Source organism: Salmo trutta, unplaced genomic scaffold (assembly GCF_901001165.1).
Source record: "Salmo trutta unplaced genomic scaffold, fSalTru1.1, whole genome shotgun sequence".
In the NCBI taxonomy this organism is placed as follows: domain Eukaryota; kingdom Metazoa; phylum Chordata; class Actinopteri; order Salmoniformes; family Salmonidae; genus Salmo; species Salmo trutta.
Genome location: NW_021822941.1, coordinates 2,850,848 through 2,922,936, shown reverse-complemented (window position 1 = coordinate 2,922,936; position 72,089 = coordinate 2,850,848). Strand labels below are relative to the sequence as shown.

Here is a 72,089-nt window from a genome sequence, read left to right as displayed (position 1 = left end):
CTCCTCTGCCCTCCCCACCCCACCCCCTCCTCTCTCTCTCCACTACTCTCTCCTCTGCCCTCCCCACCCCCTCCTTCCTCTCTCTCTCATTCTCTCTCTCTTCCTGACATGAAGCATCAGGCCTGTTGATCTTGACTCAGGTCGCAGACCTCTGGCATCGACACTCCTCCCTTCTCCTGCTCTAACATCAGACCAATATAATATATTGCACGTAATATATACTCTCTGTCATTTCTATTGTGACAGATACAATCAATCATTGACACACTGAATATACAACAGTCAGATGCATGACACCATCACAACTTAACTGACATTAGTGCCTGTCCCCAGATGGACAGTTAGGCTACAGTATAGTACATTTACAGGTGATCACATCATTGTCCTGCTTTGAGACACATTTTTACTGTCTGCTTCCAGCTGCATGTTATTTTACTAACCCTGCAAATTATAATATATATTACAATATCAAAACATATCTCAGTAACTGTCACAAGTGTATATTATCATAACAGCATCCTACCTGTGCGCCACAAGAGGGTCATCAGTATCACTGCAGGTATCATATCTGTCTCTAACTGGGGTTACTGTCAAGAAGAGTGGACTGAAGTGTGGAAAATACTGCTGGGCTATATGACTTCTCTCTTATTACTTCCTGACTTCTATGATGTGACAAACTTAAGCAGATGAGATCATTTAAACCCACCTAGCTACAGGAAACACTGACATTAGAAAAACTCCACAGGAAACTGCTGGCAGAGCAGCAAAGCTACACATAGTGTGTGCTATAATATCACCTCTAACTTTCTACTGCTTGAGTTCACCTCTTACCTGACCTCTTGTCAGGGTTGGGATCAGGTAGGCAGCAGGTAGGGGTCAGATTGGGATCAGGTAGGGAGCAGGTAGGGGTCAGATTGGGATCAGGTAGGGAGCAGGTAGGGGTCAGGTTGGGATCAGGTTGGGGTCAGGGTAGGGGTCATTGTTGGGGTCAGGTTGGGGTCAGGTAGGGGTCAGGTTGGGGTCAGGGTAGGGGTCATTGTTGGGGTCAGGTTGGGGTCAGGTAGGGAGCAGGTAGGGGTCAGATTGGGATCAGGTAGGGAGCAGGTAGGGGTCAGATTGGGATCAGGTTGGGGTCAGGGTAGGGGTCATTGTTGGGGTCAGGTTGGGGTCAGGTCAGCCTACAGCTGTGTCTGTAAACAACGACCCTATATGGAAGTAAATGACAACAAACTACATTCAAGTCTTGAGTTTATTCAAGTAGAAAAAGAAAAGAACAAAACAACATCAAGGTGAATCTGTTAGAAATCATCAATGACATCACATAACCTCACAGGTATCACAGTAGGATAGAAATTAACACTTGGTAGAATATATAACTTAAACATCCATGGTGGAGACATTAACACTTGGTAGAATATATAACTTAAACATCCATGGTGGAGACATTATCACTTGGTAGAATATATAACTTAAACATCCATGGTGGAGACATTAACACTTGGTAGACTATATAACTTAAACATCCATGGTGGAGACATTAACACTTGGTAGACTATATAACTTAAACATCCATGGTGGAGACATTAACACTTGGTAGACTATATAACTTAAACATCCATGGTGGTGACATTAACACTTGGTAGACTATATAACTTAAACATCATGGTGGAGACATTAACACTTGGTAGACTATATAACTTAAACATCCATGGTGGAGACATTAACACTTGGTAGACTATATAACTTAAACATCCATGGTGGAGACATTAACACTTGGTAGACTATATAACTTAAACATCCATGGTGGTGACATTAACACTTGGTAGACTATATAACTTAAACATCCATGGTGGTGACATTAACACTTGGTAGAATATATAACTTAAACATCCATGGTGGAGACATTAACACTTGGTAGACTATATAACTTAAACATCCATGGTGGTGACATTAACACTTGGTAGACTATATAACTTAAACATCCATGGTGGAGACATTAACACTTGGTAGACTATATAACTTAAACATCCATGGTGGAGACATTAACACTTGGTAGACTATATAACTTAAACATCCATGGTGGAGACATTAACAATTGGTAGAATATATAACTTAAACATCCATGGTGGAGACATTAACACTTGGTAGAATATATAACTTAAACATCCATGGTGGAGATGTCTGGGTAGGTTCCTAGTTCCTTGTCAATCATTTGCTTATTGGTGAAATCAGCAACCAGACATTATCTTTAAGTAAATCAATCATTCATTTATAAATGCAATTGCAGACAGAAGCTGACAATGGAAACACATAATGTATGTTTCAGAGTAAGTTCTGCATCCCACCTAAAGGCACAGCTGATTATATACATGTGATCACTACCTGGTGGTCTGATCACCTACGTCAATGTATGTGTGTATCAATAATCTGAGGTTACCTTATAAAGTAACCCAGTACAGTAGCTTCTCTGAATTCATTAGCATTGACCACTGTCACACAAGATCAACATGTCAAAACCAGACAGTGGTTACTTCTCTTTATCTAGTTTCTGTCTGACTCAGACCCAGCCTGCAGCTCACTCTCACAGCAGCCAGGGCTTAACCACAAAGACTAATATAGATGCTACTGCAACGTATAGTGGCAGAGTTTAGACACATAGCAACAGTATCTATTATAAGGCCTGCAGCAAAACATATGAATCGTAAAGTCCCCTTAATACATAATGGGGAGGGTCTCTGAGACCCTCCTCCTACATGACGAATACATTTTGATTTGATTTGAACGATGAGCTATCGTGCAGCTATGAGGCCAAGTAAAACTAATTCTAAAGGCTACTTACACAAGAGAGTGATGAGAGAAACACACAGCCTGTCCATCTGGTGGTCTGATGGTCTGATGGTGACTGTCAGAGAGTAGCTGGGTCTTTGAGTATAAAGGTCTTTGCTGCGTATTTCCGTGTTCAAGACTAGATGTACTTTACCATGAAAGGACATACGAGCAGCGATTGGTTCGATCGAGTGGAAAGTTTTCAACTCGTGGTCCTTTTCTCTGAAACCCATGTTGTGTGACATGAAGGGGATTGTCTAGCATCGAGGTAAACAGGTTTGGAAAATATTCAGCTTCTTTTCTGTGGTCGTTGTAGATAGCAACACCTAAATAGCAGCACCTGGTCAAGTCAACCTGCTGCAACATCATCAAACACAACATGAAGAACCAAACACTAATGTTGATGTAACTGTTGACCCATGAAAGAGAAGACACTTCTGACAGAGACCTATCATGTGAAAGAGACTTAAGGTTGGCATCTATAGCTGTAGCCTGCCAGTATTAATGTTTGATTTACCAAATTATGAGCATCCAGTAATCATAACATATACATCTCACTATGATCTGTGTCCTAAAATGTAGTATTTATCCACAAAACATCTTGGCCTCACCAATCTTGGACACCCTGAATTGAAGGCAGCCTGAAACTACAACCAGAAACTACAATAACCATGATCCTCTGGAGAGGATGTGATGTTACAGCCAAGCCAATTGTAGGTCTTTGTCTTTGTGGATGTATTTCTGTATCTAACAATCTCTTTTTATTCCGGGATAGTAGGACAACAAATAGGACAAAGACAGAAAGAGAAATGCACTCAGTGTGAAATGTGAGTTCATCATCAGGAGAATAGCAGCACGATGGCAACACCAACAGGAAGTAAGTGTGGGTTTCCTGTATAGTGAGTGTGTTTTCTGAGACAATCATGACTAGCTCTTATATGAGTACTGTAATGCCAACATCATGATGATGATCAACAATAGTAGTGGTCAATGTATGTATATATTTATATGTGTTTATATACATATATATGTGGGTATATGGGGGTGTGTCAATATGATTGTATATCATGCATACTCCTTTTTGTGTTGTTGCTACTCTGATACTGTTACTGACAGACCCAGCTACTCTGATACTGTTACTGACAGACCCAGCTACTCTGATACTGTTACTGACAGACCCAGTTACTCTGATACTGTTACTGACAGACCCAGCTACTCTGATACTGTTACTGACAGACCCAGCTACTCTGATACTGTTACTGACAGACCCAGCTACTCTGATACTGTTACTGACAGACCCAGCTACTCTGATACTGTTACTGACAGACCCAGCTACTCTGACACTGTTACTGACAGACCCAGTTACTCTGATACTGTTACTGACAGACCCAGCTACTCTGATACTGTTACTGACAGACCCAGTTACTCTGATACTGTTACTGACAGGCCCAGCTACTCTGACTCTGTTACTGACAGACCCAGCTACTCTGATACTGTTACTGACAGACCCAGTTACTCTGATACTGTTACTGACAGACCCAGTTACTCTGATACTGTTACTGACAGACCCAGCTACTCTGATACTGTTACTGACAGACCCAGCTACTCTGATACTGTTACTGACAGACCCAGCTACTCTGATACCGTTACTGACAGACCCAGTTACTCTGATACTGTTACTGACAGACCCAGCTACTCTGGTACCGTTACTGACAGACCCAGCTACTCTGATACTGTTACTGACAGACCCAGCTACTCTGATACTGTTATACTGATAGATCCAGCTACTCTGACACTGTTACTGACAGACCCAGCTACTCTGACTCTGTTACTGACAGACCCAGCTACTCTGATACTGTTACTGACAGACCCAGCTACTCTGATGCTGTTACTGACAGACCCAGATACTATGATACTGTAACTGACAGACCCAGCTACTCTGATACTGTAACTGACAGACCAGCTACTCTGATACTGTTACTGACAGACCCAGCTACTCTGATACTGTTACTGACAGACCCAGCTACTCTGATACTGTTACTGACAGACCCAGTTACTCTGATACTGTTACTGACAGACCCAGCTACTCTGATACTGTTACTGACAGACCCAGATACTCTGATACTGTTACTGACAGACCCAGATACTCTGATACTGTTACTGACAGACCCAGCTACTCTGATACTGTTACTGACAGACCCAGCTACTCTGATACTGTTACTGACAGACCCAGATACTCTGATAATGTTACTGACAGACCCAGCTACTCTGATACTATTACTGACAGACCCAGCTACTCTGATACTGTTACTGACAGACCCAGCTACTCTGATAATGTTGCTGACAGACCCAGCTACTCTGATACTGTTACTGACAGACCCAGCTACTCGGACACTGTTACTGACAGACCCAGATACTCTGATCCTGTTACTGACAGACCCAGATACTCTGATCCTGTTACTGACAGACCCAGCTACTCTGATCCTGTTACTGACAGACCCAGCTACTCTGATGCTGTTACTGACAGACCAAGATACTGTAACTGACAGACCCAGCTACTCTGATACTGTAACTGACAGACCCAGCTACTCTGATACTGTAACTGACAGACCCAGCTACTCTGATACTGTTACTGACAGACCCAGCTACTCTGATACTGTTACTGACATCCCAGCTACTCTGATACTGTTACTGACAGACCCAGCTTCTCTGAAACTGTTACTGTCAGACCCAGCTACTCTGACACTGTTACTGTCAGACCCAGCTACTCTGACAATGTTACTGACAGACCAGCTACTCTGATACTTTTGCTTACAGACCCAGCTACTCTGATACTGTTACTGACAGACCCAGCTACTCTGATGCTGTTACTGACAGACCCAGATACTATGATACTGTAACTGACAGACCCAGCTACTCTGATACTGTTACTGATAGACCCAGCTACTCTGATACTGTTACTGACAGACCCAGCGACTCTGATACTGTTACTGACAGACCCAAATTTTCTGAAACTGTTACTGACAGACCCAACTTTTCTGAAACTGTTACTGTCAGACCCAGCTACTCTGACAATGTTACTGACAGACCAGCTACTCTGATACTGTTACTGACAGACCCAGTTACTCTGATACTGTTACTGACAGACCCAGCTACTCTGATACTGTTACTGACAGACCCAGTAAATCTGATACTGTTACTGACAGACCCAGCTACTCTGATACTGTAACTGACAGACCCAGCTACTCTGATACTGTTACTGACAGACCCAGCTACTCTGATACTGTTACTGACAGACCCAGCTACTCTGATACTGTTACTGACAGACCCAGCTACTCTGACACTGTTACTGACAGACCCAGCAACTCTGACGCTGTTACTGACAGACCCAGCAACTCTGATGCTGTTACTGACAGACCCAGCTACTCTGATGCTGTTACTGACAGACCCAGCTACTCTGTTACTGTTACTGACAACCCAGCTACTCTGATACTGTTACTGACAGACCCAGCTACTCTGACACTGTTACTGTCAGACCCAGCTACTCTGACAATGTTACTGACAGACCAGCTACTCTGATACTGTTACTTACAGACCCAGCTTCTCTGATACTGTTACTGACAGACCCAGATACTCTGATACTGTTACTGACAGACCCAGTTACTCTGATACTGTTACTGACAGACCCAGCTACTCTGTTACTGTTATTGACAGACCCAGCTACTCTGTTACTGTTATTGACAGACCCAGCTACTCTGTTACTGTTATTGACAGACCCAGCTACTCTGACACTGTTACTGACAGACCCAGCTACTCTGATACTGTTACTGACAGACCCAGCTACTCTGATACTGTTATTGACAGACCCAGTTACTCTGATACTGTTACTGACAGACCCAGTTACTCTGATACTGTTACTGACAGACCCAGTTACTCTGATACTGTTACTGACAGACCCAGCTACTCTGATAATGTTACTGACCGACCCATCTACTCTGATACTGTTACTGACAGACCCAGCTACTCTGATACTGTTACTGACAGTCCCAGCTACTCTGATACTGTTACTGACAGACCCAGTTTCTCTGATACTGTTACTGACAGACCCAGTTACTCTGATACTGTTACTGACAGACCCAGCTACTCTGACGCTGTTACTGACAGACCCAGCAACTCTGACGCTGTTACTGACAGACCCAGCTACTCTGACGCTGTTATTGACAGACCCAGCTACTCTGACGCTGTTACTGACAGACCCAGATACTCTGACACTGTTACTGACAGACCCAGTTACTCTGACACTGTTACTGACAGACCCAGTTACTCTGACACTGTTACTGACAGACCCAGCTGCTCTGACTTTGTTACTGACAGACCCAGCTACTGTGACTCTGTTACTGACAGACCCAGCTACTCTGACACTGTTACTGACATACCAGCTACTCTGACTCTGTTGCTGACAGACCAGCTGCTCTGATACTGTTACTGACAGACCCAGCTACTCTGATACTGTTACTGACAGACCCAGCTACTCTGATACTGTTACTGACAGACCCAGCTACTCTGATACTGTTATTGACAGACCCAGTTACTCTGATACTGTTACTGACAGACCCAGTTACTCTGATACTGTTACTGACAGACCCAGCTACTCTGATACTGTTACTGACAGACCCAGTTACTCTGATACTGTTACTGCCAGACCCAGCTACTCTGATACTGTTACTGACAGACCCAGCTACTCTGATACTGTTACTGACAGACCCAGCTACTCTGATACTGTTAATGCCAGACCCAGCTACTCTGATACTGTTACTTACAGACCCAGCTACTCTGATACTGTTACTGACAGACCCAGTTACTCTGATACTGTTACTGAAAGACCCAGCTACTCTGATACTGTTACTGGCAGACCCAGCTACTCTGATACTGTTACTGACAGACCCAGCTACTCTGATACTGTTACTGACAGACCCAGTTACTCTGATACTGTTATTGACAGACCCAGCTAATCTGATACTGTTACTGACAGACCCAGTTACTCTGATACTGTTACTGACAGACCCAGCTACTCTGATACTTTTACTTACAGACCCAGCTACTTTGATACTGTTACTGACAGACCCAGCTACTCTGACACTGTTACTGACAGACCCAGATACTGTGACGCTTTAACAGACAGACCCAGCAACTCTGACGCTGTTACTGACAGACCCAGCAACTCTGACGCTGTTACTGACAGACCCAGCTACTCTGACGCTGTTACTGACAGACCCAGATACTCTGACCCTGTTACTGACAGACCCAGCTACTCTGACGCTGTTACTGACAGACCCAGCAACTCTGACACTGTTACTGACAGATCCAGCTACTCTGACGCTGTTACTGACAGACCCAGCTACTCTGACGCTGTTACTGACAGACCCAGCTACTCTGACGCTGTTTTTGACAAACCCAGCTACTCTAACGCTGTTACTGACAGACCCAGCAACTCTGACGCTGTTACTGACAGACCCAGCTACTCTGACGCTGTTACTGACAGACCCAGATACTCTGACCCTGTTACTGACAGACCCAGTTACTCTGATACTGTTACTGACAGACCCAGTTACTCTGATACTGTTACAGACAGACCCAGCTACTCTGATACTGTTACTGACAGACCCTGCTACTCTGATACTGTTACTGACAGACCCAGTTACTCTGATACTGTTACTGACAGACCCAGCTACTCTGATACTGTTACTGGCAGACCCAGCTACTCTGATACTGTTACTGACTGACCCAGTTACTCTGATACTGTTATTGACAGACCCAGCTGCTCTGATACTGTTACTGACAGACCCAGTTACTCTGATACTGTTACTGACAGACCCAGCTACTCTGATACTGTTACTGACAGACCCAGCTACTCTGATACTGTTACTGACAGACCCAGCTACTCTGATTCTGTTACTGACAGACCCAGCTACTCTGACTCTGTTACTGACAGACCCAGCTACTCTGATACTGTTACTGACAGACCCAGCTACTCTGATACTGTTACTGACAGACCCAGCTACTCTGATACTGTTACTGACAGACCCAGCTACTCTGATTCTGTTACTGACAGACCCAGCTACTCTGACTCTGTTACTGACAGACCCAGATACTCTGATACTGTTACTGACAGACCCAGATACTCTGATACTGTTACTGACAGACCCAGCTACTCTGATACTGTTACTGACAGACCCAGCTACTCTGACACTGCTCCTCAGACCTGAAACCCAGGCCCCCCTTAACCCCTCCCCTACAGAGCAGCAGCACTAGCTGAGTAAACCACAGCTACACAAAAAGGACTCGGCATGCATGTGCAATCATCTACAAACACACTCACACAGTACACAGGAAACCCACATTGACTTCCTGTTGCCATGGTGTTGCTAAACTCATGACGATGAGCTCACACGTGTTCACACTAAGTAAATTTCTCACTCTGTCTCGGTCCTATTTGTTTCCCCACTGTTCCTTTAGCTGTTAAACTACAACTGGTTTGGACGTACCATCACATCCACTCCAGAGTTTCATGGTCATTGTAGTTTCTGGCTTCCTTCAAGTCTGGCTGCCAACTGTAGATTAAAGTGTGCAGAGAAGTCAAGGGAAGTTCATCTGTCACAGTAGAAAGTCGGACACTGTAGTGGTTTTCCAACAGCATGACTCAGATCAACATGTCAGTGTCAACATAGCTGCTGGTGTTTCTAAAAGTTTTTCTTTATACATTTCTAAAGAACCTTTACTATACCCCCATATCACTCACTGACAAACTGAAAACATAACGTATGTACTGTTAATTGGTTAGAGAGAGGTCACAAATATCACTACATTTTATCATCTGTTGCTTTACAATCATGACAAGGAGGTTCCTGTTTCAGTCACATCTTCCGTCACGTTCCAGGAGGTCGAACAATGAAGCTGCTGCAGCCATTTCATCAACATCTGCATGACCTTTGGTCACATGGTTTTAGTCAAGTTCATGTAGTCGCAAGTCAGACAGTTTTTATAACCATAATGCAACACACTCTGAAAGGCGGTCACCAACTCGACAGAAGTGATCCGCTCGAACGCGTCCATGGTTTTCATGTCAGGGTGAGGCCTAGATATTTGGTGGATAAATACTACATTTTGGGAATCCTGAAATAGTTAATGCAGATCAGGTTTTAAATGTTGTGATTACTGGATGTTCATCATTTGATAAATCAAACATTAAAACTGGCAGGATACAGGTATAGAGGCCAACCTTACGTCTCTGTCTCATGATAGGTCTCTGTGTTCATGATACGTCTCTGTCACATGATAGGTCTCTGTCTCATGATAGGTCTCTGTCTCATGATAGGTCTCTGTCACATGATAGGTCTCTGTCTCATGATAGGTCTCTGTCTCATGATAGGTCTCTGTCTCATGATAGGTCTCTGTCACATGATAGGTCTCTGTCTCATGATAGGTCTCTGTCTCATGATAGGTCTCTGTCACATGATAGGTCTCTGTCTCATGATAGGTCTCTGTCTCATGATAGGTCTCTGTCTCATGATAGGTCTCTGTCTCATGATAGGTCTCTGTCACATGATAGGTCTCTGTCTCATGATAGGTCTCTGTCTCATGATAGGTCTCTGTCACATGATAGGTCTCTGTGTCATGATAGGTCTCTGTCTCATGATAGGTCTCTGTCTCATGATAGGTCTCTGTCACATGATAGGTCTCTGTCTCATGATAGGTCACTGTCACATGATAGGTCACTGTCTCATGATAGGTCTCTGTCTCATGATAGGTCTCTGTCACATGATAGGTCTCTGTCTCATGATAGGTCTCTGTCTCATGATAGGTCTCTGTCACATGATAGGTCTCTGTGTCATGATAGGTCTCTGTCTCATGATAGGTCTCTGTCTCATGATAGGTCTCTGTCTCATGATAGGTCTCTGTCTCATGATAGGTCTCTGTCACATGATAGGTCTCAGTCTCATGATAGGTCTCTGTCTCATGATAGGTCTCTGTCTCATGATAGGTCTCTGTCAGAAGTGTCTTCTCTTTCAAGGGTCAAGAGTTACATCAACATTAGTGTTTGGTTCTTCATGTTGTGTTTGATGATGTTGCAGCAGGTTGACTTGACCAGGTGCTGCTAGTTAGGTGTTGCTATCTACAACGACCACATCAAAGAAGCTGAATATTTTCCAAACCTGTTTACCTCGATGCTAGATAATCCTCTTCCTGTCACAACATGCGTTTCTGAGAAAAGGACCACAAGCTGAAAACTTTCCATTCAATCGAACCAATCGCTGCTCGTATGTCCTTTCATGGTAAAGTACATCTAGTCTTGAACACAGAAATACGCAGCAAAGACCTTGTTACTCAAAGACCCAGCTACTCTCTGACAGTCACCATCAGACCATCAGACCACCAGATGGACAGGCTGTGTGTTTCTCTCATCACTCTCTTGTGTAAGTAGCCTTTAGAATTAGTTTTACTGGGCCTCACAGCTGCACGATAGCTCATCGTTTGATGTGGTTTTATAGTTCTCTATATTTACTAACCTACACTTTTTGGTTCCAGTCAGAACACTTTTGGGTTCTAATTAGAACACTCTGTTGAAATGGTTCAATCTTGAACCCAAAAGGGCTCTACCTGGAACCAAAAGGGTTATTCTAAGGGTTCTCCTATGGGGACAGCCAAAGTACCCTTTTTACTAAGAGTGTAGTGTGTACGTGCTGTTACTTTGCATGCTATCTTTGTTTTTGGCGGATGATGGCATGCCATAGCTCTCTGTAGTTGCCATAGCTCTCTGTTGTTGCCATAGCTCTCTGTAGTTGCCATAGCTCTCTGTTGTTGCCATTGCTCTCTGTTGTTGCCATAGCTCTCTGTTGTTACCATAGCTCTCTGTTGTTGCCATAGCTCTCTGTTGTTGCCATAGCTCTCTGTTGTTGCCATTGCTCTCTGTTCTGAGACCAGTGTCTCGGCAGATGTTGTCCATGTTGGTTTCATGTGGTGTTCCTGAGGGTGAACCCACAATATGAGACTGTAGAAAGTGAATCATATCCAAACAAGATTCTGGTTCTTTCTAACACTGTTCCTCTGCTACCTGTAGGTGCTGTTTCCTCCAGTCAGTTCATCCTAACACTGTTCCTCTGCTACCTGTAGGTGCTGTTTCCTCCAGTCAGTTCATCCTAACACTGTTCCTCTGTTACCTGTAGGTGCTGTTTCCTCCAGTCAGTTCATCCTAACACTGTTCCTCTGTTACCTGTAGGTGCTGTTTCCTCCAGTCAGGATGGGATCTCTGCAGCAGAGGTGGAGCTGAGAGTCAGACCAGGAGACAATGTTGTTCTTCACTGTGACATCAGACAGACCATAGAAACAGTCTGGATCAGAAACTGTTCTCGTGGGAGTGAAACGTGTGAGGTTTCTGTCTTCAAGTCGCTAAAGATCCCTGTCCCACGCTTCACTTTCCTATGGAGGCGGTCTCTGAGATTCAATGACTTGCTGATTGAGAACATCACTGAGTCTGACCTGGGACTGTACTACTGCGCCACCATGGGGACAGAACAGCAGAATAGATCCGACGGGGCTGTATATTACCTGGAGGTCTATCGCTATGGAAACATCACCACTAGGATTTCCTTTGGTGAGAACAAACTCCTTTTCTTTTTTACATGTTTCTGTTTGATCGATTGGTTTCATTTGGAAAAAGTCTAGAAAGTGTATAAATGTCTTTACGTGACTAAAATTGATGGAGGAACATTTATTTAACCTTTGTATCATCATAAGATTTTTACTGTCAACAATATCAGTGTAAACACAATATTTCCATTTCCCTTGGTGTAATGTAGAAAGGACACACTGATTGATTGGTCTGAAAAGAACATAGAAAGTTGCCCACTGATAATGTACCTCACCATTAAACAGAGAACATCCAGGACAACCCTGACCCTGAATGTGGTCTGAGCTGGGTCCTGGTACTGGCCTCCAAATCTCTGTTCCTGCTCCTCATTCCTGCTGCCTTCTGGGTCGGAAAAATACACAGTGAGTCAGCAGGACATTGGGGGATACATGCCTACGGATATCAGTTAGTTTTGTTATGTATCAAATACACAGTGACTCAGCAGGACATTGGGGGATACATGCCTACTGATATCAGTTAGTTTTGTTATGTATCAAATACACAGTGACTCAGCAGGACATTGGGGGATACATGAATACTGATATCAGTTAGTTTTGTTATGTATCAAATACACAGTGAGTCAGCAGGACATTGGGGGATACATGCCTACTGATATCAGTTAGTTTTGTTATGTATCAAGGTGTTTGTCATGATAGCAGTTGATGTTATTCTTCAATAACACAGACCCCAAAGCAAATCAGGGGGAGAAAAAGTGGTTTATTCAAAGAGAAGGAATCATAGATGTTATGCTGGGAAGTAGATGGTCATTCTTCCCTGTCCTAGCTAGCCTGTGGTCGACCAATTAGAATTCCTTGCAGTAAAATTGGGCCAATGGCCAAATAACAAGTATCCTGTTTCAGGCTCAATGTATAGACGATTTGGACCAATGAGAACTTGACATGTAGCTATGAGTCCCGGACTGAAATCCCTACACAGATGTTGAACTGAAAAACAACTATTTCTATTGATCATTCATGCCCCATTGACCTCTAGTCCTCTGTGTTGTGTATTATCTTACAATATTGTTACAGTCCCTTACTGAATGACATGTCTGTTATTCCCTACTGATTATGACGAATATCTGTTGACGTGTGTACTAGTTTTAATGTTTGTTTTTTTATATTAGGAGCAAGGAGGAATGCCAGAAAATAACCAGAGACCAGTCATTCTCCATGACACCACTGTAGTTGTTATGTCCCCTGAGAGACCAGAGACCAGTCATTCTCCATGACACCACTGTAGTTGTTATGTCCCCTGAGAGACCAGAGACCAGTCATTCTCCATGACACCACTGTAGTTGTTATGTCCCCTGAGAGACCAGAGACCAGTCATTCTCCATGACACCACTGTAGTTGTTATGTCCCCTGAGAGACCAGAGACCAGTCATTCTCCATGACACCACTGTAGTTGTTATGTCCCCTGAGAGACCAGAGACCAGTCATTCTCCATGACACCACTGTAGATGTTATGTCCCCTGAGAGACCAGAGACCAGTCATTCTCCATGACACCACTGTAGATGTTATGTCCCCTGAGAGACCAGAGACACGTCATTCTCCATGACACCACTGTAGATGTTATGTCCCCTGAGAGACCAGAGACCAGTCATTCTCCATGACACCACTGTAGTTGTTATGTCCCCTGAGAGACCAGAGACCAGTCATTCTCCATGACACCACTGTAGATGTTATGTCCCCTGAGAGACCAGAGACCAGTCATTCTCCATGACACCACTGTAGTTGTTCTGTCCCCTGAGAGACCAGAGACCAGTCATTCTCCATGACACCACTGTAGTTGTTATGTCCCCTGAGAGACCAGAGACCAGTCATTCTCCATGACACCACTGTAGTTGTTATGTCCCCTGAGAGACCAGAGACCAGTCATTCTCCATGACACCACTGTAGTTATGTCCACAGAGAGACCAGAGACCAGTCATTCTCCATGACACCACTGTAGTTGTTATGTCCACTGAGAGACCAGAGACCAGTCATTCTCCATGACACCACTGTAGTTGTTATGTCCCCTGAGAGACCAGAGACCAGTCATTCTCCATGACACCACTGTAGATGTTATGTCCCCTGAGAGACCAGAGACCAGTCATTCTCCATGACACCACTGTAGTTGTTATGTCCCCTGAGAGACCAGAGACCAGTCATTCTCCATGACACCACTGTAGATGTTATGTCCCCTGAGAGACCAGAGACCAGTCATTCTCCATGACACCACTGTAGATGTTATGTCCCCTGAGAGACCAGAGACACGTCATTCTCCATGACACCACTGTAGATGTTATGTCCCCTGAGAGACCAGAGACCAGTCATTCTCCATGACACCACTGTAGATGTTATGTCCCCTGAGAGACCAGAGACCAGTCATTCTCCATGACACCACTGTAGTTGTTATGTCCCCTGAGAGACCAGAGACCAGTCATTCTCCATGACACCACTGTAGATGTTATGTCCCCTGAGAGACCAGAGACCAGTCATTCTCCATGACACCACTGTAGTTGTTATGTCCCCTGAGAGACCAGAGACCAGTCATTCTCCATGACACCACTGTAGTTGTTATGTCCCCTGAGAGACCAGAGACCAGTCATTCTCCATGACACCACTGTAGTTGTTATGTCCCCTGAGAGACCAGAGACCAGTCATTCTTCATGACACCACTGTAGTTGTTATGTCCCCTGAGAGACCAGAGACCAGTCATTCTCCATGACACCACTGTAGTTGTTATGTCCCCTGAGAGACCAGAGACCAGTCATTCTCCATGACACCACTGTAGTTGTTATGTCCCCTGAGAAACCAGAGACCAGTCATTCTCCATGACACCACTGTAGTTGTTATGTCCCCTGAGAGACCAGAGACCAGTCATTCTCCATGACACCACTGTAGTTGTTATGTCCCCTGAGAGACCAGAGACCAGTCATTCTCCATGACACCACTGTAGTTGTTATGTCCCCTGAGAGACCAGAGACCAGTCATTCTCCATGACACCACTGTAGTTGTTCTGTCCCCTGAGAGACCAGAGACCAGTCATTCTCCATGACACCACTGTAGTTGTTATGTCCCCTGAGAGACCAGAGACCAGTCATTCTCCATGACACCACTGTAGATGTTATGTCCCCTGAGAGACCAGAGACCAGTCATTCTCCATGACACCACTGTAGATGTTATGTCCCCTGAGAGACCAGAGACCAGTCATTCTCCATGACACCACTGTAGATGTTATGTCCCCTGAGAGACCAGAGACCAGTCATTCTCCATGACACCACTGTAGATGTTATGTCCCCTGAGAGACCAGTCATTCTCCATGACACCACTGTAGTTGTTATGTCCCCTGAGAGACCAGAGACCAGTCATTCTCCATGACACCACTGTAGATGTTATGTCCCCTGAGAGACCAGAGACCAGTCATTCTCCATGACACCACTGTAGATGTTATGTCCCCTGAGAGACCAGAGACACGTCATTCTCCATGACACCACTGTAGATGTTATGTCCCCTGAGAGACCAGAGACCAGTCATTCTCCATGACACCACTGTAGATGTTATGTCCCCTGAGAGACCAGAGACACGTCATTCTCCATGACACCACTGTAGATGTTATGTCCCCTGAGAGACCAGAGACCAGTCATTCTCCATGACACCACTGTAGATGTTATGTCCCCTGAGAGACCAGAGACCAGTCATTCTCCATGACACCACTGTAGTTGTTATGTCCCCTGAGAGACCAGAGACCAGTCATTCTCCATGACACCACTGTAGATGTTATGTCCCCTGAGAGACCAGAGACCAGTCATTCTCCATGACACCACTGTAGTTGTTATGTCCCCTGAGAGACCAGAGACCAGTCATTCTCCATGACACCACTGTAGTTGTTATGTCCCCTGAGAGACCAGAGACCAGTCATTCTCCATGACACCACTGTAGTTGTTATGTCCCCTGAGAGACCAGAGACCAGTCATTCTTCATGACACCACTGTAGTTGTTATGTCCCCTGAGAGACCAGAGACCAGTCATTCTCCATGACACCACTGTAGTTGTTATGTCCCCTGAGAGACCAGAGACCAGTCATTCTCCATGACACCACTGTAGTTGTTATGTCCCCTGAGAAACCAGAGACCAGTCATTCTCCATGACACCACTGTAGTTGTTATGTCCCCTGAGAGACCAGAGACCAGTCATTCTCCATGACACCACTGTAGTTGTTATGTCCCCTGAGAGACCAGAGACCAGTCATTCTCCATGACACCACTGTAGTTGTTATGTCCCCTGAGAGACCAGAGACCAGTCATTCTCCATGACACCACTGTAGTTGTTCTGTCCCCTGAGAGACCAGAGACCAGTCATTCTCCATGACACCACTGTAGTTGTTATGTCCCCTGAGAGACCAGAGACCAGTCATTCTCCATGACACCACTGTAGATGTTATGTCCCCTGAGAGACCAGAGACCAGTCATTCTCCATGACACCACTGTAGATGTTATGTCCCCTGAGAGACCAGAGACCAGTCATTCTCCATGACACCACTGTAGATGTTATGTCCCCTGAGAGACCAGAGACCAGTCATTCTCCATGACACCACTGTAGATGTTATGTCCCCTGAGAGACCAGAGACCAGTCATTCTCCATGACACCACTATAGTTGTTATGTCCCCTGAGAGACCAGAGACCAGTCATTCTCCATGACACCACTGTAGATGTTATGTCCCCTGAGAGACCAGAGACCAGTCATTCTCCATGACACCACTGTAGATGTTATGTCCCCTGAGAGACCAGAGACCAGTCATTCTCCATGACACCACTGTAGTTGTTATGTCCCCTGAGAGACCAGAGACCAGTCATTCTCCATGACACCACTGTAGTTGTTATGTCCCCTGAGAGACCAGAGACCAGTCATTCTCCATGACACCACTGTAGATGTTATGTCCCCTGAGAGACCAGAGACCAGTCATTCTCAATGACACCACTGTAGTTGTTATGTCCCCTGAGAGACCAGAGACCAGTCATTCTCCATGACACCACTGTAGATGTTATGTCCCCTGAGAGACCAAGAGACCAGTCATTCTCCATGACACCACTGTAGTTGTTATGTCCCCTGAGAGACCAGAGACCAGTCATTCTCCATGACACCACTGTAGTTGTTATGTCCCCTGAGAGATGTAATAGGTTTTTCTATGATAAAATCAGTGTTGTTTTTCTAGAAAATCGTGCAATACGTTTTGTCAATGGAGCCTTTATGCTTTGTCTTTTGATTAAAGTTGTGTGTGTCACCCATTACCCAAGGTGTTTAATACCAATTAAATGTATTCCCTTATTAAAAATTTGAATTCTCAATTATGTAAAAAGGTTATCTTTACTTTTATCTGTAGCTATGTGACTGTTTTAGCATTTTGTTTGAGAATGTACTGTAACCAAGCAATAAATACTTACAAAACAATGATACATTTGAAATTTTGTTAACATTTATTTTAAAATTCATCATTATCAATGCATACAAAGTTTCCTTTCAATAAAGTATTTTAGTGCAGGTCCGTTTCTGAGGACCTTGACTTGGTCAAGACTTTCTTTAGATATAGTTGACTCTATCCTAGACACCCAAGACTGTAAAACGGTCAATAAAATAAATTATATTTAATTAACAAACAAGTAAAAGATGTCATGAACATTTTTTTACATAAAAATTGAGAAACTACCCCCCCCCAAAGGAACCTTCAAATAAAATCAGTAAATTAATCACCTTGAAAAGAAAAACTGAACTTCCACAAAGAAAAAGAACAGAACAATTCTCAAAAACAAGCTAATTTAATTACATTAATTTAGTTTTTTCAAAATCACATCCTTTCTCAAAGCTCAGTTCTAAAAGAAACAAAACGCAACAGTGGTTAGAGAGTCTAACCTAGTGGTTAGAGAGTTGGGCCACTAACCAAAAGGTTGCTTGATCAAATTCCCAAGCTGACAAGGTAAAACATCTGTCGTTCTGCTCCTGAACAAGGCAGTTAACCCACTGTTCCTAGGCCATCATTGTAAATAAGAATGTGGTCTTAACTGACTTGCCTAGTTAAATTCAAAAAACATGCTTTTCAACTAATTTCCAGGTTTTCCAGAAATCCTGGTTGGAATATTCCCGATTTTCCCTCTAGATTCTGGGAATCTTCTGACCAGGATTCCAGGAAAACCTGGGAATTTGGGAAAGTTATCTAAATGTTGCAACCGTACACATACTAGAAATCTACCCCAAGCAAAGCTCTGTGACTGCACTGAGGAAACCGTCTAGGAACCATTGAACAGCACTGTGACTGCACTGAGGAAACCGTCTAGGAACCATTGAACAGCACTGTGACTGCACTGATAAAAAGGTCTAGGAACCATTGAACAGCACTCCCCAATCCAAATAAACTACAGTTGCTTCTATCGTACAGGAGAAGAGCTCCGGAGAAATGCTCCCTAGTCAAGAAATAAATAGCTCAGCTCTAAACACCCAACGCTGAACATAGGAGGCGATCAAACATAGTATGGGATCACACTGCTTCCAAATGAAGCTGAAATGGGACACCCATCATTGGTCTACTTATTAAGACTTCCTTGCAGAGACAACATTTGTGCACCATAGGTTATCTTACACCCTTCATCCTCTTTGTCCCTCTGAGGACATCTGGCCAGAGGGGTATACTATAAAAGCAGGATCAATGAGTTAGCCAGCTAACTTGCCTAAACGTTATGAAAATAGCTTTTTATACCTTTAAGCTTGACATGGGCATTGTCCAATTGACTAAACAACCAAAGACACACATATCTAAGTTTAGCTTTTCTTAATGAACCAGAAAATCAATAGTTATTTCTGGTTATTTATCAAAGTTAGATGGTTAACTATGGTGAATTAAAAGATAGCTGGTTAATTGATTCTGCTTTGTATTACCAAAATAGTACCGAAACTATACCAAACACTGTCTCCTGTTTTCAGAGTATTCAGTCCAGTATGAGTTTGATCAGTCTTAGAGACTGCCATGTCAACTCAAGAGTTTGGTGCCTGCCCATTGACTAGCCATTGCCAAAATAAGATGTTGTCCAGTAATCTGCGCTTTTTCGGCCAGGACACTATTTTTCTGCGTTTCAAAAATCAGTCTTTGTTGGCTTTGAAAAAACATTTATCAATCCTATTGCTCATGTTTTTTTCTTTCAAACATGCAATCCCAGCCAAGAGTCCGTGTCGGTTTTTAGAAAATCAAATCTATAAGACTAATGTTCATGTTTCCTCTCAGCTTTTTATGGCTGAGGTCTTTCCAGATCTCTCTCTTTAAAAAAAATGAAGAGTTTCATAACCTCAAGAGAATTCCTGGTTAAAAAAATTGACATAAAAAAGTGTTTAAATTCCAGTTAACGGTCAGAGATTGTTCAGGCCCCCTTGTGGCAGTTCTGGGGTATGATCTTTCCTTTTCTTAAAAAGGTTCTTGAGTTTGGATGACTTCGTGCTTTTGTCTTTGTCCTTTTGGTGCCTCTCGCCTCTCATCTCCGGGGGCAACGTGTTTAGGGACCGGCCGCTCCTCGGGGGCGGAACAGGAGGATTACCTTCTCGCTCTCCTCCTTCCGTGATCAGGTCAGAGGTTGTTGCTGGGGTCGTTGCTGGGGTGATACAGGACTTCTCCAGAATTCCGTCATACACCAGTTCGGTCAGGTGGTCGGAGGTATAAGGGTCAGGGGTCTGGGTTTGTTTCCATGGCGTAGACAATGTGAGGTCAGGTTGTCCGAACTGACCTCGATCCAAAACCTGGGGACCGTAACCCAACTGGGACGACCCAGCATACTCCTCCCTGGAAATCCTCCGTTTGGGGATTTCCGGGGCACTGTCGACCCTGTCCGGGTAGATCTTCCCAGTGGGAGTGTCTATGGATCTGTCAATCTTATCACTGTTTGTTCGTCTGCCAGCGTGAGAGCACATCTCATGGTGTTCGTCTATCGATATCTTCCTCGTGGCGGCAGATGGTGGTTCCACTGGGAACTCTATCTTCTTCCTGAGCATCTTGTGAGAAGAGTTGCTGTCCAGATGAAGGGTCAGTTTGTCTCTGGTCATCGCCATCCTCCTCTGAGCGCTGTCAGCTAAGAAGTCCACCTCCTCTCGGGATATCCTTCTCGTTGGGGTTCCAATGGCCGCCACAATTTCTTCTCTGGGCCTTCCTCTCATGGTGTTGTTGAATGAGACTTCCCCCCTGTTCTCTCTCATCATCTGCCTGGAGCCGGTGTCCAGAGACACACCGATCATGTCTGTAGATAGAAGAGACCTCTTCTTTGAGACGTGAGTCTCCAACGGAACCTCGTGATACTCATCTCTGGATGACTTCCTTGAGACGTTGTCCATCGAACGACCCAAGACCTTTTTGGCTGCTGCGTCGGCGGGGGGGTCCATGGAAGTCTCACTTTTGCCTCTTTGCATTTTCCTTGGAGCAGTGTTGTCCACAGCAGAAGAGTCTGGCTCGTCTTTAGATGATGTCTTCAATGTGGCTTCATCCAAGGAAGCTTCCAGTTCTTCTCTAGATATCTTACAAACGGGGGATTCTGTTCCGGAAGGTTCTGATGACCTTCTGCTGACAGGAGGGGTCCTGTCAGAATAAATTACCTGAGAATCTCTGTAGAGAGAAGGAGAGAGAGAGGGAGGGGAGAGAGACGGGGGGAGAGAGGGGGGAGTGAGGGAGAGTGAGAGGGAGAGAGAGGAAAAGATATATAGAGAGAAAGATTCCATCAAGGTTCACAAAGTTTCAATCATACATTGAAAATACTGTAAGTATACCGTGAGTCACCTTGTAATCAGTGGACACAGAGAAGCGTTGTAGAAAATTGGAATCAGAATTGGAACGTCAGTTTATTTCCTAAATTGACTGAATTGAAACTGTGCGACTCACCCCCTCCGCTGGGCGTTGATGAAGATCTGCTCCTCTTCCTCGAAGCAGGGGAGCGTGGTGTGGATAGGGATAAGGATATCAGGGTCGGAGAAGGAGGATGAGGAAGAGGAGGCGTGTCCAGAACGCCGTTGACGACACACAGTGGAGGTAGAGCCACGAGAGCGAGGGGAGCGCTTCATTGGTGGAACTAGGGTTGCAAAGGGAAGGGAACATTCCCGGTAACTTTTTTTTTTTAAATCCCAGAAAAATGTGGGACACATTTTGGGGACAAATTTTGGGGACAATTTTTTGAATTTTTTTCATTTTATGGAAACCTATTCATGGACAACCTTGCAAAAATAAAACTAAACCTGATTCAACTAAGCAGCTAATCACTTAAACCTTGAATCAGGTATGGCAGTGGTTCTCCAACCTCTCCTCAGGAACCCCAGCCGTTCCAAACCTCTCCTCAGGAACCCCAGCTGTTCCAAACCTCTCCTCAGGAACCCCAGCTGTTCCAAACCTCTCCTCAGGACACCCAGCCGTTCCAAACCTTTCCTGTGGAGCATCAGCCGTTCCAAACCTCTCCTCAGGACCCCCAGCCGTTCCAAACCTCTCCTGTGGAGCTTCAGCCGTTCCAAACCTCTCCTCAGGAACCCAGCCGTTCCAAATCTCTCCTCAGGAACCCAGCCGTTCCAAACCTCTCCTCAGGACCCCCAGCCGTTCCAAACCTCTCCTCAGGAACCCCAGCCGTTCCAAACCTCTCCTCGGGACCCCCAGCCATTCCAAACCTCTCCTCAGGACCCCCAGCCGTTCCAAAACTCTCCTGGGGAGCTCCATCCGTTCCAAACCTCTCCTCAGGAACCCCAGCCGTTCCAAACCTCTCCTCAGGAGCTCCATCCATTCCAAACCTCTCCTGTGGACCCCCAGCTGTTCTAAACCTTTCCTCAGGACCCCCAGCTGTTCCATGTGTTTGATATATTCCAGAGCTAGCACCTGATTCAACGTGTCAACTAATCGTCAAGCCCTTGACTACGTATGGACATGAGATTGGTTGATTGATTACCACGGTGATCCCATAAACATACACTCACTGTGCTGTAAATCTGTTTGCATAAACATGTCTGCTTAAAATGACCACATTATATTTTCATTATATTGACCAACCGAGCGACTGATTGCTATAACCTACCTAAGATGGGTGCTGAGGGGTCTTCCATCAGATCCTCCAGAGAGCCTTGTATTGTTTCATGACAGGAAGGGAAGGTGGGAACAGACACCCTGGGCATTGCCACCCAGTTAGAGTCTGAATACAGCGTGGCTGTCAGGCTGGCCAGGCCAGAGTTCCTGAGGAGAGGGAAACCACACAGACGCTCTATCTGTTGCCAGCGGTGGAGACGCTCCCGTAGGCAGGCCGTGACTTCTGATAGGGCGTTCCTGTGAGGGATGTCAAAAGCACAGTTTACGTCAGCTAGCTGATACAACACACAGGTAAGGACTGTTGTAATACAGTAACATGTCAGCTATGTCAACACAACATACATTAGTTTAGTATGTTACTGTGACACAACAAAGTCAAATCTGTTACAAAAACTCCGTCACAAAACACGTCACAAAAACACGAGAACAGCAACTGCAACTCATAGTTGCGGACCGTGGCACAGATGAATGAATAACAGCACACATGGGAAAACTGAGCTTCTGATGTAATCAAATCAGAAAATAGCCTCCATGAAAGTAAGAGTGAGAGTAAACATGGTTTCTAGTTGAGGTTAGTTACAAGTCCAGTGTCCTGCTTCACATCAGTTCAAAAGACTGAAGAGTGAATGAAGAGACCGCCTGGAAGCTGTGTGGGAGAGCCAGTCAGATCAGCTCAATCAGATCATCCAACTTTAATTCTGCCAATGAGAGGACTACATTAAATATTCTGCATGCTTGGTTAGGATTGGACGAAACGGATGAAAAGTAGATTCATGTCAAGTTAAATGTCCAGTAGTCTCATGTGGAATTCTCGTCATGTCACATTTTTATCGACTGAAATTCAAAGTAATTTGTTACAGTTATGTTTTTTTCTCTCTCTGGTCTCGTTATCCTCATAGTTTTAGTCAGGAAAAATAGGTTGTTATTTTGTCAGAGTTATTGTTGACTAAATTAAGACTGTGTGTGTGTCTGTGTGTGTGTGTGATCTTGTTCTTCTATCCTCGTGGGGACCTGAAATCCCCACGTCCCCATGAGGACAAAAGCTATTTTAAGCTTAGGGGTTAAGGTTAGGAAAAATATGATTTTGAATGGAAATCAATTTTTAGGTCCCCACGAGGATAGAAAAACAAGTGTGTGTGTGTGTCTCTCACTTGGCCTCCAGGATCTTGGTGTCAACATCGTCCAGTGAGGAGCTGTGAGCCACGTGGAACGTCCCCATGAGGGAACTCCTCTTCTTCTTGATCTTCTCTGCCTGGACAGGATATACACATAGCAATATGAGGTCACATCCTGCTGTTCATGTCCACACCAGGGGTTAATATGGAGGATAGATTACTTGTTTAATGCATTATCCTGGTCATGTCCACACCAGGGGTTAATATGGAGGATAGATGACTTGTTTAATGCATTATCCTGGTCATGTCCACACCAGGGGTTAATATGGAGGATAGATGACTTGGTTAATGCATTATCCTGTTCATGTCCACACCAGGGGTCAATATGGAGGATAGATTACTTGTTTTATGCATTATCCTGGTCATGTCCACACCAGGGGTTAATATGGAGGATAGATGACTTGTTTATTGCATTATCCTGGTCATGTCCACACCAGGGGTTAATATGGAGGATAGATGACTTGTTTAATGCATTATCCTGGTCATGTCCACACCAGGGGTTAATATGGAGGATAGATGACTTGGTTAATGCATTATCCTGTTCATGTCCACACCAGGGGTCAATATGGAGGATAGATGACTTGTTTTATGCATTATCCTGGTCATGTCCACACCAGGGGTTAATATGGAGGATAGATGACTTGTTTAATGCATTATCCTGGTCATGTCCACACCAGGGGTTAATATGGAGGATAGATGACTTGGTTAATGCATTATCCTGTTCATGTCCACACCAGGGGTCAATATGGAGGATAGATTACTTGTTTTATGCATTATCCTGGTCATGTCCACACCAGGGGTTAATATGGAGGATAGATGACTTGGTTAATGCATTATCCTGTTCATGTCCACACCAGGGGTCAATATGGAGGATAGATGACTTGTTTTATGCATTATCCTGGTCATGTCCACACCAGGGGTTAATATGGAGGATAGATGACTTGTTTAATGCATTATCCTGGTCATGTCCACACCAGGGGTTAATATGGAGGATAGATGACTTGTTTAATGCATTATCCTGGTCATGTCCACACCAGGGGTCAATATGGAGGATAGATGACTTGTTTTATGCATTATCCTGGTCATGTCCACACCAGGGGTTAATATGGAGGATAGATGACTTGTTTAATGCATTATCCTGGTCATGTCCACACCAGGGGTTAATATAGAGGACAGATGACTAGTTTAATGCATTATCCTGGTCATGTCCACACCAGGGGTTAATATGGAGGATAGATGACTTGTTTAATGCATTATCCTGGTCATGTCCACACCAGGGGTTAATTACAGCCCCTATGTTCTTTCTTCCCATGTGAAGTCAGTGAACAGTCAATCAGTTGAATCAATAAACTGATTTATAGGTTTTACGTCTCTCTCCTACCTCCTCCTTTGCGGTGGCCAGTTGCAGCTCAGCGCTGTGTTTCTTGATGTTGTAGTACTGGACCAATCAACCAACGGATCAACTAATCCACCAACCAACTAATCCACCAACCAATCAACTATTCCACCAACCAACCAACCAATCAACTAATCCACCAACCAACTAATCCACCAACAAATCAACTAATCCACCAACCAACCAACTAATCCACCAACCAACCAACTAATCCACCAACCAACCAACTAATCCACCAACCAACCAACCAACCAACCAACTAATCCACCAACCAATCAACTAATCCACCAACCAACCAACTAATCCACCAACCAACCAACTAATCCACCAACCAACCAACAAACCAACTAATCCACCAAAGAACCAACCAACTAATCCACCAACCAACTAATCCACCAACCAACTAATCCCCCAACCAACCAATGAATCAACTAATCCACCAACCCACCAACCAACCCACCAACCAACTAATCCACCAACCAACTAATCCCCCAACCAACCAACCAATCAACTAATCCACCACCCAACTAATCCACCGACCAACTAATCCACCAACCAACCAACTAATCCACCAACCAACAAACCAACTAATCCACCAACCAACTAATCCACCAACCAACTAATCCCCCAACCAACCAACCAATCAACTAATCCACCACCCAACTAATCCACCGACCAACTAATCCACCAACCAACCAACTAATCCACCAACCAACAAACCAACTAATCCACCAACCAACTAATCAACCAACCAACTAATCCACCAACCAACTAATCCACCAACCAACTAATCCACCAACCAACCAACCACCCAACTAATCCACCAACCAACTAATCCACCAACCAACCAACCAACTAATCCACCAACCAACTAATCCACCAAATAATCAGTAGTCTCCAATTAATCTAACCAACCAACCAACTAATCCACCAACCAACTAATCAACCAACCAACTAATCCACCAACCAACTAATCCACCAACCAACTAATCCACCAACTAATCCACCACCCAACTAATCCACCAACCAACTAATCCACCACCCAACTAATCTACCAACCAACTAATCCACCAACCAACCACCCAACTAATCCACCAACTAACTAATCCACCACCCAACTAATCCACCACCCAACTAATCCACCACCCAACTAATCCACCAACCAACCAACTAATCCACCAACCAACTAATCCACCAAATAATCCACCACCCAACTAATCCACCACCCAACTAATCCACCAACCAATTAATCCACCACCCAACTAATCCACCAACCAACTAATCCACCACCCAACTAATCCACCACCCAACTAATCCACCACCCAACTAATCCACCAACCAACCAACCAACCAACTAATCCACCAACCAACTAATCCACCAAATAATCCACCACCCAACTAATCCACCACCCAACTAATCCACCAACCAACTAATCCACCACCCAACTAATCCACCACCCAACTAATCCACCACCAAACTAATCCACCACCAAACTAATCCACCACCCAACTAATCCACCAACCAACTAATCCACCACCCAACTAATCCACCACCCAACTAATCCACCAACCAACTAATCCACCAACCAACCAACCAACTAATCCACCAACCAACCAACCAACTAATCCACCAACCAACTAATCCACCAACCAACTAATCCACCAACCAACCAACCAACTAATCCACCAACCAACCAACCAACTAATCCACCAACCAACTAATCCACCAAATAATCAGTAGTCTCCTACCTCTTCCTTGGCTACGTTGAGCTGCAGCTCAGCACTGTGTTTCTTGATGTTGTAGTACTGGACCTCCACCTCGTGGGTCAGCTGTAGCCAGAGCTGTAGGGCCTCCGGGACAGACCAGTAAGCCATCATGTCCTTCTCTGCCTTCTTTAATGCTCCCCGAACCTAGATACACACACACAGTCGCACACACACACAGGAACACACACACACACAGGCACACACACACACACAGGCACACACACAGGCACACACACAGTCGCACACACACACACAGGCACACACAAACACACAGGCACACACACAGGCACACACACAGGCACACACACAGGCACACACACAGGCACACAAACACACAGGCGCACACAAACACACAGGCACACACAGGCACACACAGGAACACACAGGCACACACACAGGCACACACACAGGCACACACACACAGGCACACACAGGCACACACACAGGCACACACACAGGCACACACACAGGCACACACAGGCACACACACACGCAGGCACACACACAGGCACACACACAGGCACACACACAGGCACACGCAGGCACACACACACGCAGGCACACACACAGGCACACACACAGGCACACACACGCACACACACAGGCACACACACAGGCACACACACAGGCACACACACAGGCACACACACAGGCACACACAAACACACAGGCACACACAGGCACACACAGGAACACACAGGCACACACACACAGGCACACACACAGGCACACACAGGCACACACAGGCACACACACAGGCACACACACAGGCACACACACAGGCACACACAGGCACACACACACGCAGGCACACACACAGGCACACACACAGGCACACACACGCAGGCACACACACAGGCACACACACAGGCACACACACAGGCACACACAGGCACACACACACGCAGGCACACACACAGGCACACACACAGGCACACACACGCACACACACAGGCACACACACAGGCACACACACAGGCACACACAGGCACACACACACGCAGGCACACACACAGGCACACACACAGGCACACACACGCACACACACAGGCACACACACAGGCACACACACAGGCACACACAGGCACACACAGGCACACACAGGCACACACAGGCACACACACAGGCACACACACAGGCACACACACAGGCACACACAGACACACACAGGAAAAGGGTTAGAGATTTTGATTGATTGATGGATGGCCCGTTTTCACCACCAGCCTTGACCCAATACTGATAGCGTTTCCTACACTGTGGACTTGCTTCACACAGGAGATGGAACTGGTTAACAAATAGCATGTGTTTGGAAGATCAAAGGCGGTTAAAGGCCCACTCCTTAATTTGAAAAAACCCTCCAAACTGCCCTGCCACTTGGTTAGCTCTAAAGCTGAGGGCTGATGCAGGAGAAATGGAACCACTTAAACTGGACACAAGGAAAACCCTACCCGCTCCAGCTCCTCCTCTACACATCTGAGTCAGCTCAGTTTGGGTTAAGAGTTAGCTTAGGTTAGGTAATGCTAGGTTAGGCAAGGCAAGGTTAGGTTAGGTTAGGATAGGTTAGGATAGGTATGGTAAGGTTAGGTTAGTTTAGGTTAGGTTAGGTAATGCTAGGTTAGGCAAGACAAGGTTAGGTTAGGTTAGGTAAGGTAAGGTTAGGTTAGGTTAGGTAAGGTAGGGTTAGGTTAGGTAAGGTAGGGTTAGGTAAGGTTAGGTAGGGTTAGGTTAGGTTAGGTTAGTTAAGGTTAGGTTAGGTTAGGTTAGGTTAGGTTAGGTTAGGTTAGGTTAGGTTAGGTTAGGTTAGGTAAGGTAAGGTTAGGTAAGGTTAGGTTAGGTAAGGTTAGGTAAGGTTAGGTTAGGTTAGGTAAGGTTAGGTTAGGTTAGGTAAGGTTAGGTAGGGTTAGGTTAGGTTAGGTAGGGTTAGGTTAGGTTAGGTTAGGTTAGGTAGGGTTAGGTAAGGTTAGGTAGGTTTAGGTTAGGTTAGGTTAGGTAGGGTTAGGTAGGGTTAGGTAGGTTTAGGTTAGGTTAGGTTAGGTAGGGTTAGGTTAGGTTAGGTTAGGTAAGGTTAGGTTAGGTAAGGTAGGGTTAGGTAGGGTAGGGTTAGGTAGGTTTAGGTTAGGTAGGGTTAGGTTAGGTTAGGTTAGGTAAGGTAGGGTTAGGTAGGGTTAGGTTAGTTAAGGTTAGGTTAGGTTAGGTTAGGTAGGGTTAGGTAGGGTTAGGTTAGGTAGGGTTAGGTAGGGTAGGGTTAGGTAGGGTTAGGTAGGGTAGGGTTAGGTAGGGTTAGGTTAGGTAGGGTTAGGTTAGGTTAGGTAAGGTAGGGTTAGGTAGGGTTAGGTTAGTTAAGGTTAGGTAGGTTAGATTAGGTTAGGTTCTCTACCTGCTCCAGCTCCTCCTCTGCATATCTCAGTCTGCTCAGTTGACTGACGGCTCCAGCTCTCAGCTGATGGAGTCTGTGTGCCTCCTCCTGGGCTCCCATGATCTCATCCCTCATCTTCTCCTCCAGGTTCTGTTTCTCCTCCGCCACGTTACGCTTCTCCTCCTGGGCCTGCTCCAGCCTGGTTTCAGGACGGGTCACGCGTTAGTAGGACAGCAGCAAAGACACACACACACACACGGAGGTAAGCAGGACAAACACATACATTATCAGGAAACATTTAAACACACACACACACACACACATTAGCAGGAAACACACATAACAGTACTCCTCAACCCTCCAATACACACACAGTTATAGACACTCACTGTTCCTGTAGTTCTCTGAGGCTGAGCTCAGCACTCTGCAGACTCTCCAGGTCCTTCATTATCTTGGAGATGTGAACTTTAGAAGCTTTGTTCTGGACCTGGGAGAACCAGCAGCCTCCTACACCCATCATCACAGAAACTAGCAGCAACAAGTCCTTCATGTAGTTATGGGGTGGGCCTGGAGGAGGAGGAGGAGGAGGAGAGGAGGAGGAGAGGAGGAGGAGAGGAGAGGAAGGGGGAAGAGGAGAAAGATGATTTCATTTGTTTAGAGCTTTTCAATATAATCAGTGGACATGAGCAAATGCACAAAGTGTGTGTGTGTGTGTGTGTGTGTGTGTGTGTGTGTGTGTGTGTGTGTGTGTGTGTGTGTGTGTGTGTGTGTGTGTGTGTGTGTGTGTGTGTGTGTGTGTGTGTGTGTACTGTCTACACACGTATAGGAGCACCAAACAGCACCACGTCCAGAGCCTTGATGTTGAGTTTCTGTTTGTCTCTCTGGTCCAGGATCTTCAGCTGGCCACTCAGGAACGACGGCTCATTGGCTGCTATCCTGCACACATCACAACAACACCAGCTCTGATTAGACGAGAAAACTAAAGTGTTCTGATTGGATCTTTCTACATCTGATTGGACTGTGTTTCTCTTTCTGTTCTGTTGTTATTAAGCGTTTTAATTAGACAAATTGAGCTGCTTCGGATTTGTTTGTAATTGTATAGTAATGACTCAAAATCTACCAAATGGACATTGTAACTAGGGTGTGTTACCTGATTGACCAGTAAGTTTCAGTAAGAAGCTTTCTGATTGGCTGTGCCCACCAGGAAGAGCCTCTCTGAGGTTTCTGATTGGCCGTTCTCACCTGGGGAGGGTGTTGCCGTTGACTCTGAAGTCTTTAAAGTTCTTCTCGTACTGAGGCAGCTCTACAAACTCCCTGAGCCACCTCAACACCTCATCCTGAGTCCAGTTATGGACTGATAGAGAGAGGAGGAGGGGGAGAGAGGGAGGGGAAAGGAGAGAGAGCACGAGGGAGAGAGGTGGGAGGGGAAAGGAGAGAGAGGAGGAGGGGGAGAGAGGGAGGGGAAAGGAGAGAGAGGAGGAGGGGGAGAGAGGGAGGGGAAAGGAGAGAGAAGAGGAGGGGGAGAGGGGGAGGGGAAAGGAGAGAGAGGAGGAGGGGGAGAGGTGGGAGGGTTTGGTAATGAAGAAACTGTGAATGTAATAACATATTGCATAATCACACACACACAACGTACCTTCTGAGAACTTCCAGCCCCTCCATAGTTCTTCTATGGTGATGTGTTGGTCCTCTCTGTGAAGATTGCTGTGTTTGTTGGTCTGCTGCTGCTTCATGTCCTCGATGATGAACTACACAGCCAAGACACACACACACACACACACACACAGGATTATGAAAAGCTTGCAGCTTAATGTCAAAAGGTAAACGTCTAACACACACAGAGGGACGCACACACACACACAGAGGGATACACACACACACACACACACACACACACAGAGGGATACACACACACACACACACACACAGGATTATGAAAAGCTTGCAGCTTAATGTCAAAAGGTAAACGTCTAACACACACACACAGAAGGATAAACACACACACAGATACACACACACACACACACACTTAACCAACCACACACAACCACGCATGTCTAATAAACAGTCCACACATCCTTAACCTTTCTAACTTTCCACATTAGTTTGACGACTGTCAACTGTACCAATGATAAGGACCAAGACGTTTTAGTTTAGAGATAAAATAGACTGGGTGTCTGTGTATGTGTGTGTGCGTGTGTGTGTGTGTGTGTGTGTGTCTGTGTGCGTGCGTTCCACCATCTTGGAATCTATCCTTGGCTGTAATTCGATTCTTCATGTGATGGGGACAGGAATATCAGCCACCTTCCCCTCCCATCTCCACGGTAACAGCAACCCAATCCCATGGATCATCTAGCCCTGGGTGACATTCTGATGAGTTCTGGAGTTCTGGGACAAACAGTCCAACATTCTACACTTCTAATCTGGAGTCACTTATTCTAAAGGGGTTCTAGTGTCTGTGGCTTAAACAAACTAACAGGACAGGAATCATAAGACAGACAGACTGGACAACAGATGGTAGGGGTCTGACTGGTCGACGAGGATATACACACAGCATGTAACTGTATAAAGACCCCTACCATCTGTTGTCCAATCAAAACACACCTGAATCCCTCCTCCATGGTTACCGTACCTCCACGCTCTCCTCCACCTCTATCCCTCCATCCTGGTCGTCATCCATCTCTCTGTGGATGTTCCTCAGACCCTCCAGACTGTATCGGTCTGCCTCGTTCATACAGGGAGGTGACACCACCAGGCATGGGTCTATAGAGACGGTCAATCAATACATTTATCAATATGTTAGGTAGCCCTTTCCTGCAGTCAATCACCAAAAGTGCCCTCTAGTGGCCTCATGGTGGAATGTTATTCATGTTTTTCAGAATTAGTTAAAAAAGCAAAATTAACTGACAAAAATCTGGTGTTTCTATGTCAAACTGTTTTGTTATAGTTCAGTCTTCAGTGATGTATATAAAATGTAATATTGGGATGAAAACTCTAAATGTAATACATTTCAGCTGTATATCTGACATGATACAGGTGTCTTATTATGTTTAAGTCCATAAACATGTGTGTGATGTGTATACTTTTGTTTCAAAGTAGATTTGTTTTAGACTACCAAGAAACACTCTGTGTGACCCTGATTTAGCCCACTGCAGTACAAGGTTTATCAATATACACTACATGACCAAAAGTATGTGGACACCTGCTTGTCGAACATCTCATTCCAAAATCATGGGCATTAATATGGAGTTGGTCCCCCCTTTGCTGCTTTAAACTTCTTTGGGCTAGGGGGCAGTATTTTCACATCCGGATAAAAAACGTACCCGATTTAATCTGGTTACGACTCCTGCCCAGTAACTAGAATATGCATATAATTATTGGCTTTGGATAGAAAACACCCTAAAGTTTCTAAAACTGTTTGAATGGTGTCTGTGAGTATAACAGAACTCCTATGGCAGGCAAAAACCTGAGAAGATTTCATGCAGGAAGTGGCCTGTCTGACAAGGTGTTGTTGTTCTTGCTTCTGTTTATTGAAGAGTCAGGATCTTAGCTGTAACGTGACACTTCCTACGGCTCCAATAGGCTCTCAGAGCCCGGGAAAAACCTAAACGATGACGAGGCAGCCTCAGGCTGAAACACATTATCGCCTTTTCCAAGTGGCCCATCAGAGGACAATGGAATTAGGCACGTGCCCGATTCGACCCCGTGCAGTATTTTCCTTCGGCTGTTTACCTAATTGCTGATTCCCGGTCGGAATATTATCGCTTTTTTACGAGAATAATGGCATAAAAATTTATTTTAAACAGCGGTTGACATGCTTCGAAGTACGGTAATGAAATATTTAGAAATCTTTTGTCACGTTATGCGCCATGCGCACGACCGTTATTTACCATTGGGCTAGTGTCTAGAACGCACGAACAAAACGTCGCTGATGGAACATAACTATGGATTATTTGGGACCAAACCTACATTTGTTATTGAAGTAGAAGTCCTGGGAGTGCATTCTGACGAAGAACAGGAAAGGTAAGACCATTTTTGTTATAGTAAATGTGATTTTGGTGAGTGCTAAACTGGGTGGGAGTCTAAATAGCTAGCCCTGTGATGCCGGGCTATCTACTCAGAATATTGCAAAATGTGCTTAATCCGAAAAGCTATTTTAAAATCGGACATATCGAGTGCATAGAGGAGTTCTGTATCTATAATTCTTAAAATAATTGTTATGCTTTTTGTGAACGTTTATCGTGAGTAATTTAGTAAATTGTTAGTAAATTCCCCGGAAGTTTGCGGGGGGTATGCTTTATCTGAACGTCACATGCTAATGTAAAAAGCTGGTTTTTGATATAAATATGAACTTGATTGAACAGACATGCATGTATTGTATAACATAATGTCCTAGGAGTGTCATCTGATGAAGATCATCAAAGGTTAGTGCTGCATTTAGCTGTCTTCTGGGTTTTTGTGACATTATATGCTAGCTTGAAAAATTATAATTTTATATGCTAGCTGATTATTTCTGGCTGGGTACTCTGCTGACATAATCTAATGTTTTGCTTTCGTTGTAAAGCCTTTTTGAAATCGGACAGTGTGATTAGATTAACGAGAGTCTTGTCTTTAAATAGCTGTAAAATAGTCATATGTTTGAGAAATTGAAGTAATAGCATTACAAAGGTTTTGAAAATCGCGCCACAGGATTCAACTGGCTGTTACGTAGGTGGGACGAATTCGTCCCACTGGTCCCATAGAGGATAACAGCCTCCACTCTTCTGGGAAGGCTTTCCACTAGATGCTGGAACATTGCTGTGGGGACTTGCTTCCATTCAACCACAACGCATTAGTGAGGTTGGGTACTGATGTTGGGCGATTAGGCCTGGCTCGCAGTTGGAGTTCCACTTCATCCCTAAGATGTTAGATGGGGTTGAGGTCAGGGCTCTATGCAGGCCAGTCAAGTTCTTCCACACCAATCTCGACAAACCATTTCTGTATGGATCTCGCTTTTTGCATGGAAGCATTATCATGCTGAAACAGGACAGCATCTTCTAGAATGTCATTGTATGCTGTAGTTTCCCTTCACTGTAAGTAAGGGGCCCAAACCATGAAGAACATCCCCAGACCAGTATTCCTACTTCACTAAACTTAACATTTGGCACTACACATTGGGGTAGCTAGCGTTCTCCTGGCATCCGCCAAACCCAGATTCATCCATCGGACTGCCAGACAACGAGTTTCCACTGTTCCAGAGTCCAATGTAAGCAAGCTTTACACCACTCCAGTAGCTAAAGGGTTAAGGTTAGGGTTAAGGTTAAGAGTTAACCCTTTATTCTACGGTCAAGGTTAGGGGAAGGATTAGCTAACATGCTAAATTGTTGCAAAAGTAGCTAAAAAGTAATAAGGACTTGCAAAGTTGCTAATTAGCTAAAAATGCTAATTGTCCATGATGAGATTCGAACATCCCCACCCATCCTCCCCAACCAAGCAACGTTGATCGTTTGTCTTAAGTAACCTACTGTGTCTTTATCTGTGATTGAAATTCCCTGTATACAAAATCGTGTAGTGCGCACGAAAAACATTACACTTGTAATCTGTGAAATTAGGTTGTGTGAATAGAGTTACATGGTTTGTTAAATTCTAAAGTGACACATCTATGTCACAACGCAATTCCGTCATCATGGAATTGCCCCAGTCCAAACCACACCTCTGGTCCTTGCCCTGCCGAAGTGCTCATGTCCAATTCTCAATGTCCAGTGGCGCCCTGTGTCTGAATGTGTCAATTAAGATGATCCATCCCGCATCCAGCAATGTTCGGCTACAAACAGCTGCTAGACTACTGCATGGCAAGAACACCATGCCACTCCACACCTGTGTCCATCTCCAATGCCCAGTGTCCCAGTGACTATAGAACGATAGGACCAGTGACCGAAGAGGTGTTGATAAAACGGTACATTTCCACCACGCCAGTTTGTTTCTCAACATTGATGACTCCCCCGTAACACCGAGCTCAGATAACCGCTGAGTGCGCAAAACACGTGCATAACAGTTAACGGTTGTCACTCCCTGTCTCCGCGAGATCCTGCTTCAGGCCACACATTGCCCTGTGGTTGGAATAACTTCTCTTGATGAATCAAAGATCTGCAGACCTGGGCCAAATAAATGTAGCTAGTTTAGTTGCGCCTGGATTTACTTTTGGGGATATACCACAGGTTCCGTTACACCGGGCAAACTGCGCACAGCTCAATGATTAGAACGCGTTGATGCTCTTTGACCCAGATCTGCACTGATCTGACTCAAGTCAATCAAATGTATTCATAATCAATCAAATGTAATCAAATCCAATGTATTTATAAAGCCCTTCTTACATCAGCGGAAGTGCAGCAGAACGGCTGAAGTGGTTGTGTTTCAACTACATATGTGGACCCTGTCCTATTAACCTGTCCTATTCACCTATCCTATTCACCTGTCCTATTCACTTATCCTATTCACCTATCCTATTCACCTGTCCTATTCACTTATCCTATTCACCTATCCTATTCACCTATCCTATTCGCTTATCCTATTCGCTTATCCTATTCGCTTATCCTATTCACCTATCCTATTCACCTATCCTATTCACCTATCCTATTCACCTATCCTATTCACTTATCCTATTCGCCTATCCTATTCGCCTATCCTATTCGCCTATCCTATTCGCCTATCCTATTCGCTTATCCTATTCACTTATCCTATTCACTTATCCTATTCACTTATCCTATTCACCTGTCCTATTCACCTATCCTATTCACCTATCCTATTCACCTGTCCTATTCACTTATCCTATTCACCTATCCTATTCACTTATCCTATTCACCTATCCTATTCACTTATCCTATTCACTTATCCTATTCACTTATCCTATTCACTTATCCTATTCGCCTATCCTATTCGCCTATCCTATTCACCTATCCTATTCACTTATCCTATTCGCCTATCCTATTCGCCTATCCTATTCACTTATCCTATTCACTTATCCTATTCACTTATCCTATTCGCCTATCCTATTCACCTATCCTATTCACTTATCCTATTCACCTATCCTATTCACCTATCCTATTCACTTATCCTATTAACCTGTCCTATTCACTTATCCTATTCACCTATCCTATCGTTGCTAGATCCATGTTGGAGCAGGGTTTACTTCGAGGTAATGAGGGCGTATGGACGCATTGTTAGGCTACGGCTCTCCACGCTTATTGTCACCGTCAGTCATTCGGGGATCATTTTTACCTGTCGAGTCGAACACCGTTCTTTGGCCGGCAAAGGTGAGTCCGAGTTCCGGGTCATTGTGGTGGTAGCTGCTGTCCTGGATGATGCCCTGCGAAGCCTCGAATAAGACCCCGCGGAGCAGAAGGAGGAGAACCGGGGAAAGGAGCAACATCATGGGGTTAAGAGAAACTCTCACCCCGGTGGGAGCGAGAGAACCGGGAGAAGATCCACAAAAACAGATGTAGGCTACACAAACCCGGTTGGTTAACGATGTCAACTGCCAACACTCACATGCACCACCGTGCGCAAGTGTTACGCGATCAGATTGAGCTATTAACCGAACCGTTATTCAGAGATGTGACGCTAATGATTGGGTTCTGGTGGAGAAACTAACCAAGGGGGTATGGTGAAATATTCGATAACATTATAAAACAACTCATCCGTTACATTAAAACTCCAGAAAGGGTTCGAATTATTTTAATCCTTATCATGGGTTACAAAAAAAAGAATGGTTTGAATCCAAGATTATTATATCCAATAAGAAAATCCAATAGAAACTTCGACAGCAAGGAAATCTGAGTGAGACCGAAGCTCTCTCTCCACAAATTAAATCCACGGATTGAGAGATCAAAAGTCGAGCGTTCCAAAATTCCAAATCCAGTTCCAAAGTTCTAAATCCAGTTCCAAAGTTCTAAATCCAGTTCCAAAGTTCTAAATCCAGTTCCAAAGTTCTAAATCCAGTTCCAAAGTGCACTGAAAGTTCTTTGATCACAGTTCAATATCCTGTCAAATACTGCAGTCATATACTATAACTCTTTATAGACATGTCAACTCTCTCCAGTTTTCCATATATATATATATATTTTCTCTTGCTCTCTCGTCGTGACGATCTTGCGAGAAACTGTCACACACACACGCAGAGATTAAATGACACTGAGGCTAGTTGTCCCTCCCGAGTCCCAGCAGCTTGCACAAACACTCAGAAACACATTTTTTCCGGTCATCCCTTGACTGCGTGTCTATTGGATCCGTTTGTGCACGCGTGTATGCGTGCGTCAAGGCTAATTCCCGACTGTTTATGCATGTTTCCCCAGACCTGAGGGTCATGTGGATGGGATTAACCAGTGTTTGGACACCTGTTAAAAGGCCTTCTCTGATGACGTCTATATCAGACACAGTAGGCTATTTGATGCAGTTAGAAATACTTGTAAATGGCTGCATTCTTCACACGCGCACACTGACGCGGAGACAAACCCACTGATGAACACAGCAAGCGGACGAGGACGTCTCTCTCTCTCTCTCTCATTAGAGGAACAGGGTGTCGTCTTTCTCCCGGGAACCCCCCTGAGAGCCTAAAAATAAAAAGGGGCCGGCTTTGGAGGTGACCTTTACCCTGTGAGCATGTGCAGGGGACAGTTGTCCATCCCTGGGAGTCAGCGGGCTCCGAAGAGTGTGGGGGGGGGACATTTTTACTGTGTGTGAACATAGTCTCAAACACACACTTTGTGACAATCAGGAAGCAGGGTGGGTGATTATAAAATATAATGTAGGGTGATAAAACACCCCAGTCGATGACTATTGTAAAGTATATGAAAGACTTTGAGCGTATTTGAGTTGACTTCCAAAAGCAGAGGATTTCAGATGGAAGTCAACGATAGTAGTCAGGGGGAGGTGCGAAAGCAGAGGATTTCAGATGGAAGTCAACGATAGTAGTCAGGGGGAGGTGCAAAAGAGGATTTCAGATGGAAGTCAACGATAGTAGTCAGGGGGAGGTGCGAAAGCAGAGGATTTCAGATGGAAGTCAACGATAGTAGTCAGGGGGAGGTGCGAAAGCAGAGGATTTCAGATGGAAGTCAACGATAGTAGTCAGGGGGAGGTGCAAAAGAGGATTTCAGATGGAAGTCAACGATAGTAGTCAGGGGGAGGTGCAAAAGAGGATTTCAGATGGAAGTCAACGATAGTAGTCAGGGGGAGGTGCGAAAGCAGAGGATTTCAGATGGAAGTCAACGATAGTAGTCAGGGGGAGGTGCGAAAGCAGAGGATTTCAGATGGAAGTCAACGATAGTAGTCAGGGGGAGGTGCAAAAGAGGATTTCAGATGGAAGTCAACGATAGTAGTCAGGGGGAGGTGCGAAAGCAGAGGATTTCAGATGGAAGTCAACGATAGCAGTCAGGGGGAGGTGCGAAAGCAGAGGATTTCAGATGGAAGTCAACGATAGTAGTCGGGGGGAGGTGCGTCTTCCACAATCACAAGTCAGATGCTGTGGTTTTCAACGCGCTTAACCACTAGGCTACCTACCTCCTCTAACCACTAGGCTACCTGCCACACCATATCACGAAAATCAACTTCTCTGTACACTGGAAGTCAGTCTAACTCAATATTTTGATTTAATTGTGTTACGAAACTCTAAGACCGGATTTATTAATAGCAGATTGTGGATAAACATGTTTGTAATATCTCGATCTGTAAAATACTAAAAAGGTAGGCTATATTTAGCGAACAGTTGAAGACAAATACACTGAATTTAGACTAGGAAACACTTACCTAGACCCAATCACCATCTCTTCAAAAAGTAACATACTACATATAGTCCAGTTAACATTATGTATGAAATCGGCTTTGAATTGTGTTTCAATGATCATTGAAATGATGGACGCATGTCTACTTAAGTGGTAACAACTCATGAAATGTTGATGGTCCTACGATAAACTAACGAACATATAAAATTATAAACTTCCAAATTTTTATTTAACAAAACACTAATATTAAAATGGTTCAAATTACAAAAATCGATAAGTAGATGCAAAAATGTAATTTAACGCTATGGTGCCTGGCCTCGAACTGAAGAGGAACGGACTCCAACTCTAGTGTCAACATAGCTGGGTGGATGACAAATAAACATGGACGAACTGATGGATCAAACCTATTACAGGAAACAAACTGAGAGACAAGCCAACTCCCAAATTGTATTTATTGACCTTTTCTTTTGCCAACACTGTTGTCAGACCTGCCTTTTTAGTGACCCTCTCAACCAAGAGAGCTGAAGGCATAAAGACCTTTTCTTCAGAGAAATTTAATAAAACAAACAATGCATTTTATTTATTTTGCCTTTTTTTTATGTGGTTTTAAAAAAGCTGCCTGTCTTGAGGTCCAAAAGCATGAAAAACACTGTCTTTGTCTGAACTGGCAACCTATTCCCTACACAGTGATACTTTTGATCAGGCTCTGTAGGTAGTGACCTATATATGGAATAGGGTCCCCGTTCAGATGCAGACACTAAGTTAAAACAAGGGAAAAGTTCATTCATTTGGCATGTTAAGAGAGTATTGGTTATCGTTTCAGTTCTCAGGAAAGCAAAACACTTGATTCACAACTATAGGGCCAAACCCGAGCTGTACTGGACTGATATACGCCTCCATTTAGTGTGAATTAGGCATCAGATCAGTGTCCTCAACCCAGACAACCACAGGGTGGTGCTATTTCTGTGTTAGGTTCATCTACACTATAGATAAGGCTGGGGTACACAACTCTCTTCTTAAGAGTTGTGTGTGCAGGTTTTTGTCCCGACCCAGCTCTAACACAACTGAAAATGAATCCACTACTCCTGGTCTTGAATTGATTTGTTGACCATGATTAGGCTAGATTAAATTAGGTATGTTAGAGCTGGAATAAAATCCTGCATTCACACTACAGCCCAGCAGAAGCAGCGATGGCTCGCTCCAGGGGCTAAGCGAAGGCAATACGAGTGGTTTAGCTGTAACAGGGAAGGGAGAAAGAGGTTTTGGACCAGGGTTGTATTCATTACAGCAAATCAAATGGGGAAAAAACGAAAACAAGCGTTTCTTATTTAGACAAGTTCAGGTAGTTTCCTGCAGAGTTTGATTCTGTTTAGCTTCCTAGTGAATACAACCCAAGAGACACCACCAATATGAAGGAGGAAAAATCATAATGTAACAAATGATCCCAGGCCAGTTTGTAGTTGTGTAGCTTATACTGGTTAGGGTGGGGACCACAGATTTGAGAACAGTCATATTGTTCCTCTTACTTGTTAAGGGGCAAGGCACCACAATTAAAGCAGAGCAGACCAAAGACAATTTCTTCCAAAAAAGGCAAAAATTAGTGACCTGTATTTGAGAACCTGTGGACAAATAACTTCCACAGGGTTTTATCAATGAATAACACCAAAAAGCAATAGCACTACGAGAATTGATCCAAGACGAATACCGGTAAAAGAAAATGTTTTACAATTCAAACAAAATCAATCAGTTAGACCCAGTTACTTTACAGTATGTGTTATAATAACAACCTGTTCCCATAGTAACAGAGCAACCATCCCTTTCAATGTAGTACAGCACCAATGACTGACAGGTAGCAACAGGTGACAGGTTCCATCGACCAAACCCCAAGAAGTTGGGACACACATTGTGGCGATCATTTCAATAAACGTTTTCTACAGTGGGAAACACTGTAGTTGTATGGTGAACATATAAAATGATTCCCTCATGATGAACAACAATAAAAACACACCAACTGGTAGGCTAGCTATCTGACGTGACGTGTGAAACACTTTAGCTACAAAAAGGCTACTTTGTGAGAAGACACAGTGGTGAGACAGAAAACAGTCTCTTGCTAGGGAGTGGTTTTTAAGGCAACGTGATTTCAATTAAGTTTAGCTGTAGCCAAGTGACATTAATTACATATTAGCATTAGCTTCACCACTAGAATTACATTGTAGCTTAGCGTTAGCTTAGCTTCACTAATAGAACTACATAGTAGCATTAGCTTCAGCTTAGCTTCACTCATATAATTACATTGTAGCATTAGCCATTAGCTTAGCCAATTGAATTCCAATGAAGCTTTAGCTAATTAAATGTACAGTGTAGTGGGCTATCAGCTTAGCGACGCAAGTGATTTCTGTTTGATGCTACGGCTTCATTAGATAAGAGGGGGAGCTGGTTGGAAGTGTTACAAGGTAAAGGCAGTGGTGGTATTTTTTTAAAGCTCTTTGTTAAAAAAAATATTTCTGCCCAGTCCCAAACCAATCCCTAGCCCCTAGATAGTGTGCACTAGGTAAGCAAATGTCCTCCTAGATAGTATGCACTAAGTAATCAAAATGGCATGAATTACCCCAAGACCAGAAGGCTAGAGGGGTGACTACCATATTGTTAATACTTGTCCAATCCTCTCAGATTTACACAAACGTCTACTAGTGGCAAGGTGCTAGGAGCCGATTTGGGAACGAGGCCGAAACGGTAGTGTAAAAACAACTTCTGCATCCCAAACGGCACTCCAATCCCTATTTAGGATCCCCCATAGGAGGGCCCTGGTCAAAAGTAGTGCACTATTTAGGAAATCAGGTGTCATTTGAGAGACAGACCAACGACATGATTAAACATTCCCAGGCCTTGGCATGACGAGTGTCGACCAAACACTCTTATACAGTTTCAGAAAACGACAACCTTATATACAACAACATAGAAAGAAAAAAAAAAGTACATATTTTTTTTCTAAAAAGGTCTGGTGAGAGACTGATCGATTTAAGGCGATTGGCCAGGAAGATTTAAGATTGCTGTAGAAACCGGCTGAGATTATGGGGTGCGTCTCAACCGTCTAAAATGGCTTCCTTCCTCCCTTTACCCCAAGCCTAATTTCCTCTCCTTAATATCTGGACAGGACAGAGAAGGTGAAAGAGATGGGGTAGATGGAGATAACCTACTGCAAGTTTGCATTCACTTGTTCAACTCTAGCCCTATTCAGATAACTACAACCCTGATCTTTGCACAAGCACTGAGGTTGCTTCACTCAGTCACACTAATATGATTGAAGGGAGGAATCCAGTTTAGGCGATTGAGACGCAGCCTGAATCACGTTAATCAATCTCAAATGGAGAGAAAAAACAAAAAAACTATTTGGTAACAAAAAGTGTACTTCCTAAAACGTTATAATACAAAAAACATTAGAAAATGTACCTCGGCTAAAGCTTATAAAATATCATAAAGATTCAAATACTATAATAATAATAATATTCCTTGGTCCGTAAAAATTGTTACTATAATAAATGTTTCCCCATAAACAATAATGAAGTTTCTCTGCACATGAGTGATACTTCCATCATTACCAAGCCCTTTGTTGTGGTCAAAAAAAAAATCTAAACTTTGTAGAAAGAGTGAGTGTTGAAAAAAAATAAAATAAAAAAAGCTGTTCTCCAAATGTATACAAAGGGCTCCTAGTTATTGTGTCATCCTGGAGGTGAAACCTCTCCCAGACTGAATGACCCAGGCTGCAGTGTCATGTGTCATCCTGGAGGTGAAACCTCTCCCAGACTGAATGACCCAGGCTGCAGTGTCATGTGTCATCCTGGAGGTGAAACCTCTCCCAGACTGAATGACCCAGGCTGCAGTGTCATGTCCACAAATGGCCACACGGGGGCGCCAGAGGGGGATCCCCTCCGTCCAGGTCTGTCTTTCATCAGAACCTCATCTCTCTTCTTCCCTTCCCCTCCTCAACTCAATCGCTCCCTTTCCAAAGAGTCCTTGAGCGAGCAAGCGAGCGTGTGTGGTTCCAAAGCAGGTCCATGATCCTCTCATACACACACTTCCCCACTGCTATGATGAAACAGACATCACCGATGAACCCGACAACAACCCAACGCTATTGGTTGACCCTCCCCCTTGGCCAATCCCGTAGCCCGCCTGTCCTTCCGCCAACCCCCCTAAACCTCCCATCCCCAGACTCCCTGAGGAAGAGGAAGGTGAGGATGAGATACTGTGACTGTGGGCCTGGAGGATGGCCCCGGCAGCGCTGCAGTGAAGGCGAGGGCCTGGTTCTGGGGTATAGGTGAAGGTGAGGGCCGTGGAGTAGATGACGCCGTCGTTGCGGACCAAGGTGACGGGGACCTGGACGGGCTGACGGACCCAGCGCCACCCCTCTCTGAAGGCAGAGATGTCAGGCACCACGCAGAGCACGCTCTCTCCACACCTGGGACAGAAGGGGTTAGACAAAGACAGATTCACCACGTTGTAGAGTCCGTGTTACCACGGAAACGGACTCGACCGCATGTCAGCCGTTTGTCAACTTAACAACAATTTAAAACGGGTTAGGTTAGCCTCCTCTGGTCTCTCCAGATATCAGTTGTGGCTGTGGTTTGTACCTCCCTTTTAAATTTACTGCTTTTGGGAAAAGTCTGTCCTCTTAAAAATTGAGTTCATACAAAAATAAAATAGCCGTTTTAATAATTGTATTTATGACAGTCTTCATCCATAATTGTCAATTACACAATTATACAGTTACCATGCCAGCCATACACCCCCCCCCCCCCCACACACACACACACACACACACACCTTACCTGTACATAGTGTCAGCCTCTATATCTCCAAACCAGACTCTGAGATCTGGAGCAAAGTTCTGTCCTGTCAGCTCCAACATGGCCACATCCCCTCCACCATTCAACTACAGAGACAACAGAGGGTTAGTGTGGGTCCTGTCATCTCCAACATGGTCACATCACCTCCACCATTCAACTACAGAGACAACAGAGGGTTAGTGTGGGTCCTGTCAGCTCCAACATGGCCACATCACCTCAACCATTCAACTACAGAGACAACAGAGGGTTAGTGTGGGTCCTGTCATCTCCAACATGGCCACATCACCTCCATCATTCAACTACAGAGACAACAGAGGGTTAGTGTGGGTCCTGTCAGCTCCAACATGGCCACATCACCTCCACCATTCAACTACAGAGACAACAGAGGGTTAGTGTGGGTCCTGTCAGCTCCAACATGGCCACATCACCTCCACCATTCAACTACAGAGACAGAGGGTTAGTGTGGGTCCTGTCAGCTCCAACATGGTCACATCCCCTCCACCATTCAACTACAGAGACAACAGAGGGTTAGTGTGGGTCCTGTCAGCTCCAACATGGCCACATCACCTCCACCATTCAACTACAGAGACAACAGAGGGTTAGTGTGGGTCCTGTCAGCTCCAACATGGCCACATCACCTCCACCATTCAACTACAGAGACAGAGGGTTAGTGTGGGTCCTGTCAGCTCCAACATGGTCACATCCCCTCCACCATTCAACTACAGAGACAACAGAGGGTTAGTGTGGGTCCTGTCAGCTCCAACATGGCCACATCACCTCCACCATTCAACTACAGAGACAACAGAGGGTTAGTGTGGGTCCTGTCAGCTCCAACATGGCCACATCACCTCCACCATTCAACTACAGAGACAACAGAGGGTTAGTGTGGGTCCTGTCATCTCCAACATGGCCACATCACCTCCACCATTCAACTACAGAGACAACAGAGGGTTAGTGTGGGTCCTGTCAGCTCCAACATGGTCACATCACCTCCACCATTCAACTACAGAGACAACAGAGGGTTAGTGTGGGTCCTGTCAGCTCCAACATGGCCACATCACCTCCACCATTCAACTACAGAGACAACAGAGGGTTAGTGTGGGTCCTGTCATCTCCAACATGGCCACATCACCTCCACCATTCAACTACAGAGACAACAGAGGGTTAGTGTGGGTCCTGTCATCTCCAACATGGCCACATCACCTCCACCATTCAACTACAGAGACAACAGAGGGTTAGTGTGGGTCCTGTCAGCTCCAACATGGTCACATCACCTCCACCATTCAACTACAGAGACAACAGAGGGTTAGTGTGGGTCCTGTCATCTCCAACATGGCCACATCACCTCCACCATTCAACTACAGAGACAACAGAGGGTTAGTGTGGGTCCTGTCAGCTCCAACATGGCCACATCACCTCCACCATTCAACTACAGAGACAACAGAGGGTTAGTGTGGGTCCTGTCAGCTCCAACATGGTCACATCCCCTCCACCATTCAACTACAGAGACAGAGGGTTAGTGTGGGTCCTGTCATCTCCAACATGGCCACATCACCTCCACCATTCAACTACAGAGACAACAGCGGGTTAGTGTGGGTCCTGTCATCTCCAACATGGCCACATCACCTCCACCATTCAACTACAGAGACAACAGCGGGTTAGTGTGGGTCCTGTCATCTCCAACATGGTCACATCACCTCCACCATTCAACTACAGAGACAACAGAGGGTTAGTGTGGGTCCTGTCAGCTCCAACATGGCCACATCACCTCCACCATTCAACTACAGAGACAACAGAGGGTTAGTGTGGGTCCTGTCAGCTCCAACATGGCCACATCACCTCCACCATTCAACTACAGAGACAACAGAGGGTTAGTGTGGGTCCTGTCAGCTCCAACATGGTCACATCACCTCCACCATTCAACTACAGAGACAACAGAGGGTTAGTGTGGGTCCTGTCATCTCCAACATGGCCACATCACCTCCACCATTCAACTACAGAGACAACAGAGGGTTAGTGTGGGTCCTGTCAGCTCCAACATGGCCACATCACCTCCACCATTCAACTACAGAGACAACAGAGGGTTAGTGTGGGTCCTGTCATCTCCAACATGGCCACATCACCTCCACCATTCAACTACAGAGACAACAGAGGGTTAGTGTGGGTCCTGTCAGCTCCAACATGGCCACATCACCTCCACCATTCAACTACAGAGACAACAGAGGGTTAGTGTGGGTCCTGTCAGCTCCAACATGGCCACATCACCTCCACCAGTCAACTACAGAGACAACAGAGGGTTAGTGTGTGTGAGAGAGTATCTAGATATGTGGTGAGAGCATCCAGTGTGTCACTTTCTCCGGTTATGAAAGTTAGTGTTTCAGTAGAGAATATACTGTGTGTGTGTTTAGGTGTATGTTAATGTGTGTATATTTAGGTGTGTGTGTGTTTAGGTATATGTTAATGTGTGTGTGTGTGTGTATTTAGGTGTGTGTGTTTAGGTGTGTGTTAATGTGTGTGTACCTGCAGACTCTCCACCACAGGAACCGGTGTAACAGGACAGAGTACAGGACCCATCCCCTGGTAGAAGGTGTACTCTGCCTTGTCTGTACTGATGATGGTCCAGGACGCTCCATCGTTTATCATCTCCTTACTGGGCTCTTTGGGGCAGGGCGTGGCCTGGGGGAGGAGATATGCTAATTAGTAGTTCATTATCTCCTTACTGAGGTGCGTTCAGTTCGAGTTAACGTGGGCTAAGTTGCGTAACAGTTTGTACAGAACGACACGTTTCCCCAAAACGTCCTGGAACAGACTTCGCTCCCGCTCGGTGGGTGTGGCCAGGTGTTGCGTATTTAACTTCTATGGGCAAGCGTCCCACCCCTGGTACACCCTATCAACAACAGGTGAAATATCAAGAGCGCCAAATTTCAAAAACAATTAAATGTCATAATTCAAATTTCTCAAACATACAACTATCTTACACCCTTTGAAAGATAAACATCTCCTTAATCTAACCACGTTGTCCGATTTCAAAAAGGCTTTACGGCGAAAGCATAAAGTTAGATTATGTTAGGACAGTACATTGAAAATAGCTGTGTGTAATGTTTTGTCAATGTAAAGACGCGTCACCAAAAGCAGAAAACCAGCTAAAATTATGCACTAACCTTTGACAATCTTCATCAGATGACACTCCTAGGACATTATGTTAGACAATACATGCATTTTTGGTTTTATCAAGTTCATATTTATATCCAAAAACAGCATTTTACAATGGCGTTGATGTGGTCCAAGTGGTCCAATAAGAAACCCTCATTAAACGGGGAGGGACTAGATGAACTAGTGGTCCAATAAGAAACGCTCATTAACTTCTTCGCTATAGGGGGCAGTATTTTCACGGCCGGATGAAAAACGTACCCAAATTAAACGGCCTACTTCTCGGGCCCAGAGTAGTAGATTAGGATAGAAAACACTCTAAAGTTTCTAAAACTGTTTGAATGGTGTCTGTGAGTATAACAGAACTCATATGGCAGGCAAAACCCTGAGAAAATTCCAAGCAGGAAGTGGCCTGTCTGAGAATTTGTAGTTCTTCTTTTGGTTCTCTATTGAAACTACAGTATCTGTGGGGTTACGTAGCACTTTCTAAGGCTTCCATTGGCTCTCTAAAGCCTTCAGAAAGCGGATTGAGGCATCTCCTGTCTCTGGGCAGAGTATAGTAGCTCAGTTTCTCAGTGGTCTGCCTGGTGACTAAGAGATTGGATATGCGCGTTCACGAGACCACGCTGTTTTTTCTTTTCCTCTTTGAATGAATACACTATCGTCCGGTTGGAATATTATCTCTATTTTACGAGAGAAATACCATAAAAATTGATTATAAACAGCGTTTGACATGCTTCTAAGTACGGTAATGGAACATTTTGAATTTTTTTGTCTCGAATTGCGCTTGCGTGTTACCCTTTGGATAGTGACCTGAACGCACAAACAAAACGGAGGTATTTGGACATAACTATGGATTATTTGGAACAAAAACATCATTTCTTGTGGAAGTAGCAGTCCTGGGAGTGCATTCTGACAAAGATCAGCAAAGGTAATACAATTTTTCTAATACTAATTCTGAGTTTAGTGAGCCCCGAACTTGGCGGGTGTCTGAATAGCTCACCGTGATGGCTGAGCTATGTACTCAGAATATTGCAAAATGTGCTTTCGCCGAAAAGCTATTTTAAAATCTGACATAGCGATTGCATAAAGGAGTTCTGTATCTATAATTCTTAAAATAATTGTTATGTATTTTGTCAACGTTTATGATGAGTAATTTAGTAAATTCACCGGAAGTTTTTGGTGGGAATACAATTTCTGAACATCACATGCCAATGAAAAAAGCAGTTTTTTGATATAAATATGAACAAAACATACATGTATTGTATAACATAATGTCCTAGGATTGTCATCTGATGAAGATCATCAAAGGATAGTGCTGCATTTAGCTGTGTTTTTGTGACATATATGCTTGCATGGAAAATGGCTGTGTGATTATTTTTGGCTGTGTACTCTACTAACATAATCTAATGTTTTGCTTTCGCTGTAAAGCCTTTTTGAAATCGGACAATGTGGTTAGATTAACGAGAGTCTTATCTTTCAAATGGTGTAAAATAGTCGTATGTTTGAAAAATTGAAATTATTGCATTTTTGAGGTGTTTGTATTTCGCACCACGTTCTTCCATTGGATATTGGCGAGCCGTTCCGCTAGCGGAACCCCTAGATGTAAGAAGTTAAACAGGGAGGGACTAGATGAACTAGTGGTCCAATAAGAAACCCTCATTAAACAGGGAGGGACTAGACGAACTAGTGGTCCAATAAGAAACCCTCATTAAACAGGGAGGCACTAGACGAAGTAGTGGTCTAATAAGGAACTCTGATTTTAGTTGACCAGAGGGCTGGGAAAAGCTATTACCAGATAGCACAAACCTGGCTCAGATCTACAAGGGACTAGGAGTGTGTGTGTGCGCGCGTCCATCAGTCTGTGTGTGTGTGTGTGTATTAGCGCGTGTGTGTGTGTACCTGGAACTGAATGATTCTCTCCTGTGAGAGACAGAGGTACATTCTCTCGGTGTCTTTCAGGTAGAAAGAACACTTATGGAGCTGAGACACTGGGTCGTCTGCATCCATCAACGCTGTCTGCTTGTCCACCTTACGGATCACCTGGGGAGGAAGTGAGACACACAAACCCTGCTTATCTATCATATATCACCTGAGAATATGTAGGAACAGGAGAGAGACAGACAGACCTGTAGGTAGAGAGGTGAATATGTAGGAACAGGAGAGAGACAGACAGACCTGTAGGTAGAGAGGTGAATATGTAGGAACAGGAGAGAGACAGACAGACCTGTAGGTAGAGAGGTGAATATGTAGGAACAGGAGAGAGACAGACAGACCTGTAGGTAGAGAGGTGAATATGTAGGAACAGGAGAGAGACAGACAGACCTGTAGGTAGAGAGAGGTGAATATGTAGGAACAGGAGAGAGACAGACAGACCTGTAGGTAGAGAGAGGTGAATATGTAGGAACAGGAGAGAGACAGACAGACCTGTAGGTAGAGAGAGGTGAATATGTAGGAACAGGAGAGACAGACCTGTAGGTAGAGGTGAATATGTAGGAACAGGAGAGAGACAGACAGACCTGTAGGTAGAGAGAGGTGAATATGTAGGAACAGGAGAGACAGACAGACCTGTAGGTAGAGAGGTGACTATGTAGGAACAGGAGAGAGACAGACAGACCTGTAGGTAGAGAGGTGAATATGTAGGAACAGGAGAGACAGACCTGTAGGTAGAGAGAGGTGAATATGTAGGAACAGGAGAGAGACAGACAGACCTGTAGGTAGAGAGGTGACTATGTAGGAACAGGAGAGAGACAGACAGACCTGTAGGTAGAGAGGTGAATATGTAGGAACAGGAGAGAGACAGACAGACCTGTATGTAGGAACAGGAGAGAGACAGACAGACCTGTAGGTAGAGAGAGGTGAATATGTAGGAACAGGAGAGACAGACCTGTAGGTAGAGAGAGGTGAATATGTAGGAACAGGAGAGAGACAGACAGACCTGTAGGTAGAGAGGTGAATATGTAGGAACAGGAGAGAGACAGACAGACCTGTAGGTAGAGAGGTGAATATGTAGGAACAGGAGAGAGACAGACAGACCTGTAGGTAGAGAGAGGTGAATATGTAGGAACAGGAGAGAGACAGACAGACATGTAGGTAGAGAGGTGAATATGTAGGAACAGGAGAGAGACAGACAGACCTGTAGGTAGAGAGAGGTGAATATGTAGGAACAGGAGAGAGACAGACAGACCTGTAGGTAGAGAGAGGTGAATATGTAGGAACAGGAGAGAGACAGACAGACCTGTAGGTAGAGAGGTGAATATGTAGGAACAGGAGAGAGACAGACAGACCTGTAGGTAGAGAGGTGAATATGTAGGAACAGGAGAGAGACAGACAGACCTGTAGGTAGAGAGGTGAATATGTAGGAACAGGAGAGAGACAGACAGACCTGTAGGTAGAGAGGTGAATATGTAGGAACAGGAGAGACAGACAGACCTGTAGGTAGAGAGGTGAATATGTAGGAACAGGAGAGAGACAGACAGACCTGTAGGTAGAGAGAGGTGAATATGTAGGAACAGGAGAGAGACAGACAGACCTGTAGGTAGAGGTGAATATGTAGGAACAGGAGAGAGACAGACAGACCTGTAGGTAGAGAGAGGTGAATATGTAGGAACAGGAGAGAGACAGACCTGTAGGTAGAGAGGTGAGACTGGTTGGTACGTACCAGTCTAGGCAGTGCCATACCAGTGACAGAACAGACCAGTTTAACAGTCTGACCATAGTGGATGTATCCATCCCTCACTGCAAACTCCTCCCCTTCTGGCTCTTCCTCCTCCACTACAGGGGAAAGAGTAATGAGTTATTACTGTAGGATACACATTTAATAACTGAAATCAGCCCTACCATGATATATATATATATATATTATAAACAACCCTCTATATGATGCTATATATCTATCTGAAGTCTTGTCTTGGTGGCATTGACTTCGACATCACCATGGCAATGCAGCATAATCAACAGAAAAACAACATGATTGGCTGAAACAGAGGAGAGAGAGTTCAACAGACGGAAGTCAGGAAGCTATTAGAGGAGAGGGACCGGGGTGAACGGAAGAGGGGGGACCGGGGTGAACGGAGAGGGGGGGACCGGTGAACGAAGAGGGGGGGACCGGGGTGAACGGAAGAGGGGGGACCGGGGGTGAACGGAAGAGGGGGGGGACCGGGGTGAACGGAAGAGGGGGGGACCGGGGTGAACGGGGGGACCGGGGTGAACGGAAGAGGGGGGGACCGGGGTGAACGGAAGAGGGGGGGACCGGGGTGAACGGAAGAGGGGGGGGACCGGGGTGAACGGAAGAGGGGGGGGCCGGGGGGAACGGAAGAGGGGGGGGACCGGGGTGAACGGAGAGGGGGGGACCGGGGTGAACGGAAGAGGGGGGGACCGGGGTGAACGGAAAGAGGGGGGACCGGGGTGAACGGAAGAGGGGGGACCGGGGTGAACGGAAGAGGGGGGGACAGGGGTGAACGGAAGAGGGGGGGACCGGGGTGAACGGAAGAGGGGGGGACCGGGGTGAACGGAAGAGGGGGGGGACCGGGGTGAACGGAAGAGGGGGGGACCGGGGTGAACGGGAGAGGGGGGGACCGGGGTGAACGGAAGAGGGGGGGACCGGGGTGAACGGAAGAGGGGGGGACCGGGGTGAACGGAAGAGGGGGGGACCGGGGTGAACGGAAGAGGGGAGAGGAATCACACAAGACAGATGAAGGAGAGAGGAGGGGTAACTTACAGAGGTGTATGTAGAACGCTCCCCACTGTTGTGAACTGGCGTGGAAGTTCCCTCCCTCCACGTGTAGATAGCGGGTACTGACGGTCTGAGAACGCAACCGGTTAAACAACGCAACCTTGGTCCCTGACGCTATACACTAGAGACAGAGAGAGTAGGGAGTGTGAGAGAGAGAGAGCGAAGTGAGAGAGAGAGAGAGAGGAAGAGAGGAGAGAGAGAGAGAGAAGTAGGAGAGAAGGAAGTGAGGGAGGGAGAGAGAGAGAGTGGTGAGGGGAGAGGAGGAGAGGAGGGAGGTGGGAGGGGAGAGAGGAGGGGAGAGAGAGAGGAGAGGGAGAGGAGAGAGGAGAGGAGGGAGAGAAGAGAGAGAGAGAGAAGAGAGAGAGTAGAATGAGGGAGGAGAGAGAAGAGAGAGAAGTGAGGGAGAGAGAGAGAGAGTAGAAGTGAGGGAGAGAGAGAGAGAGAGAGTAGGAAGTGAGGGAGAGAGAGAGAGAGAGTAGGAAGTGAGGGAGGAGAGAGAGAGAGAGGAGTAGGAAGTGAGGGAGAGAGAGAGAGAGAGAGTAGGAAGTGATGGAGAGAGGAGAGTAGGAAGTGATGGAGAGAGAGAGAGAGAGAGAGAGAGTAGGAAGTGAGGGAGAGAGAGAGAGAGAGTAGGAAGTGAGGGAGAGAGAGAGAGAAGGAAGTGAGGGAGAGAGAGAGAGGAAGGAAGTGAGGGAGAGAGAGAGAGAGAAGGAAGTGAGGGAGAGCGAGAGAGAGAAGGAAGTGAGGGAGAGCGAGAGAGAGAGAGTAGGAAGTGAGGGAGAGAAGGAAGTGAGGGAGTGAGGGAGAGAGAGAGTAGGGAGTGAGGGAGAGAGAGAGTAGGGAGTGAGAGAGAGAGTAGGGAGTGAGGGAGAGAGAGAGAGTAGGGAGTGAGGGAGAGAGAGAGAGTAGGGAGTGAGGGAGAGAGAGAGTAGGAAGGGAGAGAGTAGGGAGGGAGAGGTTAGACAAGCATTCATGGAGAGATCACACTTTGAAGTTGATCAATGTTAAATAAAAACAGCAGAGTTACAACACAGCTCGTAAAAAAAGACCTTTGTGCCGAAACCACTCAGGAAAACCCTACCATTGTGCATCAAGCTTGTGTGTGTGTTTTACATACTCAGTCAGTTCTATGTAACCGTAAATCTGCTCAAAATGTGGTGAGAGCATCCTCTGTGTGTGTGCACATACACATATATATACACACATACATACACATACACATATATATACACATACATACATACATACATACATACATACACATATATATACACATACACATATATATACACATACACATATATATACACATACATACATACATACACACATACATACATACACATACACATATATATACACATACACATATATATACACATACATACATACATACATACATACATACATACATACATATATAAGACAGACATGGGTACCAAATACTATTTAAAACATCTCAATTCTGTTCACATGCACTTAAAGAATTCAGATATATTTTATTTGAAAAGAAAAGTAGTTGAATATTTTAAGTAATTTTTAAAACACAGGTATTTGAAAATCCTCTCAAATACAATTTTGTATACCGTTTGGTCTTCTACAAATAACCATTCAAATACTCAAATAGAAGTACTTGTTTTGGGCTGTGGATTACAAAATACAAAAAATATAACAATTTTAAAATATTAGATACTATAATACACATGTATTATCCATTACTGTGGAAATGTGTGTGTGTGTGTGGTCCTAGTCATGTGTGTTCCTCTCCATACTCACGGTCAGCGTTCTTCAGAGACTGTTTCTTCTTGGAAGGTTTAGAGATAACTTTGATCCTCTTACTAAGGAAGACTCCTATGTCTGTACTGTTACCATAGAACATCTTGACTGACAGCATGAAGTGTTTCCTCTTGTCACTGTCACTGATGTATAGAGTCTTAGCTGTGCAGAAGTCCTGGGTGGGAGGAGGAGAGAAAGAGAGAGGAGGGAGAGAGAGAGGAGAGGGGGGAGAGAATGAGAAAGGGGGAGAGAGAAGAGTGAGAAGCAGAGAGAGAAGGAGAGGGGGGAGAGAATGAGAAAGGGGGAGAGAGAAGAGTGAGAAGGAGAGAGAGAAGGAGAGGTCATTTGAGTGTGTATACACAGGATTTTCAGTCATGCAGAAGTTCTGTGGGGAAAGGCTGAGGGGTGTGTGTTTCACTGTGTATTTCTGCCTCTGTGTGTGTGTGTGTGTGTGTGTGTGTAGACACGGTTTTACCCTTGCAGACATTCTGGGGAGAGAAAATGAGGATGTGTGGGTTTCAGTCAGCATGTCTGTGTGTCTGTGTGTCAGCGTGTGCGTGTGTGTGTCAGCGTGTCTGAGCGTGTGTGTGTGTCTTGTCCCTTACCTTCCCCTCTAAGTTGAGCTGCTGCATCTCCTGGTCACTGTTTCCTATCCCTATAAAGGCACAGGGCTGAGCCTCCTGCTCTGAACAGCCCTCTCTCTCCATCTCCTCGGTCTTCTTCTTCCAGCCACAACCCATCAGATAGATACAAGGAGGGGGGCAGAAAAACCTGCAGGACAGATAGATATGGTTAGTACAGTCCACCAGGGAGGGGGGCAGAAAAACCTGCAGGACAGACAGATATGGTTAGTACAGTCCACCAGGGAGGGGGGCAGAAAAACCTGCAGGACAGACAGATATGGTTAGTACAGTCCACCAGGTAGACAGAAACACACTATCAACTACAGAGACACAATGAATACACACACACTATCAACTACAGAGGAGACACCATGAATACAGACACTATCAACTACAGAGGAGACACAATGAATACAGACACTATCAACTACAGAGACACCATGAATACAGACACTATCAACTACAGAGGAGACACCATGAATACACACACACTATCAACTACAGAGACACAATGAATACACACACACTATCAACTACAGAGACACAATGAATACACACACACTATCAACTACAGAGACACCATGAATACAGACACTATCAACAACAGAGACACCATGAATACAGACACTATCAACTACAGAGACACCATGAATACAGACACTATCAACTACAGAGACACCATGAATACAGACACTATCAACTACAGAGACACCATGAATAACATTCTCTCTCTCATACACACCTCTTCTCATTGCCGTAAGACTTCTGTGCAACTTTAGCGTGTAGTATGAGTAAGGTCTGGTCTCCCCTCTCCTTCAGGTAGTTTCTCATAGCCTCTCTATAGGGGGAAAAACAAACAACGTTCAGACAACATTTATTGAACAGAATCAAACAACGGCGCTGCACCGGGGTACAGCGCTGCATAGATGCACCTTGGGTACAGCGCTACATAAATAAACTGGGGTACAGTGCTACTTAAAGAAACTGGGGTACAGCGCTACACAGATGCACTGGGGTACAGCGCTGCACAGATGCACCGGGGTACAGCGCTGCACAGATGCACCTTGGGTACAGCGCTATATAGCGCAAAATGTAAAATAAAGGTTACATTTTTATTTAAAAAATATATAAATCAACTGGGGTGTATTTATTCCGCTAAAACAAGAGTTTCTATTTTACAAATTCAGGCAGGTCCCTCAATTTCGTTTGGTTATGTCTAATAAAAATGTTGCAACAGAATCGGTGGAATGAATTCACCCGATGCATATGTTTCTCATTGCCTCTGGGGGAGGAGGTGGAGACCGTTCCGACAACACTTATTCAAGGTAAGACCACAACTATGCAAAGACACAGACCTGAGTCAAATAACAATCAGACAATGCTTATTCAAGGTAAGACCACAACTATGCAAAGATACATAGACCTGGGTCTAATAACAAGGGTGTATACACCATCTGTCAAATACGACGGCGAATTTAGGGCGGCAGGTAGCCACCCTAAATGGTTAGAGCGGTTGCGCCAGTAACCGAAAGGTTGCAAGTTCGAATCCCCGAGCAGACAAGGTAAAAAGAGCTGTTGTTCTACCCCTGAACAAGGCAGTCATTGTAAATAAGAATCTCTTCTTAACTGACTAGCCTGGTTAAATAAAAAATTATGCTTTTAGACACTTGAGTTGTTGATTTACATCATAGAGTGGAACCTATGGAACCGTCACAGATACACTATTGATTATAGCAGTATGAATGGTGCGCCTTTATAGAAACGGGTGTGAAGAAATCTTATGATAAAGTGGAAGAAATGAAAGTGGATAAGTGGTTTTACACCTTAGTAATTGCAAAACGCTGTGGAGGTGGAAGCTAGAGGTTTCTCATGTTTGATGTAACAGTTTAAATGAGATGTAGGAGTTATGAAACGTGTGGTGGGTACGTTTCCTTACCTTGTTAGGCGCTGCGGTGGAGCTCGCTCACTGAACTTCCTGTTTAACAAAACAAAAAAAAGGTACTTTTCTATCAGCGCAACATCATTATACTAGCTAACGTTAAATTATAAAGTTGTTCTAGCAATCTGAAACATCATGATTATTAACAGGTGAGTGTTGCCATGAAAAAAAAACTCTACTAAACAGTAGCTTAGATTTCTGCTGCAGGTGGCAAGATTCAATCAGTAACGTTAGTTTTTAACTTTGTTGCCAGTTTGTCGGACAAATGTGAGCAATACTGTCTTTGCTACTTTACATGATTTGTAAATGAAATAGGTAACATTGAACAAATATAAAACATTGTTTAATTGAACTCAGCATACACATAATGGCTAGGTGATCTAGCCATAAAATGTAGCTAAAATAAGTAACTAGTTAGCTATATCATTACTGGCGAAAAAAAAGGGCTAGTTAGGTAACGTTAGTTGGCTAGCTTTTCGTTGTGGCTAGCTAACGTTACACACCGCACTAACATTGACACAAAAGTAGCAATAAGTGCGCGACGCCAATTAATAAAGCACTTTCAAAGCTATCTGGGAACAAAAACGAGTGCAAAAAAAAAAGTGGTTAGGAAACTAGTTACCCAAACAAAGAAAGTGAACTTTTTAAACGGTTCTTCCTTCATTTTTGCTCTGAATTTCAACACTTACCCCGTCACAACGGGCGCCATTTTCGACTGTAACTCCAAGTCCCAACAATCGCGAGATCCCAAATCCATTTCCCAACGCCGCTGGGACAACAGAACGAACAGAAACCCCGAGGGGAAAAATATAAACGAGAGTAGAAAAAGGGGGGAGGGAGAGGCGGACAGAGGGCAGACGCCACAACAGGCGTGGGAAAGTTGCGAAATCGCGCGAGAATAGAAAAACTCTCACAATAGACAAGAATGGGGTTGGACTCGACCTATCGCGAGATTATGCTCGGTTTTTTTTTTCTCTCTTCTCCTTCCCACAAGGTGAAACTGTAACTCGATTCCCACGCTTTTATAAAGTCATAAACTACAGTAGAGTGGTTGCTTTAGGAGTGAAGATACACCTCACAGCATCATTGTAGCCTAAACTGTAGATTAAAATGTTATTCATAAAGTGAAGATGATATTGTTTTACATTTACCAGTGAAAGGGGGTTGGAGTGTACAGAGTTAGTTCACCCTGTGAGCCGAGAATACAATTTGCTAGATTACAAAAACAACTCACTGTTAAAACTATACCGCATTTCAAATTAAAGCAAACTAGATTAATATTATTTTATAATTGCATTCACCAGATGGCACACATATAACATAGAAAAGCCCAGTGCTTCTCAATAAATCCCACATAAATCCCACTGGGTGTGCACATTTTGGTTCCATCCCAGCACAAACGCACCCGATTCAACTAAACAACGGCTTTTGTCACTAGTTGATGGAAACAACGTTGAAAAGTAAGAAGAAAACGGCACAAGGACTATAGGCAAACAGATCACATGTAATACATTATATTTAATTAAAATAAAATAATTTAAAGGAATCACATGGAATGTTAAAATGTCGAAAACAACAAAAAGGAAAGAATGTCAGGATGTAAATTGAACTCTATTTTTATTTATTTAACTAGGCAAGTCAGTTAAGAACAAATTCTTATTTTCAATGACGGCCAAGGCAGTTAACAGTGGGTTAACTGCCTTGTTCAGGGGAACAGTGGGTTAACTGCCTTGTTCAGGGGAACAGTGGGTTAACTGCCTTGTTCAGGGGAACAGTGGGTTAACTGCCTTGTTCAGGGGAACAGTGGGTTAACTGCCTTGTTCAGGGGAACACTGGGTTAACTGCCTTGTTCAGGGGAACAGTGGGTTAACTGCCTTGTTCAGGGGAACACTGGGTTAACTGCCTTGTTCAGGGGAACACTGGGTTAACTGCCTTGTTCAGGGGAACAGTGGGTTAACTGCCTTGTTCAGGGGAACACTGGGTTAACTGCCTTGTTCAGGGTCAGAACGACAGGTTTTTACCTTGTCAACTCGGGGATTCAATTTTGCAACCTTTCGGTTACTAGTCCAATGCTCTAACCACTAGGCTACGCTGCCGCCCCAATTCCCTATATAGAATAGCCTGCTACTTCTTACCAGGACCAATAGGGCTTTATTCACTATATAGTGTAGCCTGCTACTTCTGACCAGGACCAATAGGGCTCTGGTCTAAAGTAGTGCACTATATAGGGAATAGGGTGCCATAGGACTCTGGTCTAAAGTAGTGCACTATATAGGGAATATGGTGCCATAGGACTCTGGTCTAAAGTAGTGCACTATATAGGGAATAGGGTGCCATAGGGCTCTGGTCTAAAGTAGTACACTATATAAGGACTATGGTGCCATAGGGCTCTGCTCTAAAGTAGTGCACTATATAGGGAATAGGGCTCTGGTCTAAAGTAGTGCACTATATAAGGACTATGGTGCCATAGGGCTCTGCTCTAAAGTAGTGCACTATATAGGGAATAGGGTGCCATTTGGCATGAAGCTTTATTTACATTTGAGTCATTTAGCAGACGCTCCCCACTGAGTACAGACGTCAATTCAACGTCTAATGCGCGTTGGTTCAAAGTCATTTAATTGAAAGGATGTGGTGACAACATTGATTCAACCAGTGTTTGCCCAGTGGGTCTTACCCTGAGAGAATAACAGCAGTGAGTGAATACATTTTCAGATTTATTTAATGAGTTTTTTTTTTTTGGTACTGTATCAAATAGCACTGCTAGTCGTCTTTGGTCGCATTTAAAAGATATTGATACAATTTATTCACAATGATGAAAAGTACACATATCACATTATTTGCATGAGTTTAGGTCGATATATTTTCATTTTTACAGTTTAATTCATTAACCACACCGTTAAAACACAAATACTAGTACTTGGGCGAAGGATTCAGTATGGTACAGTAACAGAATTTGGTAACAGAATACAGTAACAGAATCAGTAACAGAATACAGTAACAGTTGTCTGAATTTGGTAACAGAATTTGGTAACAGAATACAGTAACAGTTGTCTGAATTTGGTATAAATCATCAGTGTTGCATGAATAGTTGTGCCCTGCCATTCTTTGTGCTCATTTACATATCATACAGTACAATTACTTAAAGGGAAGTCCTAGGTTACATCCTAAATGGTACCCTTTGTAGTGCACTCCTTTTTGACCAGGACCCATATGGCTCTGGTTAAAAGGTAGTGCCCTATTAAAAGGGAATAAGGTGCTATTTGGGACTTAAAAGAGACCAAGGTTTCTTCTTCTGTAGTGTTTTGGCACACTGCTGTATGTTCATATGGAGGGTCATTCCACGAAAAAAGGTCCTTTTGTATTCCTTTGATATTTTAAGTAGAAAAAAAAAAAATAAAAAGCCTGTTATATTAAATGAAGCGCCCTTTAATATAGACCACATGGAAAATTCAATCATTACGATTTTTTTTTTATATGAATAAGACTTGCTAAAGTGACATAATTCAGCATTTGACATGTCCTCCCTTGCACCCTCTGCGACTTCTTCTAGGAAGATTTTAACCGACTTAACCCAAAAAACGTCCCCCATGTTTTCACCATCATTGTAAAGCCCTAGTTATTTTGTTACTTTGACAAAGTCATTTCTAAAGATTATTTAGGGATTAAATTACCTGTCCCTCATTTTAAAGTGAACCCTCTTGCGTGAACTGAAGTCTCATTTTAATAGGGCAAAATTTTTCATAACAAAAAAAAAAAAACATTCAAAAGAGACATTGAACATCTAATAATCAAAATCATGTAAAAGCAGGTGAGCTGGTTTTACTCTTTATGGCCATTTTCTGGCGTTTTGTGTTGGAAAACTGAGCGTGTCGAGCATTACAAGTCAACCCTTTTACCCATAGACAGACAGGCTAGAAATGTTTTAACAATTAAAATTTTTTTTTGGTGATTCTTGCATTTAAATTGCCACTTCCATGTTGCACACGAGCTTTCCTTCTCCCGTCACAATGGGAATTACGATGAGATCATCAACCCCGTTAATTTATCTGGGATTGAATAGGCACCTACTGTGGTACTCGAGATGGGAAAACCTGCCATGAAGTTGAATATGTGCTCTTTATGACAGAATATTAAAATGAGGTGAAATCAAACCTTTTTTTTCTTTTTTTTTAAACCAAGTTACACTTCTCAAAAAGGCACTGAATTTGTGGAACGACCCGTGAAACGTACACATACAGTTAGTTGGCGGTTGGTTCATCCATCATTAAATTTCCTTGATGACTTTGGCAACAAAGAAAAAAAAAAAAAAAGATAATGTCATTAATTAGTACAAGTTATTACAACGGTCTGGCGTTGGTTGTTTCAGTCCCAAGAAAGCAAGCGCTCGTACATGCACAAACGAGAATCAACACATTTGTATTATCCATGATACACTATTCAATACCTGTTTGGCTGTACACTCCATTTTGTTTTTGTGAAGCCCAGTTTGATCCCACACACATCCCAGTGACCTCTGAACTGTGTGTCCATAGTGAAAGTGTAGCGTAGACCAGAACCTGTAGCATTGTTTCCATGATCTCTATTTTCTTCAACTGTATTGTTGGTTACGGGCTCGTAAGTAAACATTTCACGGTAAGGTCTACTACACCTGTTGTATTCGGCGCATGTGACTAATAACATTTGATGAGCAGAAAAATGGTAATCATGGTTTCTTGAGTTTCCGCGTCTCTTGTATACAATCCCAGACCAGCCTTTTCCTGAGTGATTATGTTCCCTTCTCAAAACATCAGCGTCAAGCAAGGAGAGCACATGAGGAAAGGAAACAAGGAGAGGAAACGCTTTACACTATCCCTTTTTAAAAGGAAGCTGGAGAAAGGATACAAGGAATTGCTGAAAGACAAGTGAAATGCAACCCAGCCAAAGATCTTCAAGGACACAAGGAATTGAGGACTTTTGAGATACGGCCCAGCTCGACATCTCCCAGTGGATCGTTGGTTACAGGACACAAGGAATTGAGGAGACTATTGAGATATGGCCCAGCTCGACATCTCCCAGTGGATCGTTGGTTACAGGACACAAGGAATTGAAGAGAGTAGATCCTTCAGAAAGACTTGAGAAAATACTTATGAGACGCAGCCCGGCCCCTTAGACCTTCCCCCTAACTCTTTAGAGGACTTGAAGAAAGACTATTGAAACGTGTCCTGGCCCTCTAGATCTTCCAGAAGATGTTCTTCCTGTACAGCAGGAAGGAGATGAGGACCCAGCAGGAAGTGGCCAATAGGTTCTGGGTCAGGTGCTCTGCGTGGGATTGGTTGTTGGCCATGCGCCAGCGGAACGGGAAGTATTCCTCCAGGACCTCGTGTCCCACGTACACCAGGATGGAGTTCATACCTGGAAAGGGTCAAAGGTCAGGATAGAGCACAGGGGTCAGAGGGATTGTTCAGGAGTTGCGTAACATTTAGATAGAAATGTATAGTTTAGGACAGACGTGATTCTCCTGTCACGCAGAATAGGGATCATTGTCAGATCTATGCGTTACATTTCTATATATGCAGATTGAAATATATAAATGTACAAAGCAGAGCTGCTGACACAGAACTAGTTCTCACCAGGGTAGTAGAAGGGCGCCCCAGACCACCACCTCCTCACATCTACTGTGTAGTAGATCAACACCAGAAGCAGCAAGCCAAAACACGCCAGGGTGGTCACGTAGGAGAGAGACCTGACAGACAGACAACTCAGAGGTTGATTATTCCACACTACACTATTAACTAGGGCACTAATTATTCCAGGATCGCTACATTTATTCCATGGCAACAAAATAAAAACACAAAGCAAACGGTTTGGTGCTTTAAAAACCTGCTGGATGTAAAATATGGTGTGCTACAACTTGGAAAATAAATAAATGTGACTCTGGATGCCATCATAATGATGTTTGTTTCCAACATAATGATGTTTGTTTCCATCATAATGATGTTTGTTTCCATCATAATGATGTTTGTTTCCAACATAATGATGTTTGTTTCCAACATAATGATGTTTGTTTCCAACATAATGATGTTTGTTTCCAACATAATGATGTTTGTTTCCAACATAATGATGTTTGTTTCCAACATAATGATGTTTGTTTCCAACATCAGGGCTGTTTTCCTAAAGAAGGTAAATCAGCTTTTTATTCTGTTTTCTTGCCACGACACTAACGAGTATTGTCCCGGCCCTACTAGGAAATATCAAGGGCCAGTTTCCCACACACAGATTAGCCTAAAACTAGTCCTGGACTACGAAACATGCTCAATGAAAAGTCTCCATTCAAAGTGCTCTTTAGTCCAGGACTAGATTTAATCTGTGTCCAGGAAACTGGCCCTGAGTGTTATACTGCACTATATGTGGCCTGGTCTCCTTACCATAGATTCTTGTTGATGGGGATGAAGCCTTCATTCAGTGAACATTTGGTCAGAGTGGCTGATATGATTCCCTGGAAAGATAAACATTTAGATACATCACGCTGACAAGGAAAATACATGCACGGTGAACACAGAAATACTATGCTACTATGTCTCAGTGTTGTCATATGAAGACATATGGAGAGGTTTAGTCTGATAAAAGATGCAATATACCAAGGCTGTGTGGCTCAGTTGGTAGAGCATGGTGTTTGCAACGCCAGGGTTGTGGGTTCGATTCCCACGGGGGACCAGTACGGAGAAAAAAATGTATGAAATGTATGCATTCACTACTATAAGTCGCTCTGGATAAGAGCATCTGCTAAATGACTAAAATGTAAAATGATATACCAAGGCTGCCCGACAGACCAAGGCTACGCGACAGACCAAGGATACCAGACAGACCAAGGCTGCCAGACAGACCAAGGCTTACGCGACAGACCAAGGCTGTGCGACAGACCAAGGCTACAGACCAAGGCTTACGCGACAGACCAAGGCGTACGCGACAGACCAAGGCTTACGCGACAGACCAAGGCTTACGCGACAGACCAAGGCTACCAGACAGACCAAGGCTACCAGACAGACCAAGGCTACGCGACAGACCAAGGCTACCAGACAGACCAAGGCTACCAGACAGACCAAGGCTACCAGACAGACCAAGGCTTACGCGACAGACCAAGGCTGCGCGACAGACCAAGGCTGCGCGACAGACCAAGGCTTACGCGACAGACCAAGGCTATAGACCAAGGCTTACGCGACATACCAAGGCTTACGCGACAGACCAAGGCTTACGCGACAGACCAAGGCTTACGCGACAGACCAAGGCTACGTGACAGACCAAGGCTTACGCGACAGACCAAGGCTATATACCAAAAGCTAATACAGTAATGACAAACAGCAATGTGATCATCTCACCATAACCAGGCTCCATATGAGGAACCGGGCCATTATACTGGAATGCTGATCCTTGTAGTGGAGGAGGATCTTTCCTGCCTGGATACAGATATCAGGGACAAAAACGGAGCCTCACAGTTAATCCCATTTATTACATTAGACTGATCCATTCAGTTATGCTGAGACATTCAACTCCACGTCTGCAATTACACACATCGGTCTAGTAGTGTAGAAACAGAACCACTGGAAAGAGAAGGACGAGGGAAGGAATATGTGAGAGAAACACAGATTAGTTTGGATGCAGAGAAGGAGTGTTGAGAGAGACAGACAGACACAGAGAGAGAGAAACAGAGACCGCAAGAAAGAGACAAGAGAGACTGCGACAGAGCGAGACAGTGAATGATAATTCCAGTGACCTGTAGTCCCAGGAAAGCCATGAGGACAGAGTTGATGCTGCCAAGGACTCCCTCTGGATCAAAGGGCATGTGAGACTTGTAGATCACCTGAAAAATGGACACGTCACGTTACGAGAAGAAAAAAAAAACACCTGCAGAAAGTCATTTTTCTCTTTGTTGCCTGAAACAAGTCAGTGTTAACTCACCCGCGAGGAAGGTGTTTGGTAGATGTGGTTCTCTCCCAGTAGCCAGCGGTCTACATATCCAGCTGCTCCCCCTGTACAGTTAGGGTACTGGCCCATGTCCCCAATACCACCCGGGCCCAAATAACCACTAAGGAGAGAGAAGATGCTGGTCAGTAGGTGATTTGAGTCAGGTGTTAGTTATCTCCTCGTTCCTATCACCTCCAGCTACCCTCAGACTCATGGACGAGGATTAAATCATATATGAACTATATCACTGTACGTTTAGTCCGTCAGAAGTACAACTCAAATCAACTATTGTCAGACGAGTTGCATACGTAAAAAGTCAGACCATTGTTTTTGGGGGGGGGGGTCGGAAAATCATCTCCGTTGTCATTCATCCTGCGACAGATCCATGGAAACTGTGTTGTCTCAATGTGTTCACAGCCATAGTCTTCCCTCTTATCTCACCTTGGGCAGTCAGGAACAGGAAGCAGGAAGGTCAGACAAAGCCACACGGTTTCCAAGACGATCACACACAGCCAGGCTGGCCAGTAGAGCAGGAACTCACGAGCAGAGTACCACCAAGCATCCTGGGTAAAAAAAAAATATTTAAAATAAACAACCCCAAAACAAAACAACCGTTTTGGTCACTATGGAAACAATACCGACCAGCAGACAATGAGTCGGGTAAAACATTAACACCAAGTGAAATGGAATGGGGGTGAATTCTGTCTGAAAACAATCTCTTCCGTACATCTAGAACGGTCAATGTCACAGTTAGCTGATGTTGAGTGTCAGAAGATGGTTATGTGACAATGAGTACGGTTACATGCACATTAATAATTAGATATTAAACTGATAATGGCAGCACGCTGATTATGCTAAAGAAATGTAAACATCTTACTCTGCTCATCTTAATCAGCGTAAAAAGGTCATAATTGAAGTAAACACAGGCCTGGTTTTCTGAGCTATCTTTTAAACGATTAGGACATTGTAAGCATCTTAAATCGGTGTTCCAGAGGTGTATTTGATCTGAGCATCAGCCGAGCGAACCTCCCTGTTACGCGCGAGAGAGTTCAGAACAACTTTAAATATGCATCTTAGAAATAGTTTTCACATATAAAGTTTGTGTCCAAACTCAGAATCAAATACGATTCACAAAAATAACATGGTCGCTGTGGTTGAATGTTCATTTTTATTGCCGATTTTCTGCGTTTGTCAAAGTCCCATCAGGTAGTATGATTTCAGATGTGTCCATATAAACAGGATTATTAGGGAAATCATTCTTCTTGCTAAGCATGTAAACGTTTTAAACTAACTATTATATTGATCTGACTGTAACCGGCTGTACTCAATGTGAGCGTTACGACATATATTTAGAGATACATTTTGACATGACATTATTGTGACATATATTTGATTACAAGTGTAATAACATGGTTATAAGGCTGGTCTGACCACGGGGACGCGGTTATAAGGCTGGTCTGACCACGGGGACGCGGTTATAAGGCTGGTCTGACCACGGGGACGCGGTTATAAGGCTGGTCTGACCACGGGGACGCGGTTATAAGGCTGGTCTGACCACGGGGACGCGGTTATAAGGCTGGTCTGACCACGGGGACGCGGTTATAAGGCTGGTCTGACCACGGGGACGCGGTTATAAGGCTGGTCTGACCACAGGGACGCGGTTATAAGGCTGGTCTGACCACGGGGACGCGGTTATAAGGCTGGTCTGACCACGGGGACGCGGTTATAAGGCTGGTCTGACCACGGGGATGCGGTTATAAGGCTGGTCTGACCACGGGGACATGGTTATAAGGCTGGTCTGACCACGGGGACATGGTTATAAGGCTGGTCTGACCACGGGGCAGGGTTATAAGGCTGGTCTGACCACGGGGACGCGGTTATAAGGCTGGTCTGACCACGGGGACGCGGTTATAAGGCTGGTCTGACCACAGGGACGCGGTTATAAGGCTGGTCTGACCACGGGGACGCGGTTATAAGGCTGGTCTGACCACGGGGACGCGGTTATAAGGCTGGTCTGACCACGGGACGTGGTTATAAGGCTGGTCTGACCATGGGTAGGCTGTCCAGGCGGTTTCTCACCACACACAGATTCAGACATGGTTATAACATGGTTATTTGTGTTATAACAGTATAATAACAGTTTATTTACAGAGGTCCTGTTAATTCTACATGTAGTTATATCAGTATAATGAGATGTATTCTGAGACTGACCACAGGAAGGTTGTCCAGGCTGTTCCAGGCAACACAGAGGTCCAGAGAGGCCACCACCAGATAGGAGAAGGCCAGACGCTGAAGCACGCCAGGGATACGCAGGGAGTCCCATGATACTGTAGTACACACACACACAGATTAGAAGAGTAAAACATTGTAAGGGAGTGAGCACGTGTGTGTGTGTGTGTGTGTGTGTGTGTGTGTGTACTGACGTGGTCCCTGGCAGTAGTTGGGGTTGATGATGAGGAGTCCTATGAGGAAGAGCTGAACACTCCTCCAGACTGCCTTGGTGAAGAGAGAGAAGCGAGACAAACCACACCGCAGGGCTGAGCTGACAGACAGGGATATAGATGTGCCCATGATGAACACAAACCTGAGAGAGAGACAGAGAGAGAGACAGAGAGAGAGACAGAGAGAGAGACAGAGAGAGAAAGAGAGAGACAGAGAGAAAGACAGAGAGAAAGACAGAGAGAAAGACAGAGAGAAAGACAGAGAGAAAGACAGAGAGAAAGACAGAGAGAGAGACAGACTTCACTAGAGGCACACAGTTTCCTCCTTTGAAGCAAAGTTAGATTTCCTCAATAAAAAGCCAATACATTTTGTCCTTAAATACAAAATATAAAAACTGATATTACCAGGGAAAGACCAAATCAGCAACTGTGAGTCCTGTGAAGAGGGGAAAAATATTGTCATTTTAACAATGCAGTTCAGTCTTCTAATTTTTCCTGAACATATTGTTGGATCTCCAGCACTTGCTAAAAACCACTAGAAGTGTGTACTTAATATTTTCCATTTCAGAATGGTGGACTCACCGTTCCAGCTCTCGTGTCTGAAGAACCAGTACCTCCCTCCTCCGTAGTTCACAAACACCATGATGACCAGGGACAACCCTCTGAAAGTGTCCAGGGATCGGAGCCTCCGGCTGGGGGTGGCGGGGAGTATGGTGTCTGTGGCTGTCTCCACCGTCCTGCCTGGAAACCCCAGCTCCTAGGAGAAAAGAGGAGAGTAAGTCAAAAGGTGTTAGTGTTGGGCTGGAACAAAAGCCTGCATACCCTGTATAGTATAAGCTCTCCAGAACCAAGGATATTGAACAATGCTTTAGGAGCATAGTTCAGCCACGTTGAGAAGAAAATATAACTCTGAACCCAACAAAAGAACACTAAAACTCCCCTCAACTGTAGCGACCCCCCCCCGATCAACTGTAGCGACCCCCCCCAATCAACTGTAGCGCCCCCCCCCCGATCATCTGTAGCGACCCCCCCCCCGGATCAACTGTAGCGAACCCCCCCGATCAACTGTTGCGACCCTCCCCGATCAACAGTAGCGGCCCCCCCATCAACTGTAGCGAACCCCCCCCGATCAACTGTAGCGACCCCCCGATCAACTGTAGCGCCGCCCCCCCCCCCGGATCAACTGTAGCGACCCCCCCCCCCGGATCAACTGTAGCGAACCCCCCCGATCAACTGTAGCGACCAACTGTAGCGGCCCCCCGATCAACTGTAGCGACCCCCCCCCGATCAACTGTAGCGAACCCCCCCCCCCCGATCAACTGTAGCGACCCCCCGATCAACTGTAGCGCCCCCCCCCCCCCGGATCAACTGTAGCGAACCCCCCCGATCAACTGTAGCCCCCCCCCCCCCCCCGGATCAACTGTAGCGGCCCCCCCCCGATCAACTGTAGCGACCCCCCCCTATCAACTGTAGCGACCCCCCCCTATCAACTGTAGAGCCCCCCCCATCAACTGTAGCGAACCCCCCCCGATCAACTGTAGCGACCCCCCCGCGATCAACTGTAGCGACCACCCCCCCCGCGATCAACTGTAGCGACCCACCCCGGATCAAACTGTAGCGAACCCCCCCGATCAACTGTAGCGCCCCCCCCCCCGATCAACTGTACCGCCCCCCCCCCCGATCAACTGTAGCCCCCCCCCGGTCAACTGTAGCGAACCCCCCCCCGATCAACTGTAGCCCCCCCCGATCAACTGTAGCGACCCCCCGATCAACTGTAGCGACCCCCCCGCGATCAACTGTAGCGACCCCCCGCGATCAACTGTAGCGATCCCTCCTCTATCAACTGTAGCGACCCCCCCCCGATCAACTGTACGACCCCCCCCCGATCAACTGTAGCGACCCCCCGATCAACTGTAGCGACCCCCCCGATCAACTGTAGCGACCCCCCCGATCAACTGTAGCCCCCCCCGATCAACTGTAGCGACCCCCCCGATCAACTGTAGCGACCCCCCCCGATCAACTGTAGCGACCCCCCCCCCGATCAACTGTAGCGATCCCCTCCGCGATCAACTGTAGCGGCCCCCCCATCAACTGTAGCGAACCCCCCCCCGATCAACTGTAGCGACCCCCCCGATCAACTGTAGCGCCGCCCCCCCCGGATCAACTGTAGTACGACGCCCCCCCCCCGGATCAACTGTAGCGACCCCCCCCCCCCCGGATCAACTGTAGCGACCCCCCCCCCGGATCAACTGTAGCGACCCCTCCCCGATCAACTGTAGCGGCCCCCCCCCGATCAACTGTAGCGACCCCCCCCATCAACTGTAGCGAACCCCCCCCGATCAACTGTAGCGAACCCCCCCCCCCCCGATCAACTGTAGCGACCCCCCGATCAACTGTAGCGCCCCCCCCCCCCCCCCATCAACTGTAGCGAACCCCCCCGATCAACTGTAGCCCCCCCCCCCCCCCCCCGGATCAACTGTAGCGGCCCCCCCCGATCAACTGTAGCGACCCCCCCCTATCAACTGTAGCGACCCCCCCCTATCAACTGTAGCCCCCCCCATCAACTGTAGCGAACCCCCCCCCGATCAACTGTAGCGACCCCCCCGCGATCAACTGTAGCGACCCCCCCCGATCAACTGTAGCGACCCCCCCCCGATCAACTGTAGCCCCCCCCCCCCGGTCAACTGTAGCGAACCCCCCCCGATCAACTGTAGCCCCCCCCGATCAACTGTAGCGACCCCCCGATCAACTGTAGCGACCCCCCCGATCAACTGTAGCGACCCCCCCCGATCAACTGTAGCGACCCCCCCCGATCAACTGTAGCGATCCCCTCCGCGATCAACTGTAGCGACCCCCCCGATCAACTGTAGCGACCCCCCCCGATCAACTGTAGCCCCCCCCCCGTCAACTGTAGCGAACCCCCCCCCCGATCAACTGTAGCCCCCCCCGATCAACTGTAGCGACCCCCCGATCAACTGTAGCGACCCCCCCGCGATCAACTGTAGCGACCCCCCCGCGATCAACTGTAGCGATCCCCTCCGCGATCAACTGTAGCGACCCCCCCCGATCAACTGTAGCGACCCCCCCCGATCAACTGTAGCGACCCCCCCGATCAACTGTAGCGACCCCCCCGATCAACTGTAGCGACCCCCCCGATCAACTGTAGCGACCCCCCCGCGATCAACTGTAGCGACCCCCCCGCGATCAACTGTAGCGATCCCCTCCGCGATCAACTGTAGCGATCCCCCCCGATCAACTGTAGCGACCCCCCCCGATCAACTGTAGCGACCCCCCCCGATCAACTGTAGCGACACCCCCCCGATCAACTGTAGCGACACCCCCCCGATCAACTGTAGCGACCCCCCCCGATCAACTGTAGCGACCCCCCCCGATCAACTGTAGCGACCCCCCCCGATAACGGTAGCGGACACCCCCCCCCCGATCAACTGTAGCGACCCCCCCGATCAACTGTAGTGGACCCCCCCGATCAACTGTAGCGACCCCCCCCCGATCAACTGTAGTGACCCCCTCGAATCAACTGTAGCGACCCCCCTCGATCAACTAGTAGCGACCCCCCCCGATCAACTGTAGTGACCCACCCCCCCCGATCAACTGTAGTGACCCCCCCCCTCGATCAACTGTAGTGACCCCTGTTCTAGAACTAAGTCTGGAGAATGACCACACAGAGACCACTGAGTTGATGAGCCTCTCAGTTTCCCATGGAGTTGCCCAACTCGGAACATCAGATTCTTCACCACGTCCAGCCTGTACCATACAAGAATCATATACAACGATTAGGAGACGCCTCTGATCATCTCTCCACAAAAATGCAGATGGCAGCTTCAAGACACTGGGATGACATACGGTAACAAACATAGTAAATGAAAACCTGTGTTATGTTTTCTAAAATAATCCAAACCTACCCATGACTGTGCCTCCAATAGCAGACAGTATCGCCAGTCCCGTGAACAACAGAAAGGCCACCATGATGGCTTTAAGAACAGAAAGGCATTTCATTGTTCAAAATAATGGTTTTCAGAGCATAAACATAAGTGTGTGTGTGTGTGTGTGTGGATGTGAGTGTGTGTGTGTGTGTGGATGTGAGTGTGTGTGTGGATGTGAGTGTGTGTGTGTGGTGTGTGTGTGGATGTGAGTGTGTGTGTGGATGTGAGTGTGTGTGTGTGTGTGTGTGTGTGAGTGTGTGTGTGCATGTGAGTGTGTGAGTGTGTGTGGATGTGAGTGTGTGAGTGTGTGTGTGAGTGTGTGTGGATGTGCATGTGAGTGTGTGAGTGTGTGTGGATGTGAGTGTGTGAGTGTGGTGTGTGTGTGTGTGTGTGTGTGGATGTGAGTGTGTGTGAGTGTGTGTGTGTGTGGATGTGAGTGTGTGAGTGTGTGAGTGTGTGGTACTCACGCAGGTAGCTGTTGACCGTTTCTGTGTCAGTGACCACGGAACAGTTGACCACTGAGGAGTCGTTCAGGTTCTTGACCCACAGAGAGTAATTACCATGCTCCCAAAAGTGGAAATGAACCCTGGGGAGGAGACAGGAAACTACTACCAGTGAGTGTACTTTCTGTATAAATACAATGTACTTCCTAGATATTTAATTGAATTATACCCTACAGTCCAAAATCCAACTGTAGACACTGAGGTCCAATACTTTCAGATCTATAATAAAGGGTACGTCCCAAACGGTATCCTTCTCCCTACATAGTGCACTACTTTAGTAGAGTCCTGGTCACTAGTAGTGCACTATATAGGGAATAAGGCTCTGGTCTAAAGTAGTGCACTATATAGGGAATAGGGCCCTGGTCCTAAAGTAGTGCACTATACAGGGAATAGGGCTCTGGTCTAAGTAGTGCACTATATAGGGAATAGGGCTCTGGTCACTAGTAGTTCACTATATAGGGAATAGGGCCCTGGTCTAAAGTAGTGCACTATATAGGGAATAGGGCTCTGGTCTATAGTAGTTTCACTATATAGGGAATAGGGCTCTGGTCACTAGTAGTTCACTATATAGGGAATAGGGCCCTGGTCTAAAGTAGTGCACTATATAGGGAATAGGGCTCTGGTCACTAGTAGTGCACTATACAGGGAATAGGGCCCTGGTCACTAGTAGTTCACTATATAGGGAATAGGGCTCTGGTCTAAAGTAGTTCACTATATAGGGAATAAGGCTCTGGTCTAAGTAGTGCACTATATAGGGAATAGGGCTCTGGTCACTAGTAGTTCACTATATAGGGAATAGGGCTCTGGTCTAAAGTAGTTCACTATATAGGGAATAGGAATCTGGTCTAAAGTAGTTCACTATATAGGGAATAGGGCTCTGGTCTAAAGTAGTGCACTATATAGGGAATAGGGCTCTGGTCACTAGTAGTGCACTATATAGGGAATAGGGCTCTGGTCACTAGTAGTTCACTATATAGGGAATAGGGCTCTGGTCTAAAGTAGTTCACTATATAGGGAACAGGGCTGGACATAGGGCCAGGGTGGGTAGTTGGTTGGTTAGTAGTGGTAATGTTGATAGGTGGGTAGTTGGTTGGTTAGTAGTGGTAATGTTGATAGGTGGGTAGTTGGTTGGTTAGTAGTGGTAATGTTGATAGGTG

At 45.4% G+C, this 72,089-nt stretch overlaps 3 protein-coding genes across 3 annotated transcripts; all 3 read right to left on the bottom strand.

The window, feature by feature from the left end:
• Positions 1-17,954: 17,954 nt before the first annotated feature.
• On the bottom strand, positions 17,955-37,795 carry LOC115187366 (stromal interaction molecule 2-like). The gene is made up of 12 exons (XM_029746433.1): positions 36,536-37,795; positions 31,911-32,041; positions 30,915-31,026; positions 30,524-30,635; positions 30,102-30,217; positions 29,671-29,848; positions 29,303-29,480; positions 26,908-27,069; positions 23,739-23,839; positions 22,580-22,824; positions 21,409-21,595; positions 17,955-21,135 (listed from the first exon to the last, which is right to left on the bottom strand). Exons 1-12 carry the CDS (start codon positions 36,687-36,689, stop codon positions 19,896-19,898), a joined length of 2,916 nt encoding a protein of 971 aa, XP_029602293.1. The 5' UTR covers positions 36,690-37,795; the 3' UTR covers positions 17,955-19,895.
• Positions 37,796-39,467: 1,672 nt separating this feature from the next.
• Positions 39,468-57,029, bottom strand: LOC115187377 (recombining binding protein suppressor of hairless-like). The gene is made up of 12 exons (XM_029746451.1): positions 56,793-57,029; positions 56,101-56,139; positions 54,907-55,002; positions 54,147-54,312; positions 53,542-53,716; positions 52,829-52,830; positions 51,751-51,886; positions 50,692-50,804; positions 48,933-49,073; positions 46,401-46,556; positions 43,863-43,966; positions 39,468-43,492 (listed from the first exon to the last, which is right to left on the bottom strand). Exons 1-12 carry the CDS (start codon positions 56,858-56,860, stop codon positions 43,120-43,122), a joined length of 1,569 nt encoding a protein of 522 aa, XP_029602311.1. The 5' UTR covers positions 56,861-57,029; the 3' UTR covers positions 39,468-43,119.
• Positions 57,030-59,565: 2,536 nt separating this feature from the next.
• Positions 59,566-70,197, bottom strand: LOC115187381 (heparan-alpha-glucosaminide N-acetyltransferase). Its single transcript, XM_029746457.1, has 12 exons — positions 70,179-70,197; positions 67,068-67,242; positions 66,891-66,921; positions 66,468-66,628; positions 66,256-66,371; positions 64,486-64,607; positions 64,039-64,165; positions 63,854-63,940; positions 63,459-63,536; positions 62,508-62,578; positions 61,713-61,825; positions 59,566-61,494 (listed from the first exon to the last, which is right to left on the bottom strand). Exons 2-12 carry the CDS (start codon positions 67,126-67,128, stop codon positions 61,313-61,315), a joined length of 1,149 nt encoding a protein of 382 aa, XP_029602317.1. The 5' UTR covers positions 67,129-67,242; positions 70,179-70,197; the 3' UTR covers positions 59,566-61,312.
• Positions 70,198-72,089: the final 1,892 nt, after the last annotated feature.

Bases quoted from the DNA above. Each gene is read 5' to 3' on its own strand.
- LOC115187381 (XM_029746457.1), bottom strand. From the start codon at position 67,128: ATGGTGTTTGTGAACTACGGAGGAGGGAGGTACTGGTTCTTCAGACAC. The intron at 66,372-66,467 runs GTCAGTACACAC...TGTGTACTACAG, and splicing joins CAACTACTGCCAGGGACCAC to TATCATGGGACTCCCTGCGT. The intron at 63,537-63,853 runs GTCACTGGAATT...ATCTGTATCCAG, and splicing joins TGGCTTTCCTGGGACTACAG to GCAGGAAAGATCCTCCTCCA.
- LOC115187366 (XM_029746433.1), bottom strand. From the start codon at position 36,689: ATGATGTTGCTCCTTTCCCCGGTTCTCCTCCTTCTGCTCCGCGGGGTC. The intron at 32,042-36,535 runs GTAAAAATGATC...CCGTCTCTATAG, and splicing joins AACGGTGTTCGACTCGACAG to ACCCATGCCTGGTGGTGTCA. The intron at 23,840-26,907 runs GTAGGAGACTAC...TATCCTGTCCAG, and splicing joins TCAACGTAGCCAAGGAAGAG to GCAGAGAAGATCAAGAAGAA.
- LOC115187377 (XM_029746451.1), bottom strand. From the start codon at position 56,860: ATGGATTTGGGATCTCGCGATTGTTGGGACTTGGAGTTACAGTCGAAA. The intron at 53,717-54,146 runs GTAAGGGACAAG...CCTCCCACCCAG, and splicing joins AGCTCAACTTAGAGGGGAAG to GACTTCTGCACAGCTAAGAC. The intron at 46,557-48,932 runs GTACACACACAC...CTCCTCCCCCAG, and splicing joins AGAGAATCATTCAGTTCCAG to GCCACGCCCTGCCCCAAAGA.